At 47.1% G+C, this 72,089-nt stretch overlaps 2 protein-coding genes across 2 annotated transcripts; both read right to left on the bottom strand.

The window, feature by feature from the left end:
* Positions 1-35,760: 35,760 nt before the first annotated feature.
* LOC136517735 (pseudouridine kinase) lies at positions 35,761-51,460 on the bottom strand. The gene is made up of 9 exons (XM_066511380.1): positions 51,251-51,460; positions 51,064-51,183; positions 50,174-50,276; positions 50,014-50,061; positions 38,153-38,250; positions 37,944-38,058; positions 37,227-37,309; positions 36,583-37,144; positions 35,761-36,182 (listed from the first exon to the last, which is right to left on the bottom strand). Exons 1-9 carry the CDS (start codon positions 51,326-51,328, stop codon positions 36,133-36,135), a joined length of 1,257 nt encoding a protein of 418 aa, XP_066367477.1. The 5' UTR covers positions 51,329-51,460; the 3' UTR covers positions 35,761-36,132.
* On the bottom strand, positions 46,980-48,692 carry LOC136517737 (uncharacterized). The gene has a single exon (XM_066511381.1). It carries the CDS (start codon positions 48,439-48,441, stop codon positions 47,446-47,448), a length of 996 nt encoding a protein of 331 aa, XP_066367478.1. The 5' UTR covers positions 48,442-48,692; the 3' UTR covers positions 46,980-47,445.
* Positions 51,461-72,089: the final 20,629 nt, after the last annotated feature.

The raw sequence follows: 72,089 nt of genomic DNA, 5'->3' as shown, positions 1-72,089 counted from the left end.
TCCATCGAACTCCAGCAGCGTCACTCCCTTCGGCACACCTATTGCATGAATACGCAAGATAAATATCATGGATGCACATGAACAAAGTTAGGGATGCTTGGGGAATGCACATGCTCACTGCAGTCCGCATATTCTAACTTAAGCTCTATTCAAATCACTTTAACTTACCAAGTTTATACAACCTAATGTATAATTGCTCATCTTCAGTTAAGGACCTAGCACCTGCACCTAAGCATGTTCTCAAGTTAGGCAAGCACCTAAACAATCAATAAGAACATTGCAACAAAGCATACACACACGCAGTTGTATTTCAGCAAAATAGGAACTATATAGCGGTACAGTAAACTGGCCATAACTAGAGATTTAGAAATCCAAATGACATGAAACAAGACAATTTGTAAAGCTTATGAAATTGTCTACAATTCATTTTCATACCTAAAGGCATGATTCTAACATTTACCAGCTCAAATTCTTTAATCAACAGAAATCTGTCTTCACAAGATAGAGAGTAGACAAAACTGTGATCCAACTTTAAATGACTGTAACTCCTAAACTACTAGGTCAAATGTCATCAAATTTTGACAGGATCTATATACATAAGTTATCTACAACTTTTGTATTCACCACATTTCCAGCAAACCAAATTATCATGGGAAACTTTGCAAAGTCCCCAGAACTGTCCCGAAAGACACGATGCAGAAAAATAATTATTAACTTATGTTGCAAACACATAAATGGACGAAACCAACTTCACTCACTCATCACACATATCACAAGAACACCAGAAAGTAAGGTGTTCATCACCAAATCATTTCTTTTAATACCTTTCTTAATTTATTTAATTATTTAAGAGGAATAATAAATATATATGCCAACTGCACCATTTAATCTACAAAAATTACAGTAGGTACTACATACTCTAAGTAGGCTACTATAAAAATTTCACACCATTTGAAAAAGTATAACAGCCTACACAAACATGATAAGACATAATGGCTTAAAACGACATAATTAGGAAACCCTAGTGAAAAGTGTCAAGCAACAGATTTTATATTTTTCCTAGCATCCGTAAGGTACTAGGATACTTCCCACAAAATTTCATGGTCATTGGATTCCTAGATAAATTACAAAAATTCACACAAGGATCATTCAATGATAAAAGGGAAATCTATAACTCAAAAACCATAAATGTAATGACTCTCAAATTTTTACCAGAGCTTATAATAGGCAAGAATAGCTTACCCACAAAATTTCATAATTTTTGGAGCACAAAAACTCAAGATATAATTTAAACAATTTTGCATGCATGTAAAAACACATTTCAAGTTCCTATTTAATTCATCCAAAATTTCCACTTCAAGTGTTCATGTCATATTTTTCCTAAATACTACACTTCACTATGATCCTAACAAAATTGGAATCACCCAATTTGGATCTACAAAACTAGAGATACAAATTTTACAAAACAGCATTCAAAACTGGAAATATTTGAACTGGCTTCCAAAACACAGTCACTGACAAGTGGGACCCGCGGGTCAGACGACCCCACCGGTCAGCGAAAGGAAACAAGGGACGGCGCTTGCGACGGCGTGGCAGCAGCGAAGCTTGCCAACGGCGGCTTCTCCGGCGACATGGTCGGCACCTACATGATCTACGTGATGAGCCGCGTCGAGTGATGCTACTAGAAGGACCTAGAGTTAACTGGAGATAGCTCGTCGATGGACAAGGCGGCACGGCGGAGCTTCGGTGGTGGTGTGCTAGCGAGGCGAGCCCCCATGCCTCATCCGATCTCGATACGAGCTTCACTAGGTCACCATGGAGCTAACAAAGGAGAAAAAGGAGGACGAGAGGGATCCTAGCTATCCCGACCACGGCGGCCTCGAACTCCGACGAGGTCGCGCTCATGGCGGTGGCAGCGGAAATGGCAAATGTGCCCTCACCTCGACTCAATAGGCTCAGCTAAGCGGTGGAGGAGGTAGAGGAGGACATAGCGGAGCTTTAGGCTAGCTGGAGGCGGCGATCTTGCGGCGGCGAGTGAGCTAGGCGACAGTGGCTTGCTCGGTAGTAATGGTGGGGCGGTGCTGCGCTCGGCTTCAGACGAAATGGTGAGGCGAGGAGGTGTGGATGAAGTGAATAAGTGAACCAACGGGTACATGGCGTCTTCGTGGCAGCAACAGCCTGACCAGTGGGGCAGCGCCAGTGTACGGCCGCCACTTGGCCACCGTGGCCTGACGATGTCAGCCAGCTGGCTCGCCTGAACATTTTGTTTCAGAGCCCAATGGTGCCGACTGATAGAGCAAAAACATTGATCCATATCTTCTAAACCATGCTAATTCAGTTCATGGCTTAGTTGACAAAGTTGGAGTACTAAGTGAGATCTTCAACTTTGCCAATTGGAGCCCGAGCTGATTTGGCTTGGTTAGGGAGCTACAACGTGAACAAGTCGGGTTCATGAAACTAAAATCCAGCCTTTATACTTAGAAAATTTCTAAGTGTCGAATTCAACCCCAAAACTGACTTGTGGGGCCTTTTTGAGCATGTTGTACACATTTTCATGACTTGGCTTCTAAACAAAGTTTGTTCCTTATAAACTTTGCTACAACTTTGCTTTAGGTTGCTTAGACATGCAAACACTCTAAGCTACACTTTTTAAACAGTCAAACTCAGGAGCTCTAGGGGTCCATAATGGTCAAACCATGACTTGAAAACCTAATTAGGAAAAATGATCAACATGAACATTGTTCTTAATGGCATTCTAAGTGTAACTAAGGTTCTTAGGAGAATAATTAGCCACACCACACATTGGTCACACCAATCAAGCATCACATGCATTGAAACAAGGAAAAACAAGTGAAATGTTACCTTTGTTTCAAAGCCATGTTTCACATGTTTCATGATTTTGTTGCATAGTACTAACTAACCATGTTTCACTAAAGTGAGTTGCACATGTTGCACTTGAGTGTTGCACACTATTCATTTCATAAAACAAGCACACATGAAATATAACAATATGTTGCAATGTTTTGAAAACATGTTTCATGCAATATAAGCTCATGAATGGATGAATGATGCTCATGTTCATGAAATGCAAGTGCAAATGTGGAAGCCAAACACCTGGGGTGTTACACTAGTGCACCCACCATCTAGCTGGCGGAGGTTCCGGATGAGGTCCGGGCCCTCATCACACATGGGCTATTCTACGGAGCATCGGGGGTGTTGACTTCGGTGGCGACGTACCACCCTGACCTAGACTTTGCCACTATCTATAGCGAGTATGACAATGGCTTGAGCACGGAGGACATCCAATCTCTCAGGGAGAGCTTGCTGTCGTAGGCAAAGTTGGTGGCAGAGTGAGTCTCTACGCAGTGGGTGATGGATGCCCGTCGTGTGGACCTGGCTGATGGCACGTGTCAAGAGGACATCACCCATCCTACAGACGGAGTGGAGCCTGGGTTAGAGATGAACATTGCCCCACTTCCAATGGAGCCAAATGTTGTCCCACCAGAGAGCGAGCAGCCCATGCCCTTGTCGGTCGCACCGACAGTCGATGTCGCCAGGGAGCGATAGTAGAATTTCTAGGGTAGAAGTAGATGTAAAAAGTTAAGTTTGTGGGGGAGCCCCTGTGCAAATGTTTTTTGTGTACTTAATGAATCAGTTTCATTTTTTGTGATGGAATCACTCCGTTCGGGGAAGCTTGTCCCATTCGTTCCTTGGTTTTACCTTAGCATAATTTTTTTATTCTTTCTTTTTTGAACTTGCCCACTCATCCCATAGGTTGCAACCTTAGGAGCCTGAGCATGGCCCTCTAGGCTTAGCTGCTCATAACCGTAGGTAGAGGCGGGGTGCGATCAGTCGGAATATTTGAAGCAAAGCTACGTAAGGTAAATTAAAGGAATGAACTACCCTTTCGTTCGAGTAGGAAGGAGTTTTACCATATGATAGTAAACAAAAAGAGAGGTGGTAGTGCACCCCCGTGGGGCCCCCGAGCAACTCGGGTTGAAAGTATTCGGGTCGGGGCGCTTTTATAGGAGCAAACATTAAGTAAACAATGGTAAGACTGAATTTTAGGGGAAGAAATGATATAACTGTTCCAAGTGTTGGTGAGAATGTTGTCGTTGTCGTCCTTTAGTCGGTAGGCGTCCAGTCGGATCACCTCAACCTTTAGTCATTCGGATCCTTGCCTGCTACACCCCCTTTCTTGGCCATTGCTTCTTCGCCTTTTTCTTACTTCGGCCCACGCCTGTCGTAGAAGGCGTTTGAGGGGCTCATAGTCCTTGTAGAAGTGTTTGACGGGGTAGGCGTGGTTGGTGCAAGGGCTCTCCATAAGCTCATTGAAGTGGTTTGGAAGGTCCTGCTGGGGCTGATTGCCCATGTGATCAGCTGTGGCGACCAACGCGGAGTTGGCCGGTCGATGGTGATCTTTTCTGTTCTTTTTCCCCCCTCTACATGGAGGGGCCCTCATCTTGATCCTTGTGCATAGCCTTGCCTTTGCCTTGGCCTCCGTTGAAGCATTGTGGGAGCAGTGCTCTCTGGATGCGTTGGGTAAAGGCCCATGGTCCCAGACCATCCGAGCTAGGACTCCAGGCATTCGGCCGACGACCGCACCTAGGGTGTGTTTCACCACTCCTTGCGATGGTCCGGCCGGGGTCTGTGTCACCTGCCATCACTATCGCTCGATGGACGTCATCATCATGTCAGGACCGATGCCAGTTGCTGATGATGTTGCAAGCATCTTGGTTAGGCCCGAGCCGCTCGTGTACAGGCGATCAGTGTGGAGCGGGTGCCAGGTCAGATCAGGACATAGATGCAGCCTCATGTGCCATGCTCGGTGGCTGTGAGTAGGCAGAGTGATTTGTTTGGTGCGTCCCCGCTCCCCTAGTGGGGAGAGAGGCCACAAGTCAATGTCACGATGTGGAGCTCTCCGCCTATTGAGCGGCGGCGGTTTCCGCCAGTGCCCAGAGGTTCTGGTGGATTGCTTGTTCCTAGGGGTTGTTCGGCTCAGGAAGGCCGTGTAGAAGCATTGCCGCAGCAGCAATGTTCTGATCAGCCCCAGTGAACTATGGGGGATCATTCCCTCCATCCATGATGTTGCGCTAGACCTAGCGGGCGTGACCCTAGGTGTCGCTCGTTGGTTTGAGCGCACAGGGCGCAGTGCGGTGCGCCGAGCGCGCTGGCACAGGTGGCGGCTGGTTCTGCCACCATTGTCGTAGCTCCTCGCTGTTCTCCCATGTGAGCGTGGGGGTCTTCGCATGAGGGTCCAGAGGGGTGTGAGTCTGCAAGGACTCCGCTACCACCAGTGGTTGTCCCGAAGCGTCTACCATAGCACACTCCTGGGACGGACGGTGGCTAGGTGCCACGTCACTGATGCTGGAGCCATCACTCTCAACATCGTCATCCATGAGGTTGAGGAAATAGGTGGGAGCATAGCTTGCCATCTCCACGAATTCAAACATGAGAGGGGGCGACGTCGGCACCCTTCAGAGCCCCTGAGCATACGCATTTGTGCGGGACACGAGGCCATAGGGGAACTGGTCATACAGTGGTTGCGGCAAGGACAATGGGGTCTCTCTGGATAATCGGTGGAAGATAGTGAATAGCGAGTAAATAACAACATGTACATTACTCACAGCGAGGATGAAACGTAGGCGCCTCTTTGTTGAAGTCATTGTGCATCCCGATGCCGATGGAGGGCGCCCCTCCGACAGGCGCTAGAACGAGTGCCTCCTCGCGGAGGTGTAGTACACCGAGCTAGTCGGCAATGAAGTCTAGGCTTCCAAAGAGGAATGCCTGGGACAGCTCAAAGATAGGTGGGACCCGCATCCTAATAGGTGGGAGTGCGGGAAACTCTAGTGAGCCAAAGTGAGTCGTATCTCTTGAGCCCTCCTTGGTGAAGGTCGCGGAAAAGTGGGCCATCCGATGACCAAAAAGTGTTGAATGTACAGCATCTTCCCCACGGACGGCGCCAACTATCGGTGCAAAAAGTGACCAACACATAAATATTTGTAGTTTTATCGTACGTTGTGATCAGAGGTGGCCTAGCAGTCAATGGCATAGGGTATATACTAGTTTAGGCAACGTGCCCTACATCCTGTTTGAGTCGGTCAGTGACTTTATTCCTAAGCCCAGGTGCTAAAAGTTTGCAGTGGGGTTACAAACGAGAAGGAGAAAGATGGAGGTAAAAGAGGTCCGGTCGGACTCTGGTTACAAGGGCCGAGAGTGATGGGAGCTCCGCTTTGTGCTATGTGTTTGAGCGTGTGCTCGAGGTTTGAACCTGGTGGTTCTATTGTTGTGTACTAGTGAACTTGATCGATCTGAATCAACTGATCTGTTGGGAGAGAGCGCATCCCCTTTTATAGATGAAGGGGATGGCCTTACAAGAGAGAGGGAGAGAGTACGTATGCTGCTAAGTCTTGCTACCCATGCCAGTGGGTACAAGATGATGGTAGGCACCCATAATACTGTTGAATGTCAGATGCACGTGGGAGGTTGCCTCGTCTTCTTCCGATATGGCAGATGTCGATGCCTGCCACACTATTGATACATAGAGGCATGCAAGGGGTTTTACCATGTTCGCCTAGTATGGTAAATACCAGCGCCCACAACACTGTTGATGTTTAGAGGCACGTGAGGGGAGCCTTACCATATTGGTATGGTATGGGAGTTGATGGTGCCCACAACACTATAGGGGAAAAATGTTGGTGCCTACAACACTGCTTATGTTCTGTCATGCCAGGGAGGTCATAGGGTACTGTCCTATAGGTGTATAGGGTATGGTCCTCGGTATTGCGGTTGACTTAAGTGCGCTGCCTTACTTTCTCCGTCTGTTTCCTGGTCCTTACCGAGCGGGCGTCTCTGGTCGGTTGGTCCTAGTCGGCTCTGATTGCGCTAGCCAGAGAGGAGTTGTAAGTAGGGGTTCGGCGTATTCCCGGTTGGAGAAGCGGGTCAAAGTCGAAAGTGGTGTTTGGCTAGGCCTTTCGGTCAAAGAGGATATCTGGAGGTGGGCTAAAGACCGAAGCGAGCGCTCAAGTGGGACAGGTGGGCCAGAGTCAGAAGCGGGCGCCATTCCTCCTCGGCCAGGCCTTTCGATTGGAGATTGGATCATTCTTCTGGCCTGTCGTCTAGGTATTTGGGTCAGCCCATGAGCTGCACATTGCTCGCAATGTTGTCTGCTGGGCCGAGCCTTTGCTGGGAAGCCGGTCCATGAGGGACCCCGGGTTTATAAACCCAACATATATATAATATGAACATATGCTATTAGTAGTTGTCCATAGCTAAAACTAACCACGATCATGTCATAGCCATGACTCGTCGTCATGTGTTACCCCATCACCGAAGAACAGATCAGCAACAAGAAGCGACTGATATCGCTGGGATGGGAGAGTCGCATGATCCGACAAACGGTGATGGTGTCAATCAGGACGGTAAGAACGAGCAGTCATGGACCCCGTCCGACCTACTCGAGCTGGGTCAAAATGACCAAGATGGTTAGGTAACTTTGGTATCATGTGACTATGTAGCCACACACGCTAATCAATTGAGAGGGTCATAGCTTACTTGGTGTCTCCAGCAGGAGCCTCCACCGGTTGAGGAGCTAGAGGGTTTGGGTAGCAGGAAGGCCAGATCCAAATGAGGTGTGTCAAAGATTCCTATTGGTAGGAATGCACACTAGCACATCACTGAGTTCGATGAATTCAGGGATCCACTCTCACCGCCTATAGCTTTGACCAAATACAAGACTATCCTCGGGTTACTTGTAAGGCACTTCATCCCGATTAGGTACAGGAAGTGGAATGGGAAAGATAATGACCCATGGAGGGTTCTCGAAAATGAAAAGGATTATATATGGGATATCAAGATCCTAGAGTATTTCACTTTCCCAACAGAGTATGACAAGGAGGTAGTCAAGAAAAAAAGTAAAAGAAATCATGGGGCCATGCTTCAAGAATTTCAAGGGGACATTGTACAAGAATTTTGTCCTCCAAAATAAAGAGCCAGATTTTGATGGTGGACAGTTTAGTAAGCAGATAGGACTTCTAGTAGGATTTCAAGAAATATAGGTTATCCGATGAGTACTTAGAACTAAGCAGGAAGAATAAGAAGAACTCACAGAAAGCGATGAATCCTCATCATCTCGGCTCTCGTGGCTACACCAAAAAGTTGCCAGAGTTTGAAGCAGAACTTGAAAAGATGGACCGCCTTGCTAAGGAAGGTGTTTAGGTTGAGATAGCCCATTAGGAGCCAAGATCGGTATTATACTATATGGGGAGGAATATACGCCACGCCAAGGATGGGAGCTTTAGCTCCACAAATCCACCCATGAGCGAACTCATCTAGAGGATCTCCTAGGTAACTGAGGAGGTGAGGCAAGGGACTCGCACTTCTAATAGGGAGAAAGATGTGCTCACCTAAGCACTCGGAACCAAGGAGCACCCTGGTCGCACTAGAGGAACCGGTGTTGTTCCTTGGAAACTAGCATTCCCTAAAGAATCTCACACTTACCGGAGCTGCTCGAGGGGTAGAGCAGATCAGGCGGCGGAGTGTTTGAGGTGACTAAAAGAGATGGAAGACAGACTAGACGCACGGATTGAGGCAACTGTTGAAGCATGAGTCCAGCAAATTTTGCTGTCCAAGGGGTCAGGAGTACCATAAAACCCTACTCCTACTGCCTTTAGCCCATAGTTTAGGGGTCATAGTAGCTGTAGATCGGCCCTGCTCGACGAAGAAGATGCAAATGTGCCTCTTTCAGTGGATGGCATCACTGAACCCATCAATGTCATGTTGTACATCCATTAGGAATGGACAAAGGACAAGGTGGTGCTCGGCTAGGCCTGGCATGCGGGAGACGCGACCATTAATGGCCGCCCAATTCCATAGGGGTACGCTCACATCACCATTGACAGAATACTTGATAATAAGTATAACAAGATACATATTGAGTACCCCGTAGTGGAAGATAGGCCAAAACTTGGTCATAACAAGGGCTCTCAAGTGGCCTAGCACAAGCGCTTCATTAAGCTTGACCACCAATTGTCCTCTGATGATGCGGACGACTGCAAGTCTTCGTCCACCCACGATGATCACTCACCATCTCCCAACAGAGATCACTCCCCTCCTCATCCCTTGACATCACCCCCGAGAAGGCAGAGGTCACCTTCTATTCCTCCTCGTCCGACTCCATCTTCATTAGCCTCGAGAAAAGAGAAGACTACTCCTCCTCCTCCTCCATCTTTATCAGCCCAAGAAAATAGAATTCTCGTCGTCATTCTCCTGCTCCACCACCTCAGCTCAAAACAAGATCAAAGACATACTCACAGTCACAGAAAAGGTCCTTGGATTCCGTCGCTAATGCTCCCAAAGTGGACCAACAAAAAAGAAAAAGGCCGTTCAGTGTCAGCGTTACAAACTTGATTGAAGAAAAATTTATAGCACACATCTCGAAGGAAGATTGTGTTAGTTTCTTCAATCTCTGTGCCTCACTGCCTCCGTGTTTGTTGAAGTCCGAATTCAAAAGGCAAACACAGAATCAGTACGCTACAATAAGAGTCGATGAAATACACAATGAAGATTTAAGGAAGATACAGAAGTATGTCGAAGACAACCCTAAATTAACCATGGAAGAGGCCGCGAACATCTATTATGATGTACAAGGGACGGGAACACCGGCAATGAAGTATGAAAGGGGCAATCTTTTGGTTCCCGATGACGAGTACAAAAATTTGACAACATATATGCGCCAGTTGCATGAATATTACATAGCTCAAGCAATAGAGACGGAGGACTTTGGTTTTGAGGTTATTATCCGTTCGCCACATATTTTTCATTATCCTGAAGAAGAGAAGTTCGATGTCGAGTGGGAGTGCTTGTTCTAGCTATACCAAAAACGCTCTCTCGATTCACAAATATTGATAATGTGGACTATGTAAGTACCCTACACGCATAATATTATAATTAACTACTCTCTCAAGACATAAATTATTAACTTTTGAGCAATTCCTATGATTTTATGTAGGTGCATAGCAAAATTTTGCATACTAAAAAGCAAATGGGATAACATAGGCTTCTTGGACCCCTTGCGAGTCAATGAGAAGACATGTTTAGGCCTCTATGGATGTGATGTGGAAGACCTGAAAGAGAGATTGATTGCTATTTTCGATGAATTCAAGATGAAGAACAAAACCCACATACTTCTAGCCTACAACTGCGAGTATGTGTTCTCGGCTTTTAATTTTATGCTTCTTTTTTCATTAAGATTATTCGATAATTAGGATTCTATGATTGCAGCAATCATTTCATCTTCATTTGTGTCGATCTTGCTAAAAATCTGATCCAGGTGTGGGATTCGAAGAAAAACCATTTCATCATCTGGATGCACTGGTGGCAGTGCTGAATTAGTAAGCGATCCTAATAACATATTATTTCTAGTCACACATACCGCTTTCTAATGTTTCTCCTTTTAATGTTGCACAGTGTCCGAAGACGACATATCGGTGGGACACATGTCCCATTCAAGGTTGTTGAAATAGAGGGAAAGTACCTAAAACAGCCGTCAAGAAACAATGAATGCGGGTTTTATGTAATGTGGGCAATGCTTCGCTACCTCGGCGGAAAATCAGAAGAAGCAGATAAGTTGGAGTGTATAATCCCCATTTCATTTATGCCTATTAATAATTCAACAAAATAATTTACTGATTTCTCTTTGGATATCTTTTTTAAACGACAGCGCAAGAAATATAACCACGAAAGGTTGTGAGATATGGAGATCATCGCACTACAATCAGAGCTGGCAAAATTCATCTTAGCCAAGGTATTAAAAAAGATAGAGTATTTTCCATTGCACAATCCATGAAGTTCAAGGACCAGTATGGCCCAGAGCGGATCGCTAGATTATTGTAAGAAGTCTGAGAAGCATGCTTCATCTTATCGAATAATTTTTTTTATTTTAAGGGATCGATATCTTGATAAGAACATTTGAACTATAACCGTAACATTTGTAATGTTTAATATTGATGGATCTATCGTCTACGTAGCGTATATAAAGCGAAACCCGATTCCACAAAAAATATAAATTAAAATAAATTATAAAACAATAAAATACGAATGGGCCATCACTACCGGTTAGCAACAAACCGGCAGTATTGTCGTAACCATCACCGACGGTTAGCAACAAATTGACAGTGTTGTCATAACCATCACTGCCGGTTAGCAACAAACTGATAGTGTTGGCCTGCTCAACACTGTCGGTTGGAGCCATGAACCGACAGTGTAGGCTTGCTCAATACTGCTGGCTTGAGCCAAGAACCTACACTCTTCAAGCAACCATCACTGTCGGTTGGGACTATAAACCGGCAGTGTTGTTCAACTGGACACTGCCGGGTGGAGCCAGAAACCGACATTGTTGCATGTAGATCAGTGTCGGTTTTTAAGAACTGACAGTGATGTCAACCCCCCATCACCGCCGGTATGCCACTGTCGGTTCAAAATCCGATAGTGAAGGGGGTTTTTGAACCGACAGTGATGTCCAGATCTAGGATAGTGGGCAGTGAATTTCAATTCACTTTTTTCTAAACCCTCACGTGAGAAGATGTATACGTATTGTAGTGCTTACTTTTTTTACCTATAATGTAATCCCACCAAGTGTTGTTCTTCGACTCTAATGGTGTTAGCTGTTTGAGTCCCACTTCAGGGGAGTGAGTCCTAATTCACTTTTTTGAAACTGTCCGTGTCTGGAGATTTACCCGTATTGTGCCACCTATGATGTAATGTAATCCCACCTACTGTTGTGCTTTGAATCTAATCACTTCAATAAATATTTCTTCACACCGGCGAGCCATTGATTTTATTTGATGTCCTATAAAAGGTATCATGTGTAACGGATGCAAACATGTGTGGCCCTTCCACAACACCATAACGGAAAAGACATATTAGCTTTCATTGACATAATTTTCCAAGATTTGATGTACCAAGCAGGCCACCTTTCGTAACACCGTAATGGAAATTGAAAAAGACATTAGCGTGGTATACATGCTACCTGAGATTTAATGAATTAATGAACTAAACAAACCACCCGCCGCCAATCGTGGGCAGCTAGTACTATATAGTATTCCTGTCAATCACGCACCTCTATATCTACTCCCTCCGTCCTCACAAGATTAATAATAATTAATTGATAAATAGAAAATATTTAATGCAAAATTAGTTTTTGTCCTTAGAATACATTATATTTAGGACAATTTTTAATGTTAGAGTCAACTATATTATAGGAGAGAGAGAGTATATATCTATATCTTCTATATCTAAAGAGCCAAAATTTCTGCTGCCTATATTTTTGCGTCCAACCTAATCACCAGTGTTTTATCCGCATCTAGCCGGGTGATTTTTTTTTTCGTTTCCATTTCTATTTCTTCACGGTTGCTTCATCTTTCTTTTTTCTTTTTCCCACATAATAGGTGTCTCGGGCGTCGGGGTCTTAGGAAGGTGCCGCCCCCACTCCAAGATGATGTCCGTGACTTTTGGTTTCCTATTTTTTTCCTATAATGAAGTAACTATTCTTTTGTTATAAAAATATTATCAATAATAAATACAGCATTACGGGTCTTTTAAATGTTGACCCTTTACTTATAATAAACAAATATTTTTATTACTAAATTCTTGGTATTAATTAGGAATAAATTACTATTATAACATGAATCAACCGATGACCTAACTTATGAACTTAAATTTTGAACACTTTGCCATCTAATCCTATAAAAATAAATGTTTCTTCAAGCTATCTACACATACCCGTGCAAATCTCTAAGTAGCCTACATATAACGATGCAACTCTCGATAAAGCTGACATGTGGAAATTGAGACACGATTACAACTAACTTCTTGCCGACTTTAACAAGCTATTAGAATTACATACTTTTATGGATCCTCAAAAGAAGCTACAGAACTTGATATCTAACTCTAATAAAAAATAAATAGATATCTAACATTGCCATCCTTGTTTCCACTAATGAGCCTATTCGTTTGAGATTGCTGGAACAATCACTCATAATATCAAAAGTAGCACGTACATAAATTAAACTATCGTGACCGTTGCAACTGTGCAGCAAGCTGAAACGAATAGATCATATGTATGATAGTTTTTCTCCCGTCGCAATGCATGGGCATGTTTGCTAGTTCTTAAAAAAAGGTAAACCTATTACAACTCAATCAAAAAAATATGTGGATCATGGGGACTTCTAACTCATTTTGAAGTCATTATAATTTGTTCAATATAGTTTCGAAAACATTTAAAGGTCATTTTGAAGTCCTTGTAATTTATCTGGGATGCTGAGCTCAGAAAAATTGTTCAACATAATTTTGAAAACATGTAAATCAATCAAATTTAATTACTTTGAACTATGTTTTCGTAAAGAAAACTCAATTACCATATATTTTGGAAACCAACCTATTTGGAAACTTCAATAGAATCTATTTTTCAGCTAGCGTTGGGAGAAAAAAGATCAGCTTAAATTCGAAACTATTAGTTCATCAACAAACAAAATATGTTTGAAAACCACTACTTAACATTCATAGCATTTCGTTGTCAATTAAAATAAATGCTTACACTAAAGCTGCATGTAATAGTTTTTTAGAAAAGAAATATGATGAGAGCAGGAGACGAAATGCTGGACACAGGTCTATTAATTTGTTCTGCAATCACCTCATTCACAACACGCATATTCATCAGTTCTTGACTTTTTTTCTTTTTTGAGAAATCAGGGAGGGGGTGATCCTCTACTGCTTTATTAAAACAAATAGAGCTTACAAAAGAAAAAATAGAAAACCAAAAAGAAAACAATGAAAATAAAGAAGATGTGTATTCGATGCAGAAGCAGACACTCGGAGCTGCGAGCTCTGTTTTTGGTAAGAACGAGCGGGCTGCTTTTGATGGACTGAACGTGTGTATTCGGTGTGCGCGTTGAATAGTCCAAGAGAGCGAGAGCAGAGGACTAGATGATGACATTCGCGGCTGGCAGCTGTCGCAGTCTGCTCAGCATGTTCGTTCGTTGATTTCAGTCAAAATTTATTCGTTAGTTAATAGTATTTTTCTTTTATAATAAAATAATATTAGTCAGACTTATTAGCTTAGAAACTGACCAATAAATAGACTCAATGTCTAAGTCAAACAGTAAACGATGAGTGTTTTTTTTATCTAGCACCTACAGTGATTTCATTTGCCTTTTTTTTGCTTTTGACTATACTGACATGCACGTACTAATTAACAAGAAGATAGCATTAGAGAGACGACATGTACGTAAAGCACGCGTGTTCTGGTCAAAAGGAATTCCTTTATACTAGAGTCATTTAACAATATAATATTTTCGAGAAGTACACTCTTATATCGTAGTCTTTTTCGAATTTGCATGCAACATTTGGTGAACTACTTTATTTTGAAACGACATCCATCATCTTGTTCGCTTGCTCGTAAATGATCGTAAATTTTCAGCCGGGAATAATATTTTTCTCTCACATCAAATCAGCTAGCAGTAAATAATCCACGATCGTTTACGGCCTCCCGAACAGGCCACATCTTCTAGACAAATATGACATTGTTTATTTCTTTCAAAATAAAAAAATTTGGCTTGTTGAGACCATACATGCTAATATTCAGTAATAGGGTAATATTGCTCCTTTCAATAAGACATATTATAGACTAATAAACATTTATCTCGCCATACGTATATTAGCAGTACAATAATAGTGTCGGTGCAGAAAATAACCAACACGTAAATATTTGTAGTTTTGTCGTACGTTGTGATCGGATGTGGCCTAGCACTCAATGACACATGGATTATACTGGTTCAGACAACGTGCCCTACGTCCAGTTTTAGTCGGTCGGTAACTTTATTTCTGAGCTCAGGTGCTCGAAGTTTGCTGTGAGGTTATAAACAGAAGGGGGAAAGATGGAGGGTACAAGAGGTCCGATCGAACTCCGGTCTGAAGGGCCGAGAGTGATAGGAGCTCCGCTGTGCACTAAGTGTTCGAACGTCTGTTGTTCGTTGAGATCCTTGGTCGTTCGGATCGTGTGTGTTGTTTGAGTTGTGAACTGATTTGATCTCCCTGTTGGGAGAGAGCGTATCCCCTTTTATAAATAAAGGGGGCGGTTTTTACAAGTGAGAGAGAGAGAGAGTGTGAGAGTACGTATGCTACTAAGTCTTGTTGCCCATGCCGTCGGGTATAGGATGAAAGTAGGCGCCCATAACATTTTTGTGTCAGACGCATGTGGGAGGTTTTGCCGTATTCACTGTGTATGGCAAATGACGACGCCCACAACACTGTCGATGTCCAGAGGCATGTGGGGGTTTTACCGTGTTTGCCTGGTATGGGAATTGATGGCGCCCACAACACTGTAGGGCAAATCGTTGGCGCCCACAACACTGATCGGGTTCGGACATGCCTGGAAGGTTGCAGGGCACCCTTCTGACATGTCCTGTCGGTATTGTCTTGCAGGTGTACAGGGTGTGGTCCTTGGTTTTGCGGTTGACTTGAGCGTCATGCCTTACTTGCTCCGCCCGTTTCCTGGTCCTCATCGAGCGGGCGTCCTCGGTCGGTTGGATCCAGTCGGCTCCGACTGCGCCAGTCGGAGAAGAGTTATAAGCAGAGGTTCGGTGTAACCCCGGTCAGAGACGTGAGTTGGAGTTCGAAGCGTTGTTGGCCAGTCCTTCCGGTTGGAGAGGCGGGCCGAAGTGGGAAGCTAGGCCTTCCGGTCAAAGAGACGGCCTAGAGTTAGAACCGGGCGCCATTCCTCCCTGGCCAGGCCTTCTGGTCGGAGATTGGATCGCCCTTCTAGCATGTCGTTAGGTTTTTTGGGCCAGCCCAGGAGTTGTGCATCGTTCACAACATCGTCTGCTGGGCCAAGCTTTTGTTGGGAAGCAAGTCTATGCGGGACCCAGGTTTATGAACCCGACAGGAGCCCTCGAGCCCCCGGGCGATTCGGGTAAAATCATTTAGGGGGGTTTTTTGTTTTGCCAGTGGGGGAATTTTTTTTGTTTTGACAGCGGGTGCGCGGGAGCGCACCCGCGGGCGTAGCCCCCGAGCCCCTGGGTGATTCGAGCAGAATTGCCTAGGGAGTTTTGTCAGCGTGCGTGTGTGCATGCATCTTGGTGCTAGGCGCAACGAGGGATCACATGAGTCGGAGTCGCGGATCCAGGCGTCGGACGTGCCAAGGTGTTTTGGACGTGTCGAGGGATCAGGCGAGATGGAGTCACGGATCTAGGCGTTGGGCGCAATGAGGGATCGAGCGAGTCTAAGTCGCGGATCTAGGCATCGGGCGCGATCGAGGGATCGGGCGAGTCAGAGTTGCGGATCCAGGTGTTGAGCGCAACGAGGGATCAGGTGAGTCAGAGTCATAGATCCAGATGTCAGACGGGCCGAGGCATTTTGGATGTGTAGAGGGATCAGGCGAGACAGAGTCGTGGATCTAGGCATTGGGCGCAACGAGGGATCGGGCGAGTCAAAGTTGCAGATCTAGGCGTTGGGCGTGGCCGAGGGATCGGGTGAGTCGGAGTCATGGATTCAGGCGCTAGGCGAAATGAGGGATCAGGCGAGTCAGAGTCGCAGATCTAGGTGTCGGATGGGCCAAGGCATTTTGAGCATAGGTGATGGATAGTCGAAGGATTGGGCGAGACAGACTCGTGGACCTAGGCGTGCAGCCGAGGGATCAGGCAAATTAGAGTCATGGATCCAAGCATTAGGCGCGCTGAGGGATTAGGCACGTTGCAGTCATGGATCCAGACACTGAGCGCACTGAGGGATCGGGCGAGTTAGAGTCATGGATCTAGGCATCGGACATGCCAAGTCATTTTGGACGTGCCGAGGTGTTTGGTCGTACCAAGGCATTTGGATATGCCGAGGGATCGGGCGAGTCGGAGTCACAGATCCAGACATCAGGTGCACCAAGGGATCTGGTGAGTCGGAGTCACGGATCTAGGCGCTGGTGAAAGGTCCTCGTTTGGTTTTGGTAATTGAGTGACAACCTAGGTGGACTAATTGTGTTTATGTGAGATACACAGGTAATTAGTCCACAGGTGCATGTGTGTGAGCAACATATGCCATGAAGGTGAAAATGGCTTGGAGATGTTGTAAAGCTCACACATGTGATGATGAAGGAGCTTAAATGCACGTGAGACATGACATTGAGTCATGTGATCAAGGTGGAGAAGATCAAGACAAGACTTGGCTTGATGGACAGGTTGCAAGCGTGAAGGGCAAGTCGAAGGCTTTGGAGTGATGGACCGCGTGGCGGTGAAGCTTAAGCAAGACTTGGCGTCGATGGACGAAGGCAACGGTGAAGAGCAAGTAGAGTCAAGATCGATGAACCAATATGATCATGTGATGATATGAAGTGGATCATATCATTGTTGATCGTGTTGGTGCATGTGTTGCATCGACATTGAAGGAGATGGAATGGAATGCGCAAGGCAAAGGTATAACCTAGGGCATTTTATTTCACCGGTCATAGGTGTGTAGAGAAGTTTATGACCAGGTTTAGGATAGATGGCCGTACTATCAAGAGGGGCAAACTTGTTTACATATCGGTCATCTAGTGCCACTCGAGTGATCTAACTTTGCATCGTCGCTAGGATCGAGTGGCGTGGCAAGTTGAGTGGCTAACATCCCTTGGGAAATGATTGTGAAAAGCTAACACACATACACATGGTGGTGTATACTTGGTGGTGTTGGCACATCTACAAAGGAGGTGGTGTTTGCAGGGTTGAGATGGGTTTGGGATTTGGCGCTTTTGGGAAAATAGAATGCCTATTTTTTATTGCGCCAGATACAAATTCTTGTGGTTGGCACATTGGAGCAAGGGTGAAGAAGTTAGAAGTGAAAACAAGTTGATCGCGAAGACGCTGGCGTCGGTCAACTGACCGGACGCTGGGTCTGAAAGCACCGGACGCTGGCAGCATGCGTCCGATCAAACTGGTCGGTTGGCACAGTACCGAGGGTATTGCACCAGACGCTGGTCTATGTCCGGTCAAGGTGGACCGGACGCGTCCGGTCGAAGAAATACGCCTCGGAGAGCTTACTGGAAACGACCGGACGCTGAGGATTTTGCATCCGATCAGTTGAAGCTGCTGCGTCTGGTCAGGTCAAGTGACCGTTGGAATCAGGACACGTGGCTATTTGTGGGCGACCGGACGCTAAGGTCTAGCATCCGGTCAACACGACCGGAGCGTCCGGTTGGCCCGATTTTTGCCTAGTGAAGGGGTAACGGCTAGTTTAGTCCTTGGGGCTATAAATAGAAGTGGCCTTTGGTTATGGCTAGTGCTGAGCACCTTGAGGGACTTTGTGTCCATGCTTGAGAGTGCTTAGGAGCCCTCCATCTCACACATACTTGATAGCGATCATCCGATTGTGTGAGTGAGCGATTCTAGTGCGATTGCATCGTGAGGTTGCATCAAGTGGCACTAGGCGATCGAGTTGCAAGCTGGTGGTGCTTGTTACTCTTGGAGGTTGCCACCTCCTAGATGGCTTGGTGGTGGTCTCCGTCGAAGCGCGCAAGAAGCTTGTGCGGCGCTCCGGAGAAGTGCTTGTGAGGGGCACTTGTGCTTGCCCCGCGGGAGTCGCGAAGAGCAACTTTAGTAAAGCGTGTCATTGAGCTACCCTCACTCATGGGGTAGGTTCTTACGGCGCTCGACGTGTGGGCTTGGCAGGTGATGCCTATTAGCCGCCGAACCACCAAGTGAGCGGTCGACACAACGGGGACTAGCGTGTTGGCAAACACGTGAACCTCAGGAAAAAAAATCATCGTGTCAACCTTGTTCTTCCTATTGGTTTGCATCCCCGTTACACAAGCTTGCATTTACTTTCATATACATTAAGCTTGTGTTGTTGCTTTTGTAATTAGTTAGCTTGTGTAGCTTGCTAGTTACCTTCTTGCTTGTGTAGCATAGAAGTAGCTCCCTTGCGTGACTAATTTGGTTTGTGTAACCTTGTTAGTCACATTACTTAGTTTGTGTAGCTAAGTAATTGTGCTCTCTAATTTGGCATTGGTTGCCTTGTTATTGAGCGTTGCTAGTGAGCTTAGTTAGCTTTGTGCTTTTGCTTACTAGCATGTGTAGGAGCTCCCTTGTAGCTTAAAGTACTAGTGGCATAGGTTTGTGTGACCTTGCTTCTAGAATTGGTTAGGAGAGCTCTAGCTAGCCCGGCACCTTTGTTGCTTGATTAGTATCTTTGCAAGGTGCTAGTGAACATAGATAGAGGGGTATAGTCTTGGCTAGACCGATAGTTTTAATTCCACACTTGTTTCGAGTAGCCGATGCTATTAAGTTTTAAAAAGGACTATTCACCCCCCCCTCTAGTCACCATCTCGACCCTTCAGCCGGGCGTGCCAAGGGATCGGGTGAGTCAGAGTCGCGAATCTAGGCGTAGCTGAGGTCGTTTTGAGGTGTTGGGTGTTCTAGGCCCCTGAGCCTCATTTGGACTCGGTAGGGGTTGGTTGAGTTTTGTGCGTTACCCCATCCATGGTTTTCGCAACTGGAGGGGCTAAGCTAACGTCGCTTGCCTCAATGGCTCGAGTGACGCGCTCGGCGAGCTCGCTAACGGGCATGTTCGAGTGAAATCTAGGTCCATCGTTCATGATGGGGTTGGCATAGGCCTCATGTGGCATTCCACTGCTCCTTAACCCTCAACCCGGCAGATGCCTAGGTTGTTCTGGAGACCAACTCGGGTGGCCCGCTGGCCTCCTCTCGATGGATATTTTGTGGGCATGGCTCGAGGTTAGGATCAAACGAGAAGGTTGAGATGACCCTATCTACTTTGGAGCGGACTAGGCGAGGGCTGCTCGGGGCTCATCTGTGTTTTCTCCCTTGGCTCTGTTTGACACAGGGCAGCCTCAAGCCCTTCGTGGGCCGGCCTTCGAACCCCGGTCGGTCGTTGCTCATGTTGAATGAGGCAACTACCGTTTTGTGACGCAATACAGAGCGTTGTGATGCATTTAACTATATATGCGATGCTTCGGATGTATGGAATAAATGAATGCGTGCATGGATGAATGAATGTTTCATATAAAGAAATAGTTGGGGTTGGTAATGTTACCTTGATGACTCGAGTGATAGGGTTTGAAAAGCTCCTATCGGATATGTCCGACCAGGATCCACACTCGTCGTTCGTGACAGAGTCGGCATGGCCAACAAGGGGCGTCCCTTTGCTCCTTACCTATCTCTTGGCATTCGCCTGAGCCGTTCGATCGACATAGGAAGCCTGTTGGTCTCTCCTGGGCAGAGATCCTGCAATTGGGCCTTTCCGAGTCCCGCCTAGGAAGGCAGAGGGCTGCCTACGTGCAGTGGTGCCTTGTTTCTCACGCCCGGCGTGCGGTAGTGGTGGGCCACACCTAGGCCACGTCCTGTCTGACCAGGCGCCAGCAGGGTGCGTTGCATCGGTCAGGATGCGTCCCATCATATCCCATCCACATTGAATGGAGGAAGGGAGAGGGTTTCTCGCCCCAATCCTTTTGGCTTTCCTCATTTGCTCTACTTCTTCTTTAAATAGGGGAAGGGAGAGGGCTCTCACTGTAATCCTTTGCCTATTTTCCAACTACTGCCTCTCATCCTTCTTCCTTCTTGCCAAGAGTGCTTGTGTGCCATGGTGGTTCATAAGTGAGGGAGAGGGGAAACGAGGGGGAGGACTCACAGATCCGTTCATGAATCTAGAGCGCAATGTTGAGCTGGAAGCCACCTGAGGCAGTGCTGGCCGCCTTCACCAAGAAGGGGCTGCTTCTGCAAAAGGAAGTGGTGCATTGGATCCTGTGTGGGCTCCTTGATGAGTGGGGCCTAGAGCCACAGCACCTCAATCTGATTGGGGTGCTGTGTGTCGCCGGCTTTGTCACCGTCTACGAGGCCTTCTTCGGGATGGAGCCATACATGGATTCTTTTCAGCGGATCTTCACTAGGCAAGCCTTGTCGGAGGGGAAGCCATCCAGGACTGCGCTGGTGGGGGGGTTTGCCCCTACAGCTGCTCAGGTCGGCCAGTTCATAAAGTTTTATGAGATGTTAGAGATATCCTCCAGCCATGATGGCCATACAACGGCAGGCAGTGTCCCTATCCAGGGGCTACCCAGTCTATATGGGAAAGTCTAGAGCTCCATGTTCTTCTGTTGAGCATCTATGGGTGTGGCGTCCTTGAGGTACCCGTTGCGCTCACATAAGTCGAAGGAGCAAAGCCGAGTGGGGTCCTTTTGAGCGTGACTGAAGGCATGATTAAGAAGACATCACCCAACCTATGGATGGAGTGGAGGTCGGGTCGGAAGCTCCGTCCGAACCGAGCGATGCCCCATCGGAGGGCGAGCAGCCTTTATCTTCACCGATCGTGTCGTTAGCCGATGCCGTCGGGTGCCCACAGTAGAAGTAGCCAGCAGATGTAATAGTTTAAAGTTCATGGGGGAGCCCTCATTTGAATAGTTGTTTTGACAAATACATGAATTTTCGTTTTGTGATGAATTACTTCATTCGGGGAAGCTTGTCCCGTCCATTCCTTATTTTTACCTTAGCATAGCTTTGTTTTTAATTCTTTCTTTTTCACACCTACCCGTTCCTCCCATAGGCTGCGACCTTAAGAGCCTGGGCATGGCCCATAAGGCTCAGCTACTCATAACCATATGTAGAGGTGGGGTGCGACCAGTTGGAATATTGAAGCAAAATTACGTAAGATAATTAAAGGAACGGACTACCCTTTCGTTCGGGTAAAAATTGTATTCACCATATGATAGTAAAAAAAAGAGATGGTATCACACCCTCGTGGAGCCCCCGAGTGACCAGACCGAAAGTGTTCAGGCCGGGGTGCTTTGCAGGAGCGAACATTGAATGAAAGAAAAAACGGTAAAGACCGAATTTTACGGGAAGAAACAACGTAACTGTTCGATGTTCCAAGTATTGGTGAGAACATCGTCGTTGTCGTTCTTCAGTCGGTAGGTGCCCGGTTGGATAACTTCGGTCATCGTATAGGGTCCTTCCCAAGGCAAAGAGAGTTTGTGCTTCTCCTTGGTTGATTGGGTCCTTCGAAGCATGAGGTCACCGACCTCAAGGATCCTTCCTATGATTTCCCTCTCGTGGTACCTGTGGAGAGTCTACTGGTAGCGAGCAGAGCGGATGATGGTCATCTCGTAGGCCTCCTCGAGTAGGTTGACTGTGTCTTGTTGAGCCTCCATGGCTCGATCATGGTCGAAGGCCTTCACTCTTAGGGTGTCATGGTCGATGTCGGTGGGCAGCATTGCTTCAGCTCTGTAAGCCAGAAAGAAGGGTGTAAACCCTATGGATCGGTTTGGGGTCATTCTGAGGCTCTAGAGGATTGCTAGGACCTCTACAACCCATTGTCCGATGTACTTATTGAGTCGATCAAAGATGCGTGGCTTAAGTCCTTGTAGGACCATGCCATTGGTGCGCTCGACCTAACTGTTAGTACGTGGGTGTCCGACCGAGGCCCAGTTGACCTTGATGTCGTATCCATCACTGAAGTCCAGGAACTTCTTCTCGATGAAGTTAGTTCCGTGGTCAGTGATGATACAGTTAGGAACGCTGCACCAGTAGATGATGTCGAGGAAGAATTTGACTGCCTCTTCCAAGCGGATGTTGGTGATAGGCTTCGCCTCTATCCACTTGGTGAATTTGTTCACTGCTATGAGTTGGTGAGTGAAGCCGCCTAGGCCCTTTTTGAGGGGCCCTGCCATGTCGAGGCCTCAGACCACGAATGGCTAGGTGATGGGAATGGTTTGGAGCTCCTATGCCGACAGATGAGTTTGCCGAGCGTAGAACAGGCATCCCTTGCACCTATGGATGACCTCCTCTGCATCTCGTAGCATGGTGAGCCAGTAAAAACATTGGCGAAAGGCTTTTCTGACCAGCGACCTCGGGGCCACGTAATGTTTGTAGATTCCAACATGGACCTTGAGGAGGAGTTGTTTCCCTTGGTTGGTAGGGATGCACTTGATGAGTACCCCTAATGGACTTCGCTTGTAGAGTTCATCACCGATGGCGATGAATGTCTTGGCGTGTCGAGCGATCCATTGAGCTTTAGTCCTTTCGGGTGGGAGAACCTCCTTGAGGAGGTAGGCAAGTAGCAGCGCTCACTAGTCGATTTGATCGAGTGCCAACACAACGACGTCGACGGGCGATGTCATCATGGAAGCACTAGGGTCGGAGCCCCTGAGTGTTGGTTTGGTGTCGGGGTCGGAGCCCCCTAGCACCGGGTTGGCGTCGGGGTGTGTCTGGATTGGACCCTCTAGGATGTGGGTGGATGGTTCATGGAGGTCGTTGATGAAGACCCTGCTTGGAGATAGATCTTGTCTAGCAGCCAACTTTGTGAGAAAACCGATGGCATCGTTGTCCTTTCAGGGGACGTGATGCTGCTCAATCCCCTAGAATTTGTCCTCAAGCTTGCGCACCTCTTGGCAGTATGCTACCATGAGGGGGCTTTTGCAGGAGGACTCCTTCATGGCCTGGTTGACGACCAGCTCTGAGTCACCGCGAACATAGAGTCACGTAGCACCAAGCTTGATGGCGATGCGTAGTCCGTTGATGAGGGCCTCATACTCCGTAGCATTGTTTGAGGCTGAAAAGTGGAGGCAGATGGTGTAGCAGAGCCTACTCCCATCTAGGGAGATCAGAACCACTCCAGCCCCTGAGCCGGGCACCATAACGGACCCGTCGAAGTACATCGTCCAATACTCGTGGGTGATGTCTAGGGTCGGTAGCTGGACCTCCGTCCATTCGGCGACAAAATCTACAAGAGCCTGAGACTTAATAGCGGTGCAGGGGATATACCTGATGTCATGGCCCATGAGTTCGGGTGCCCACTTGGAGATCTGTCTCGCGATGTCATGGTTGCGGACGATGTCCCTGAGCGGGTATGAAGTGACGACCGTGACTTCGTGGTTGGTGAAGTAGTGCAGGAGCTTCTGGGCTACCATCAGCATGGCGTATAGGAGTTTTTGCACCTAGGGGTACCAGACCTTGGGGTCGGTGAGTACCTCCCCGACGAAGTATACGGGTCACTAGACCTCAAGGTGGTGTCCTAGCTCCTCTCTTTCAATGATTAGGGTGGCGCTCACCACGTGGTTGATCACCATGACGTAGAGGAGGAGAGATTCTCCCTGTTCAGGAGTCATGAGGATCGAGGCCGACATCAGCGATGTTTTGAGGCTCTCCAAAGCCTGTTGTGCCTCTTTAGTCTAGACAAAGGTGTCCGTCCTCTTGAGGAGCTTGTAGAGAGGCATCCCTCGCTCACCAAGCCGGGAGATGAACCGGCTCAGGGCGGCCAAGCAGTCGGTGAGCCTCTATACGCCCTTGACATTGTGTATAGGGCCCATGTTGGAGATGGCCATGATCTTTTTAGGGTTGGCCTCGATACCATGTTCGGACACGATGTATCCAAGCAGCTTCCCCTTCGAAACCCTAAAACACATTTTTCGAGATTCAATTTGATGTTAAACCATTAGAGATTCGCGAATGTTGCGGCCAAGTTTGCGATCAGGTCACGAGCTTGAGCCGTTTTGATCACTATGTCATCAACATAGATGGTGATAGGTGGTTTCGGCCACTCGACTTGATCAGGCTGATTGAGCAGATTGATTTGGTCGGTGAAGCATTGCTACATGCACCTATGGTAGGTGGCGCCAACGTTCTTTAGACTGAAAGGCATGGTTAAGTAACACTACAAATCATACAGGGTGATGAATGAGGTCACGAGTTGATCAGACTCTTTCATTGCAATCTAGTGATAGCCTGAGTAGGCATCTAGAAAGGAGAGGATCTCGCATCCTGAGGTGGAGTCAATTATCTAGTCTATGCATGGTAAAGAAAAGTGATCCTTTGGACACGCTTTGTTGAGGCTAGTATAATCAATGCACATTCTCCATTTCCTAGTCTTCTTTTTAACAAGAATAGGATTGGCAAGCCAGTCAGAGTGGAATACCTCTCTGATGAATCTGGCTACTAGGAGTTCGGCGATCTCCTCGCCTATGGCCCTACACCTCTCATTGTCAAAGCGGCATAGGCGTTGCTTGGTGGGCTTTGAGCCCAGGATGAGGCGTAGTGCATGCTCAGTGATGTCCCGTGGTATGCCCAGCATGTTAGAAGGTTTTCATGCGAAGACATCATGATTGGCACATAGGAAGTCGATGAGCTCGCATTCCTATTTGGTCAGGAGTTGGGTCTGAATCCGCACCATTTTGGTTGGGTCAGCGAATTCGATCCCCACTGCCTTGGTTTCCTCGAGTGGGCGGAAGGCGGTCAAGGAGGTTGGTTTGTTGAAGTCTAGGACTATTGGGGTCGACAACTCCCCGAGCCATGGGAGGTCAGAAGAGTTGATGACGGTAGTGGTGAGCTCGTAATGCTCGCGGTCGCACGTGAAGGCATGCAAGAAGGTGCTACCCACAGTGATGACGCCATTCGGTCCCAGCATCTTCAACTTCAGGTAGGTGTAGTTGGGGACCACCATGAACTTAGAGTAGCATGGGCGTCCCAAGATGGCATGGTAAGACCCCGGGAAGTCCACCACCTCAAAGGTGAGCACCTTTGAGCGGAAGTTGGCTCGGTCGCCAAATGTGATGGGCAGGTTGATCTGCCCGAGTGGGTACGCCTGCGCTCCTAGGATTACGCCGTGGAAGGGAGAGCTTGTTGGACAGAGCTCTGACCAAGGGATGCGCATGGCGTTAGGATGTCGACGTAGAGGATGTTGAGGCCACTGGCTCCATCCATTAGCACCTTGGTGAGGCGCTTCTTGCGGATGATGGGGTCGACGACGAGCATGTAGCATCCCGGTCTAGCGATGTGGGATGGATGGTCCCTCCGATCAAAAGTGATTAGAGATTCTAACCAGCGAAGTAAGGAGGGGATGGCCGTTTCAGCGACGCACGCCTCTCGATAGCGCACTTTGTGCTGGCACTTGGAGTAGACAGCATCGGATCCTCCAAAGATCATGATGCATTCCTTGGGGTCAGGGAAGCCATCCCCATCCTTGCCCGGCATGCCTCCTTTCTTGGCTACTGCCTCCTTGCCCTTTCCTTCTTTCGGCCCGCCGACCTATTATAGGAAGCGCTTGAGGAGCTTGCGGTCCTTATAGAGGTGTTTGATGGGGTAAGCGTGGTTGGTACAAGGGCTATCCATGAGCTTGCTGAAGTGGTCAGGCAGGCCCTGCTGGGGCTACTTGCATGCGCGATCAGCAACGGCGACCAACACGGAGTTGGCCGGTCGGCGCCGATCCTTCTTGTTCTTCTTGCCCCTCTGCGTGGAGGGGCCCTCATCTTGGTCCTCGTGCTTGGCTGTGCCCTTGTTCCAGCCTCCATTGAAGACCGCTCTAACCACCTCCTCACCGGAGGCGTGGTTCGTGGTGATGTCGAGCAGGTCACGGGTGGTTCGGGGCTTTAGGTAGCCAAGCTTGTGGATCAGGGACTCACAGATTGTCCCGGAGAGGAATGCGCTGATGATGTCCACGTCAACGACATTAGGTAGGGAGTTGCACCACCTTGAGAACCTATGGATGTAATCCCATAGGGACTCGCTGGGCTCCTGCTGGCAGCTCTTGAGGTCCCAGGAGTTTCTAGGGTGAACATACGTCCCCTAGAAATTCTCGACGAAGACCCTCTTGAGGTCCGCCCAGTCACGGATGGTATCGTGCGAGAGGAATTCAAGCCATGCCCGAACATGTTCCCCCATGCAGATGGGGAGGTACTAAATGATGAAGTGATCATCATCCACTCCCCTAGCTCAGTAGGCGAGCCAGAAGTCTTTGAGTCATATACCAAGATTTGTCTCCCTGGTATATTTGGCGATGTTGGTCGGTGGTCGGAAACGCTGTGGGAACGACACTCTCTGGATACGTCGGCCAAAGGCCCACGGTCCTGGGCCATCTGGGCTAGGACTTTGGTTGTCCGGTCGGTGACCACGCCTAGGGTGCATCTCCCCGGTCTCCTCGATGGTCCTATCGAAGCCCATGTCGTCTGCTCTCACTGTCGCCCGATGGACGTCATCATCATGCCGAGCCCGACGCCGGTTGCTGATGACACTATGAGCGTCTTGGTTCGGCTTGAGGCATTCACGCACAAGCGGTCGATGTGGAGTGGGTGCTAGGTCAAGCTATGGCACAGCTACGCCCTCCTGTGCCATGATCAGTAGCTGTAGCGATGAGTAGATGGAGTGATTCATCTGGTGCGTCCCTGCTCCCCTGGTAGGGAGAGAGGCCGCGAGTTGGTGTCATGATGCGGAGCTCTCCGCCTATTGAACGGCGACGGTTTCCACCTATGCCCAGAGGTTCTGGTGGATCGCCTATTTCTGGGGGTTGTCCGGCTCGGGAAGGCCGCGCAGAAGCATTACGCGCCGCGGCAATGTTTTGGCCAGCCCAAGCGAACTGTGGGGGATCATTCTTCCTTCCATGATGTTGTGCTGGACCTAGCGAGTGTGACCCTAGGCGCTGCTCGCCAGGTTACGCGCGCAGGGCGCATCGTGGTGCGCTGAGCGCGCTGGCACAGGTGGCGGCTAGTTCTGTCGCCTTTGTCATAGCTCCTCACCATGCGCCTGGGCACATATGAGGGCATCCATGCGAGGGTCCAGAGGGGTGTGGGTCTGAAGTGACTCTGGCACCTCCAGCGGCTGTCCCAGAGCATCCACCATAGCGCACTCTTGGGACAGAGGGTGGCTAGGTGCCACGACGTCGCTGATGCTGGAGCCGTCGCTCTCAACATCAGCATCTAGGAGGTCATGAAAAGAGGTGGGAGCATAGCTCGCCATCCCCATGAATTCGGATGTGAGAGGGGGCGGCGCTAGCATTCTTTGGAGCCCCCAGGCATACGCGTCCGCGGGGGACGCGAGGCCGTAGAAGAACCAGTCGCATGGCGGTCGCGACAGGGGCAACGGGGTCCCTCCGGAGAATCGGTGAAAGATAGTAAATAGCGAGTAAATAACAAAGCGTACATTACTCATAGTGGGGTTTGAGCAGAGCATATGCTCGGAATGAAGCGTAGGCGCCTCACCGTTGAAGTCGCCGGGTGTCTCGGAGCTGATGGAGGATGCGTCTCCTCCGACAGGCGTCGGAACAAGTGCCTCCTCACAGAGGTGCAGCACGCCGAGCCAGTCGCCGACGAAGTCCAGGCTACCAAAGAGGAAGGCCTAGGACAGCTCGAAGATGGGTGGAACCCACATGCCAATAGGTGGGAGTGTGGGAAACTCCAGTGAGCCGAAGTGAGTCATATCACTTGAGCCAACCATGGCGAAGATGGCGGAAAAGTGGGCCATCCGATGACCAAAAGTGTGAACGTACAATGTCTTCCCCAAGGATGGCGTCAACTGTTGGTGCAGAAAGTGACCAACACGTAAATATTTATAGTTTTGTCGTACATTGTGATTGGATATGGCCTAGCACTCAATGACACAGGGTTTATACTGGTTTAGGCAACGTGCCCTACGTCTAGTTTGAGTCGGTCGGTGACTTTATTCCTGAGCCCATGTGCTCGAAGTTTGCTGTGGGGTTACAAACAGAAGAGAGAAAGATGGGGGTGCAAGAGGTCCGGTCGGACTCTAGTCTGAAGCACCGAGAGTGACGGGAGCTCCGCTGTGCGCTAAGTGTTTGAACGTTTGTTGTTCGTTGGGATCCTTGGTCTTTCGGATCATGTGTGTTGTTTGAGTTGTGAACTGATTTGATCCCCCCGTTGGGAGAGAGCGCATCCTCTTTTATAGATAAAGGGGACGGCCTTTACAAGTGAGGAAGAGAGAGTACATATGCTACTAAGTCATGTTGCCCACGCCGTCGGGTACAGGACGATGGTAGGCGCCCATAACACTGTTTGTGTCAGACGCATGTGGAAGGTTTTACCGTATTCACTGTGTATGGAAAATGACAGCGCCCACAACACTGTCGATGCCCAGAGGCACGTGAGGGTTTTTACCATGTTTGCCTGGTATGGGAATCGATGGCGCCCACAACACTGTAGGGCAAATCGTCGGCACCCACAACACTGCTCGGGTTCAGACATACCTAAAAGGTTGCAGGGCACCCTTTTGACATGTCCTGACGGTACTATCATGCAGGTGTATAGGGTACGGTCCTTGGTTTTGTGGTTGACTTGAGCGTCCTGCCTTACTTGCTCCGCTCGTTTCCTGGTCCTCACCGAGCGAGCGTCCCTAGTCGGTTGGTTCCAATCGGCTCCAACTGTGCCAGTTGGAGAAGAGCTATAAGCAGAGGTTTGGTGTAACCCCGATTGGAGACACAGGCCGGAGTCAGAAGCGTTGTTGGCCAGTCCTTCTGGTTGGAGAGGCGGGCCGGAGTCGGAAGCGAGGCCTTCCGGTCGGAGAGGCGGGCCAGAGTCGGAAGCGGACGTCGTTCCTCCCTGCCCAAGCCTTCCGGTCGGAGATTGGATCGCCCTTCTAGCCTGTCGTTAGGTTTTTTGGGCCGACCCAGGAGTTGTGCGTCGTTTGCAATGTCGTCTGCTGGGCCAAGCTTTTATTGGAAAGTAGGTCCATGAGGGACTTCGGGTTTATGAACTCAATAAATAGCATCCGGTGTCACATAGAGATATAGTTGGGGAGACAAGTTCAGCTCCTCATATACATCCAAAGCGATTGTGGGGCTACCCACAGTGATGACGCCATTCGGTCCTAGCATCTTCAACTTCAGGTAGGTGTAGTTGGGGACCACCATGAACTTAGAGTAGCATGGGCGTCCCAAGATGGCATGGTAAGACCCTGGGAAGTCCACCACCTCAAAGGTGAGCACCTTTGAGTGGAAGTTGGCTCGGTCGCCAAATGTGATGGGCAGATTGATCTGCTCGAGTGGGTACACCTATGCTCCTAGGATTACGCCATGGAAGGGAGAGCTTGCTGGACGGAGCTCTGACCAAGGGATGCGCATGGCGTTAGGATGTCGACGTAGAGGATGTTGAGGCCACTGGCTCCATCCATTAGCACCTTAGTGAGGCGCTTCTTGCGGACGATGGGGTCAACGATGAGCTTGTAGCATCCCGGTCTAGCGACATGGGATGGATGGTCCCTCCGATCAAAAGTGATTAGAGATTCTAACCAGCGAAGTAAGGAGGGGATGGCCGTTTCAGCGACGCACGCCTCTCGATAGCGCACTTTGTGCTGGCACTTGGAGTAGACAGCATCGGATCCTCCAAAGATCATGATGCATTCCTTAGGGTTGGGGAAGCCGTCCCCATCCTTGCCCGGCATGCCTCCTTTCTTGGCTGCTGCCTCCTTGCCCTTTCCTTCTTTCGGCCCGCCGACCTGTTATAGGAAGCACTTGAGGAGCTTGCGGTCCTTGTAGAGGTGTTTGATGGGGTAAGCATGGTTGGTACAAGGGCTATCCATGAGCTTGCTGAAGTGGTCAGGTAGGCCCTGCTGGGGCTACTTGCATGCGCGATTAGCTACGGCGACCAACACGGAGTTGGTCGGTCGGCGCCGATCCTTCTTGTTCTTCTTGCCCCTCTGCGTGGAGGGGTCCTCATCTTGGTCCTCGTGCTTGGCTATGCCCTTGTTCCAGCCTCCATTGAAGACCGCTCTAACCGCCTCCTCACCGGAGGCGTGGTTCGTGGTGATGTCGAGCAGGTCACGGGTGGTTCGAGGCTTTAGGTAGCCAAGCTTGTGGATCAGGGACTCACAGATTGTCCTGGAGAGGAATGCGCTGATGATGTCCATGTCAACGACATTAGGTAGGGAGTTGCACCACCTTGAGAACCTACGGATGTAATCCCATAGGGACTCGCTGGGCTCCTGCTGGTAGCTCTTGAGGTCCCAGGAGTTTCCAGGGCGAACATACGTCCCCTAGAAATTCTCGACGAAGACCCTCTTGAGGTCCGCCCAATCACGGATGGTATCGTGCGAGAGGAATTCAAGCCACGCCCGAACATGTTCCCCCATGCAAATGGGGAGGTACTGAATGATGAAGTGATCATCATCCACTCCCCTAGCTCAGTAGGCGAGCCAGAAGTCTTTGAGTCATATACCGAGATTTGTCTCCCCGGTATATTTGGCAATGTTGGTCGGTGGTCGGAAACGCTGTGGGAACGACACTCTCTGGATACGTCGGCCAAAGGCCCATGGTCCCGGGCCATCCGGGCTAGGACTTCGGTTGTCCGGTCGGTGACCACGCCTAGGGTGCATCTCCCCAGTCTCCACGATGGTCCTGTCGAAGCCCATGTCGTCTGCTCTCACTGCCGCCCGATGGACGTCATCATCATGCCGAGCCCGACGCCGGTTGCTGATGACGCTATGAGCATCTTGGTTCGGCTCAAGGCATTCGCGCACAAGCGGTCGATGTGGAGTGGGTGCTGGGTCAGGCTATGGCACAGCTGCGCCCTCCTGTGCCGTGATCAGCAGCTGTAGCGATGAGTAGATGGAGCGATTCATCTGGTGCGTCCCTGCTCCCCTGGTAGGGAGAGAGGCCACGAGTTGGTGTCATGATGCGGAGCTCTCCGCCTATTGAATGGCGACGGTTTCCACCTATGCCCAGAGGTTCTGGTGGATCGCCTGTTTCTGGGGTTGTCCGGCTCGGGAAGGCCGCGCAGAAGCATTACGCGCCGCGGCGATGTTTTGGCCAGCCCAAGCGAACTGTGGGGGATCATTCTTCCTTCCATGATGTTGTGCTGGACCTAGCAGGCGTGACCCCAGGCGCTGCTCGCCAAGTTACGCGCGCAGGGCGCATCGTGGTGCGCTGAGCGCGCTGGCGCAGGTGGCGGCTAGTTCTATCGCCTTTGTCGTAGCTCCTCGCCGTGCGCCTGGGCACATACGAGGGCATCCATGCGAGGGTCCAGAGGGGTGTGGGTCTAAAGTGACTCTGGCACCTCCGGCGGCTGTCCCAGAGCGTCCGCCATAGCGCACTCTTGGGACAAAGGGTGGCTAGGTGCCACGACGTCGCCGATGCTGGAGCCGTCGCTCTCAACATCGGCATCTAGGAGGTCATGAAAAGAGGTGGGAGCGTAGCTCGCCATCCCCATGAATTCGGATGTGAGAGGGGGCGGCGCCAGCATTCTTTGGAGCCCCCAGGCATACGCGTCCGTGGGGGACGCGAGGCCATAGAAGAACCAGTCGCATGGCGGTCGCGACAGGGGCAACGGGGTCCCTCTGGAGAATCGGTGAAAGACAGTAAATAGCGAGTAAATAAGAAAGCATACATTACTCATAGTGGGGTTTGAGCAGAGCATATGCTCGGAATGAAGCGTAGGTGCCTCGCCGTTGAAGTCGCCGGGTGTCTCGGAGCCGATGGAGGATGCGTCTCCTCCGACAGGCGTCGGAACAAGTGCCTCCTCACGGAGGTGCAGCACGCCGAGCCGATCGGCGATGAAGTCCAGGCTACCAAAGAGGAAGGCCTAGGACGGCTCGAAGATGGGTGGAACCCACATGCCAACAGGTGGGAGTGTGGGAAACTCCAGTGAGCCGAAGCGAGTCGTATCACTTGAGCCAACCATGGCGAAGATGGCGGAAAAGTGGGCCATCCGATGACCAAAAGTGTGAACGTACAACGTCTTCCCTAAGGATGGCGTCAACTGTTGGTGCAGAAAGTGACCAACACGTAAATATTTATAGTTTTGTCGTACATTGTGATCGGATGTGGCCTAGCACTCAATAACACAGGGTTTATACTGGTTTAGGCAACGTGCTCTACGTCTAGTTTGAGTCGGTCGGTGACTTTATTCCTGAGCCCGTGTGCTCGAAGTTTGCTATGGGGTTACAAACAGAAGGGAGAAAGATGGGGGGTGCAAGAGGTCCGGTCAGACTCCAGTCTGAAGGGCTGAGAGTGACGGGAGCTCCGCTGTGCGCTAAGTGTTCGAACGTTTGTTGTTCGTTGGGATCCTTGGTCATTCGGATCATGTGTGTTGTTTGAGTTGTGAACTGATTTGATCCCCCCGTTGGGAGAGAGCGCATCCTCTTTTATAGATAAAGGGGACGACCTTTACAAGTGAGGGAGAGAGAGTACGTATGCTACTAAGTCTTGTTGCCCACGCCGTCGGGTACAGGACGATGGTAGGCGCCCATAACACTGTTTGTGTCAGACGCATGTGGAAGGTTTTACCGTATTCACTGTGTATGGAAAATGACGGCGCCCACAACACTGTCGATACCCAGAGGCACGTTAGGGTTTTTACCGTGTTTGCCTGGTATGGGAATTGATGGCGCCCACAACACTGTAGGGCAAATCGTCGGCACCCACAACACTGCTCGGGTTCAGACATACCTAAAAGGTTGTAGGGCACCCTTTTGACATGTCCTGACGGTACTGTCATGCAGGTGTATAGGGTACGGTCCTTGGTTTTGCGGTTGACTTGAGCGTCCTGCCTTACTTGCTCCGCTCGTTTCCTGGTCCTCACCAAGCGGGCGTCCCCGGTCGGTTGGTTCCAATCGGCTCCAACTGCGCCAGTTGGAGAAGAGCTGTAAGCAGAGGTTCGGTGTAACCCCAATCGGAGACGCGGGTCGGAGTCAGAAGCGTTGTTGGCCAGTCCTTCCGGTTGGAGAGGCGGGCCGGAGTCGGAAGCGAGGCCTTCCGGTCGGAGAGGCGGGCCAGAGTCGGAAGCGGACGTCGTTCCTCCCTGCCCAGGCATTCCGGTCGGAGATTGGATCGCCCTTCTAGCCTGTCGTTAGGTTTTTTGGGACGACCCAGGAGTTGTGCGTCGTTCGCAATGTCGTCTGCTGGGCCAAGCTTTTGTTGGAAAGTAGGTCCATGAGGGACTTCGGGTTTATGAACTCAACAAATAGCATCCGGTGTCACATAGAGATATAGTTGGGGAGACAAGTTCAGCTCCTCAAATACATCCAAAGCGATTGTGGGGCATCACCAAACTCATAATGTCCACAAATGGTTATGGAAATGCTAGTGTCAACCTAAGCATAAAGTATTCTTCCGGCTCTTACTCAAGGACAGGCTAAGTACTAGAAACATCCTGGAAAGAAAGAATACGCACTTGGACTCATACAATTGTGTGTTATGTTTACAGAACACATGAGAGACCTGTCAGCATCTCTTCCTACAATGTCCATTTGCAAAGCATTGCTGGGAACTGATACACATTGACATCCCTCTGAATGAAACCTTTCCAGAGCTCTCAGATTATCTCAAAGATAGACTGCATTCACAATTCTTCGTGACAGCAGTAGTGCTCATTTGCTGGACAATTTGGTCAGTTAGGAATGACCTGATCTTCAAGGGCATTCAACCAATTATAACGCATGCCAGAAGACTGTTTTCTTCAGAAATGCTCTTGCTGTTGCGTAGAGTTAAGCCAAGCATTACTAATCAGTTTGATCAATGGATACAAGCTTTGATGTAATTCATAGTTTAGATCTTTTTTTTTTTGTTTCCTTCTTTGTTTCTTGAATTTGCCCCTTAAACTTTAGGCATCTGCTCCGGTACTCCTCCCCCAAAGATTTGCACGAATTTTAAAGCACCCAATTAAGGTAATTAATTTTTTTGCTAATAATTTTCTATCTGGGCCACGCTTGGACCTAGCCTGTCCGTCCAGCCCTGAGTCCAGCCCGTCCCAAAGTAAAGTCATCGTCACGGAAGGAAACGTCTTCATCCATTCATTCGTCGAGGAAGGAGACGGCGCCGCCGCGTCGATATTCCGGAGCAGCGGAACCCGGCCGACCGAGGGACGCCGGCACCTCGGCACCACGGCAAGGACCCGCCGCGCCGCCGGCCGGGGGAGGCGCCCACCCGCGCCACCAGTCTGAATGTCTGATTGCACACGCCGGAGTGCCCGCACTTGTTGTAGTCGTCGTAGTCATACCGGGGCCCCTGCAAGTAGTCTACCCACTCTTGCTAGTCCGGCTCCCACACGGCGTGCTCGGCCTTGGGCCGTGCTGCAGTTCAGGACGGCGCGGGACAGGGAGGGCGTGCCGGGCTTCGCGGCGTAGCTGAAGCTGACCTCGCTGGGGCCTACCGTCACCTGGGAAGACGAACCTGTCGGAGTACGAGTAGTACATCTCCGGCATGCCGCTGAACCATCGCCCGTTCCACACTCCCGTGCGATACTTGATGCCGCTCGAGTCATCTCGGGCAGCAACACTCCTCGCCTGACCATGGTATATACCGGAGGTCCCCCGGTCGCCGGGCGAACGCCACGACATGAGGGACCACCCGCCGCCGATCCACAGGTTGATGCCGATCCACAGGTCTCCTTCTTCCTCGACCAATGAATGGATGACGTTGCCTTCCGTGACGATGACTTTACTTTGGGGACGGGCTGGACGAACGGGCTGGGCCCAAGCGTGGCCCAGATAGAAAAAAATAGCAAAAAAATTAATTACCTTAATTGGCTGCTTTAAAATTCGTGCAAATATTTGAGGGAGGAGTACCGAAGCAAATGCCTAAACTTTAACCTTTTTTAATATATCTTTTCAGTAGGGGCTTTGGCCCCTCCAGTTTCCTAATCCTAAAACAAAACAAAAGTATATCCATCCGCCCCGGTAGGAATGACTCCACGCAGTGGCGGAGCCAGGATGAGCACCTCAGGGGGGGCTAATCAATAGAGATTTAGAACAAATGTCGAAGATTAACGATGAAATCACGTTTTTTCTACAGTAATATCAAGGCAAAATCACTCTCCCGGGGGGGCTGCAGCCCCCCCAGCCCCCCCTGGATCCGCCAATGACTCCACGAGGCCCGCTTAACAATGCCGTTAGCATATCACCTCCGCTTCCTATTTTTCAAACTCTGCACGTGTTTGTTTATGATGGTGAGAACCGAATACTGTTTGGTGAAGCACTGTCTGTGTGGTGCCTTCATACTGAGGTGGACACGGCGATGGAATAATTATGCTTAGGGCCTGCTTGGATGAGCTGAAAAATAACTCATAGTTGGCTAAGGCTTGGCTAAACAATTAGCCCTCCTATTTGGATGTATTAAGGCTAATTTTTAGCTAGCTAGCAATTACAAATAACTCACAATTAAAACAGAATTTGCTCCTTGGATCAAACTTCTACCCTTCAATGTATATGAAAAATATATGTTAAGAGTAGAAAGAGATCTGTGATCCCTCTATCTTACAACCAAAAATCCATCAATTATAATGATTTCATCCTTATCCACCCTGTGTCGTATGGAACAGTATCAGAGTTCAATAGCTTCAACAATACCAGCTGAATGTCTTCAATTACACCAGGATGGTAGTTTTTTTATTCTTCATTTGCACCAAAGCACCTTAGCAGAATGCAAAACACTTTGTGCATCATCTGTGTCACGTAAATGTATAATCAGTACAAAAGATGCAGACATATCAAAAGAGGCATGATGGCTGGTACACACTAGAGGTTATAATTGCATAACTAAGGTATTAAATAATTGAAAGAAAAAAATATAAAGCAATTCTGGTACAATCTAGGATCTAATCAAATCTGAACATCAACACTAAGATCACAAGTGCACTTTAGCTAAACTGCGGTCAACACTAAGGCTTGAATTTCTACTTCTAGTCTTCCAAGTGGTCAACACAGTGAATATGACAACGAACTTAGGCATAAGACAATACCCTTGTTGCATTCATTATAGTGCTAAATTTAGATTGCAAGAATCGTTCAAAAACTCAAGAATTAATTTTACAAAAGAAACTGGTTGAAGGTTACTGCAACAGACCTGCAATATTCGCAGCAGAAATGTCATCAGGTATGTTGGCTTCAGATTCCACAGATGCCTTTGCTATAGCAACCCCAATTGCAACACTCTGGACGATATCGAAGCCTGCACATAGAACTGAAAGGACACCACCAACCAAGCAATCGCCAGCACCTGTGAGGCTTATCACAGAGGCGGATATTGCAGGTAAATGAAAAACACATGTTCTTGAAGAGCTTTCTCCGCACAAATTAACGCGACTGTTCAATGGAAAACACCCATCCATTTTTTCAAGTAGCTGTCTGGAGAAAAGCGTCTGTTTGCACTTGCGCTGGTCTTTCATGAAGTTAGTGTGCTCTTTGCAACAAATAAAAACACCATTCGGGCCAAGTGTGACGATGAGCAACTTGATGCCCTTTTCAAGTAGGAAGAACATTGCTGGGCTAAGCATTTCAAACAAATATTCAACAGCGTCTGCTTTCTCCTTGAACTGTTCTATTTTGTGAAAATTATATTTCAATGATGGGGATAATGAATTTGCCATGGCAACAAGCTCAATCTCATTGGGAGAAGTGCAAGTTATCTGAATCATCACAGAAAATTTATATGAAGTGTTAAAACTTCAAATACAATGCATACTATAGTTTTTAATCTTTCACACTTACATACTCTGCAACTGGTGCAATTCTTCGACTCTTCACCATTGAGACTGGCTCAAATAACACAGGCACCCCGGATTCATATGCCGCTGGGAAAAATAACTCAACATAGTGTTACAATCAACCTTTTGTCCTAAATTCCTAATCAATATGATTAAGATAAGCAAAATATAAAGTGTTAACACCTTTTTTGTGAGTGTACAGTGCTAATAACTAGGAGTGTAGAATACAGATGCTAAGCTCTTACAGTGGGGGAAACACCCAGTTGTATTTTCAGGTCAAAAAAATTGAGAAATGAGGGTCAATATAGCATACTGAGATACACAGCAATGCAATAACAATACTTTAAAAAGTTGAATGTAGTAAAATTACACAGATCAGGGGTGTACATAATAAAGATGGCATAGGTCTCCCTACAAAGTATTCCAATGAGCTCCGGTCTACATAATTTACTACAACTTGAATCCAAAGTATACAAGTTTAGGGAATTGTGATTGTAATTATAGATGATTAAAATAAAGAAAAGAAGCAGCATGCATTCTAAACATTTTCTGATAGAAACTTTACAAGCAAAACACTCAATCATTAGTTTTACTCAAATGGAACTTAAAATAAATCAAGATTCAATCGTGATCTTCAATGTCATCATCAGTAAAGAATTTATCAGGAAATTTTTAGTGCATATAATTTTAACCCTACAAAACTTGAGGTGGAACAACTTACTTATGCAAGCAGCTTTAAGTGACTCAGGAGGTAAATTCGCATCAAGCATTACAAGTGGTGCATTAGTGATATGATGACGGAAGCGATATATCCAGCTCGGAGTAATAAAATTTTCCTGCCCACATCCAAATAAATCAATAATTAATAAAAGGAACTTTTTTTTCCAAGGTAACCATACATATTGTACTGTACTGCTGTAAAAATCTTACAACTGCTTCAACACTTGCAACTCCAGCAACTAATTCTCCACTACCATCAAATACATTTGATACTACTGGGGTTGCAACATCATCAGCCTGCAGAATTCCTGTATTGTGCATTTATTATGAAGTAATATCATAAAGTAGGCTGTCATGAAGATTATGCCACACAAATAATAGCAACCCTCTCTCTAGTGCACCATTCCATGCTAAATTGCAGACAACTGGAAAGGATTTAGTGTTAACAAAGGAATAAGGAAAAATAAGTCTTCAGAATGTCTAGCAATAGCCAATTATTTAACAAACTACCACATGATCCAATTAGTTTAAATATTAGTTGCTTACAGACCATTATGAGCAAAACAATTAAACATTGACCTGGAAATTACATATCATATACACTAGAGCATGCTACAGAGGGATTGGGTCAGAGGGTGTTTAGTTGGGTGAATTTTGGATTTTGGGCTACTGTAGCACTTTCGTTTTTATTTGGCAATTAGTGTTTAATCATGATCTAATTAGGCTCAAAACGTTCGTCTCGCGATTTCCAACCAAACTGTGTAATTAGTTTTTTTTCGCCTACATTTAATGCTCCATGCACATATCGCAAGATTCGATGTGATGGGTACTGTAGCACTTTTTGGAATTTGGCCTGGCAACTAAACACGGGCTCAAGGCCTAAAGCAGGGCAGCAGGAGAGCATTTAGCATTTAAGTTAGCTTTATGATTTATCATACCTCATTAGATAAGGTATTTCCTTATCTCTAAGATTAGATACTATTGTTAAGGATATGTTAGAATCTGTTATAGGAGTACTTTTCCTTCCTAGTCATGTGGTGTGTGACATCCGTGGGGGAGTGACCGGATATGATAGGAGTGGGAGGTTGCCGGCCGTTCGGCTGCTGGCTTCCTTCCCATGATAGTTGGTTGTTGTCACACCCAATTTTAAGGATAAAATTGAATGCATAAATCTTATGTGCGTCCAGAGATTAGTCACACACATAAGCTGACAAATTACAAAAGTTACCATCACAGGTGTTTATTACATCACGAAAAATATCCATCACATAGTCTTTACATAAGCATAGCTGAAAAAAAAAACTCACGGTAGCTCCACATCACAGGGACATCAACTGATTGACCACAAGTCTAGTAATCCTCAGGAAAATCATCATAACCATTGCTATCTGTTACCCAAAACAAAGTTTCAAAATTTAGAGATGTCCAAGTTATAAATCACTTATAAAAGATAACGAAAAATGCTAGAAGTTTTCTAAGCGAGTTCCATCAACAATAGATCGGTAAAACAATCATAAGTCGAGTTCCAGATATCCAACAGAGACGTTCTTTATATGGTTGGAAAGCTTAGGAAGTTATCTACAACCTTTATTGACATCACTTTTCCAGATTCTGTCGTTAAATTAATCAATAACAGAGGGCAACAGAGAGTGCTCAGAATTCCAGACAACGCAGAAACTCCAACTTGTAATAGTTATATCTCACAAACGAGAACAGATAAAAAGATGATTCTTACGGCCAGAGAAAGATACAGTAGTCTACTGTTGCCCATAAAAATTTCATAATCTTTGGTCGTACAGAATTAAATGAGCATTATGATAAAGACAGACTGGTCTAGAAAACAGAACTGAGAGAACAGATATAACCAACCCAAATTATTTATTCATCAATCTTAAACTTATGATCCTTATCTATGTGACTTGTGGACATGCCCACAAACTCCCAGCAATCATTACAAAAAACTCCAACTCAAACATAAGCATAAGCACAAACCAACTAAGCACATCAAAATTTACAAGCACACACTAGACTCGACTCGACTCAACTTGTCTCACGCTACTAGCGTCTTATTACATAAAAAGGGACCCATATTCTTATGGTAGAGCGTCTCGGGGAAGCTTTTTATACATCATTGGCATCTTGAGGCTCTCGATAGTCATCCACCATCTTTTGGCTTCACTTGCGGGCCTCCTTTTGTGCCTTCGGCTCTTTCTCAAGCCGCTCATTCCGCTTCATCAACTCATGGGCAAGCTGACCATCACTACAGTAGTTGGGTCCAGACCTTCAAGCTTCATCATTGCCTATCCTAGTTCATGGTGATAGCGAGGAAGGAACCAGAATTGATCCTCCATTATATCCCAAAACGTCGAGCGTGAAGACCCAGGTAGGCTTCAAAAGCTACATCATCTATGCTTTCTTCCATAGTAGCACGACTAACCCTATGGTTGTAGACCGAGTACACCCGAAAAGCTCTCTTAGCTTCATCCCAGACGGAGCTACACACCCTAGACTTCCAATAGGTGTCCTTAAGGGGATGCTTGTTCTCCTCGCAGAAATATTCCACAGTTGTCTCCATGTCAGAGTAGTAGGCCTGTAGCAACCCCATTAGTCGGGTGTGGGATTCGGACACGTTGTTTCCCAGCTTAGTTTATTTCTCCTTAGTCCATCCCACAGTAGGGGGAGGGCACAGCTTGTGGCGGTGCATGCGATGCTTGTTCACAGACTGAACACCAGCAGGGGCGATCTCCTGCTCCTTTGGAACCTCCTCAACGCGCACCTTCTTGCTAAAACTTGCTTGTAGGACGCAAGCCTAGTTAGTAATTGTCGTTTTAGCATCTTTTGCTTTACTTGCTTCATGCTTACTACCTCAGTCTTGTTATTTGCTAAAATTTTATGCTTCTTTCACTTTACTCTATTATAAATTAATTGCCTCTATTCTAACTCTATCTTGGTCTAATTCCATAGATGCCTCGTGACCGTAAGACTGCCCGCAAGATCACTGGAGGAGCTTCCCCTTGCAAGAAGGTGCGCGTTGAGGAGGTTCCAAAGGAGCAGGAGATCGCCCCTATTGGTGTTCAGTCTAAGCAAGCATCGCACTCACCACCACAAGCTGTGCTGCCCCCTACTATGGGATGGACCAAGGAGAAATAAATACACTAAGCTAGGAAACGTGTCTGAATCCCACGCCCGACTAATGGGGTTGCTATAGGCCTACAACTCTGATATGGAGACAGTTGTGGAACATTTCTTCGAGGAGAACAAGCATCCCTTCAAGGACACCTATTGGAAGTCTAGGGTGTGCATCTCCATCTGGGATGAAGCTAAGAGAACTTTTCAGGTGTACTTGGTCTACAATCATAGGGTTAGTCATGCTACTATGGAAGAAAGCATGGATGATGCAGCTTTTGAAGCCTACATGGGTCTCCGCGCTCGACGTTTTTGGGATATGATGGAGGATCAATTCCTGTTCCTTCCTCGTTATCAACATGAACTAGGATGGGCAATGATGAAGCCTCTGGACCCAACTACTGTAGTGATGGTCAACTTTACCCATGAGCTGATGAAGCGAAATGAACGACTTGAGGAAGAGCTGAAGGCACAAAAGGAGGCTCGCAAACGAAGTCAAAAGATGGTGGATGACTATAGAGAGAGCCTCAAGATGCCAAGGATGTTTGAGAAGCTTCCCCGAGACCCTCTACCATAGAAATATGAGTCCCTTTTTATGTAATATAAGACACTAGTAGTCTGAGACAAGTTGAGTCGAGTCTAATGTGTGTTTGTGAACTTTGGTGTGCTTAGTTGGTTTCTATTTATGCTTATGTTTGAGTTGGAGTTTTTGTAATAATTGCTGGGAGTTTGTGGGCATGTCCACAAGTCCCATAGATAAGGATCATAAGTTTAAGATTGATGAATACTCCATCCGTCCATAAAAACATGCAATTCTAGCACAGTGTCCTGTTTTAGTACGTCAAGTTTGACCAATTATAGATAAAAAACTATAAATATTTATCATATCAAATAAATATACTTACATTAATTACGAAATGTATTTTTATAATAAATTAATTTGGAGTCATAATTATAAATACTATTCACTGAAAAATTTGGTCAAACACGAACTACTTTATCTAGCACACAACCCATAGTTGCATCTTTTCTTGGACAGAGGGAGTAAATAGTTTGGGTTGATTATATCTGTTCTCTCAGTTCTGTTTTCTAGACTAGTCTGTCTTTATCATAATGCTCATTTAATTATGTACGACCAAAGATTATTTTTATGGGAAACAGTAGACTACTGTATCTTTCTCCGACCACAAGAATCATCTTTTTATCTGTTCTGGTTTGTGAGATATAACTGTTACAAGTTGAAGTTTCTGCACTGAGATATAACTGTTATACTAATTTAACGACAGAATCTGAAAAAAGTGACGTAAATAAAAGTTGTAGATAACTTCCTAAGCTTTTCAACCATATAAAGAACGTCTCTGTTGGATATCTGGAACTCGACTTATGACTGTTTCACCGATCTGATGTTGATGGAACTCACCCAGAAAACTTCTAGCATTGTTCGTTATCTTTTATAAGTGATTTATAACCGATCTGCTGTTGATGGAACTCGTCCAGAAAACTTCTAGCATTGTTCGTTATCTTTTATAAGTGATTTATAACTTGGACATTTCTAAATTTTGAAACTTTGTTTTGGGTAACAGATGGCAATGGTTATGATGATTTCCCTGAGGATTACTAGACTTGTAGTCAATCAGTTGACGTCCATGTGATGTGGAGCTATCTTTATTTTTCTGCTATGCTTATGTAAAGACTATGTGATGTATATTATTCATGATATAATAAACACCTGTGATGGTACCTTTTATAATTTGTCGGCTTATATGTGTGACTTATCTCTGGACGCACATAAGATTTATGCATTCAATTTTATCCTTAAAATTGGGTGTGACAGTTGTGAAGGACGATCAGCAGGGAGGTGAGATAATAGAGAAATGAGGTGAGAATGAGAGTTTTCTGTAATTGCTCGTTTTATTTCTTTGATCACCGACTACTTATAAAGAGGATTACAGCAATATCTTCTCCTAACCCCTTGGCTCTCCCTAACTCTAGCTGCTTAACTTGACCACTCTCTCCTTAACTCTAGCTTATTGACTCGACTAGTCCCTTGATCTTATCCTGCCTAAAATTAGCACCTTTGACGGCGCTAATTATTCCCAACCATAACATCTCTCCCCTCCTCCGGAAAGAGCTCGTCCTCGAGCTCGAGCTCGAATGCGGAAAACTGCTGTTTGAACGCAGCAACTGGCTCCCCAGTGGCATCCTAGCAGGTTGTGCATCCCAGTGGGTCAGCGTCGCCGGATAGGATAGTGATAGAGAAAGGCCAAGAGGCTTTAGATTACTTGATGATGAGATTACAGGAGGGTTACATATATATAGAGAGAGACTAAGCTAGAGAGTTAAGAGGGGAGAAGTCCCAGGCAACAAGCTGGGAGTACCTAGGCAGCACACTGGGTAGAAACCCAAGAGGCAGCCGATACAAAATAATCGCTAGAGGAAATAAATACTCTAACACCCCCCCCCCCCCCCCCCCCCCCCCCCCGCGCAGTCGGAACGTCGGTAGAACGAACGTTTAGACTGGAGCGAAAATCCATAAAAACAGAAGGAAGGCCCTTGGTGAAGACATCGGCGAACTGCGACGTGGTGGGAACGTGAAGCACACGGACAGCCCCAAGGGCGACCCGTTCTCGGACGAAGTGAAGGTCGATTTCCACGTGCTTGGTACGCTGATGCTGAACGGGGTTGGTGGAGAGGTAGACGGCGCTGACGTTGTCGCAGTAGACGAGGCAGGCAGAATCCAGAGGGTGGTGCAGCTCCTGCAGAAGTTGCCGCAGCCAGGAGGCTTCAGCGACGCCGTTGGCAACTGCACGATATTCGGCCTCGGCGCTTGACCGTGAAATAGTGGGCTGGCGCTTGGACGACCAGGAGATGAGGCTGCCACCGAGGAAGACAACATAGCCAGAGGTGGAGCGGCGGGTGTCAGGGCAGCCAGCCCAGTCAGCGTCGGTGTAGACGATGAGCTGAGTCGGGGCAGAGCGGGGAATGACAAGACCAAAACTGATAGTGCCCTGAAGGTAGCGAAGAATCCGCTTGGCAGCAACAAGATGGACTTCCCGGGGATCATGCATGTGCAAGCAAACTTGTTGAACGGCGTATGCGATGTCGGGCCGAGTGAAAGTTAGGTACTGGAGAGCACCCACAAGGCTGCGATATGCTGTAGGATCAGCAACAGAGGGGCCGGCATCAGTAGAGACTTTGGCACAAGTGTCAACAAGAGTGGAACAAGGCTTGCAGTCGGTCATGCCGTGGCGAGCAAGAACGTCCAGAGTGTACTGACGCTGGGAGAGAAATAGAGTGTCCTTCTATCGCTGAACTGCCACGCCAAGAAAATGGTGAAGGGGTCCAAGATCCTTCATGGCAAATTCCTTCTTCAGTGCATCAATCACCCGGTATAAGAGTGGCCGAGAGGAGGCTGTAACAACAATGTCATCCACATATAGGAGCAAGTAGACTGTCTCGGTGCCGCGGTGATGGATGAAGAGGGAGGTGTCGGACTTGGCTTCAGTGAAACCCAGAGATAGCAGATAAGAAGCAAACCGGCTGTACCATGCTCGCGGTGCCTGCTTCAAACCATAGAGGGACTTGTTGAGCCTGCAGACGTGTTCGGGAAGATCCGGATCAGCAAAACCGGTGGGCTGAGAGCAATACACCGTTTCTGACAATGTCTCGTGAAGGAAAGCGTTCTTCACATCAAGTTGATGGATCGGCCAGTCCCGAGAGTGACCTAGAGTGAGGACGGTGCGAATAGTAGCGGGCTTGACGACGGGACTGAAAGTCTCATCGTAATCAACTCCGGGGCGCTGTGTGAACCCACGGAGCACCCAACGAGCCTTGTATCTGTCCAGTGAGCCATCAGCATGAAACTTGTGTTTGAATATACATTTTTCGGTGACCACATTTGCCTTGGCAGGCCAAGGAACGAGATCCCAAGTGTGGTTGTCCAAGAGAGCAGCGAATTCTTCTTCCATGGCCCGACGCCAGTGCGGAGTAGCAAGAGCATCACGACAGGACCGCGGCAGTGGGGACAGAGCCTCGGTGTGTAGAGCAAGGCGAGGCTGTTTGTATCCGGACTTCCCGCGGGTTGCCATGCCATGAGAGTTGGCGAGTGGCGGGATGGAGACCGCTCCTGTGGGCAGTGGAGGACCACTCTTGACGTAGCGTGGTGGAGAGGGAATCATGCTGGAGCATCGAGGAGGAGCCCCAGCGGGGGGAGGAGCACCAGCGGGGGACGTTGGTGGCGAGCTGGGTGCGGGGGCACGCCTGGTGTAGACGTGAACGACGGGCGGCTTGCTGAAGAAGTGAGCCGGGGGCGCCTGCACAGGGGAAGCCGTGGGCGCCTGTTCAGCGGGCGCCGGTGGAGGGGGTGCCATGGGCGCGGTGAAGCCGGGTGGAGGAGACCGGGACGCCGGTGTGCCTGGTCCTGGCGCCGGGGTGGCTGAAGGCACCGGCTGGAAGGGGGACCGCAGCGGTGCAGGCGCTGGCAGGGTGGCAGCGACCCCAGGTGTTCCTGCAGGGAGAAAAGGAACTGACGGAGGGTCGTCATCATTTAGAAAATCCAGTTCGTGTGTAGGCGAGGAAGGCCGGCGAAGTGAGAAAGGGAAGTTGTTTCGTCGAAAACAACGTGGCGGGAGATGATGACACGGTTTGTGGCGAGGAAGGCCGGCGAAGTGAGAAAGGGAACGTTGTTTCGTCGAAAACAACGTGGCGGGAGATGATGACACGGTTTGTGGCGAGGTCGAGACACCTGTAACCCTTGTGATCGGGAGAGTAGCCAATGAAAACGCATAAAGAAGAGCGCGGGGCAAGTTTGTGAGGGGTGGTAGCGGTGAGATTAGGGTAGCAGGTGCACCCGAAAGCTCGAAGGTCATGATAGGAAGGGTGAGTACCATAGAGTGCGAAGAATGGAGTGCTCATGTTCAGCGTTTTGGTGGGGAGGCGATTTATGAGATAGGTGGCAGTAGCAAGGGCATCGGCCCAGTAAGAGGGGGGCATGGATGCTTAGAAGAGGAGGGTGCGGGTGACATTGTTGGTGGAGCGAAGAATGCGTTCGACTTTGCCATTTTGCTGCGAGGTGTAGGGACATGACATGCGAAGAGAAACTCCTTTGGCAAGAAAGAAAGCACGAAACGCAGAGTTGTCAAACTCACGACCGTTGTCACATTGCACGGATTTGATGGTACAACCAAACTGAGTGTGCACAAAGGCGAAGAAATTGGAGAGAACAGAGAAAGTGTCGGACTTTAATCGAAGAGGAAAAGTCCAAAGAAAATAAGAGCAATCATCGAGAACAACGAGATAATATTTAAATCCGGATACACTGACAATAGGGGATGTCCATAGGTCACAATGTATCAGATCGAAAATTTTAGGTGCTCTAGACAAGGAACTAGTAAAAGGCAAGCGAACATGGCGCCCAAGCTGACAGGCATGGCAGATGGAGTCATCTGGAGACTTGCTGCAGAAAATGGAAGATGACTGGGCGAGACTCTGAAGGGCAGCCTTGCCGGGGTGGCCGAGACGACGATGCCATGTAGTTGGAGAAGGAGTTGTCACAAGAGCACAAGGGTCAGAGGGCGACGATGGGAGCTGCAAGGTGTAGAGCGGCCCTGAGCTGTTACATCGAAGGAGGATGTCCCTGGTACGGAGATCCTTCACAGAAACACCAAGAGGGCCAAACTCCACAAAAACAAAGTTATCAGTAGTGAACTGGCGAACGGAAAGGAGATTTTTAATGATATCAGGAGCTATAAGGACATTGTTGAGACGGAAAGAGCCAGAAAGAGTGGAGTATCCGGTGCCAATAACCGGTAGAGTGGCGCCATTTCCCACAACAATGGAGGAAGGAAAGGAGGAGGATGGAGATACGGTAACCATACCAGGGTTGGAGGCAATGTGAGACGAGGCACCCGAGTCGATCACCCAATCCGAGGAGGTTGGTGGCGGGGTGAGGGTGACGGTGCTGAAGGCGTTGGCGAGGGACTGAGGATCCCATGGTGACCAAGCAGGAGGCGTCGGAGGTGGTGTTGGCGTCCAGGCAGGATGAGGCGCCTGGGTGGACACCTGTTGGTATGTCTCAGGAGCCGAAGGGTAGTAGGTTGGAGGCACGCCGGTCACCAGAGCGTGCTGGTGCAGCTGCTGCGATGAAGGCGGGCCGGTGCGGAGAGGTGGACCGCGAGGGCCACCGGGAGTAGACCCGGGCCACATGTGAATGGACCCGGTCCACGAGTTGAGGTGGGAGGGCCACTAGGAACCACCGGGTGAGCCGCTGTTCGAGCCGCCTTGGCCACAGCCGCCACGACGACGCCGGCCACGGCCATTACCAGAGAAGGCCCCCCGGCGTTCTGTTGAGGACACTCCCCGGCGTGCTGCTGAGGGCGCTAGGTTGCAGACCCAGAGGCCGGCTGGGATGCAGGTGGCTTGCTGGACGAAGAGACGATGAGAGCCGATGGAGGTGCCGATGGGGGTGCCATGTTGAGCTCGGCCAGGCGCAAGTCGGTGCGGACGTCCGCAAAGGAGGGAAATGGCTTCTGGCGCGTGATGAACTGCGACATGAACTGGAAGCGCTCATTGAGGCCTCTCAGTATGTTCAGCACCAGAGTACGGTCATGGACGGGCTCGCCAAGATCGACAAGGGCATCAACCATGCCCTTCATCTTGCGGCAGTAGTCGTCGATGGAGAGGGCGCCCTGGGAGAGAGTACGGAACTCAGCGTCGAGGAGCATGGCACGTGACTCGCGATTGTTCAGGAACTGTTGTTCAATGCCGAGCCACGCAGCCCGAGCGGAGATGCCGTCACGCTCGTGGATGACGTCCAGAAGATCGGTGGAGATGGTGTTGAAGATCCAAGAGACGACCACGCAGTCCATGCGGGACCACGCAGGATCGGTGAAGCGGGAGGCGTCACTGAGGACGTGATCCTTCAACGCGAAGCGGCCGAGGATGAGGACATAGCCGCGCCACCTGGAGTAGTTGGAGGACTGAAGGTCCAAAACGATCGGAATCAAGTTCTTGATGTTCTGGATAGCGGCAGCCTGGCTGTGCAGATGAGCGATGGTCGCGGCGTCGGAGGAGGAGTGATCGCCGCCGTCCTGAGAGCCGTCGTCGTGGAAGGAGTACGTGCGGAGACGGTCCCGGAGGGCAGCGGCCTGCGTGCGCTCCTTCTCGAGGGCGTCAGCGGCGGCCCGAACGCGATCCTGAGCGGCAGCAGCGGACTTGAGGAGATCAGCCTCCGTCTGAAGCTGCTGGCTGCGGTCGGTGTTGGTGGAGTGCAGGGAGGCGGCCTCCTCCTCCAGCTTCTGGGCGGCGGCGAGAGCTTCATCACGAAGCTTGATCGCGGTAGCCGCGGTGGAGGCGCCGGAGCTTGAAGTGGCCATGGGCGCGTGGCTGGGCAGCTTCAGGCACGCCGGCGGCAGGGAAAGGGCGCGCGGGCGGGCGCGACCCGAGGCGGGCTGCGGCGGCAAGGAAGGGCGTGCGGGGCGGGCGCGACCCGAGGCGCGCGCGAGAGAGAGAGGAAGGGACGGGCGCGGCTCGAGGCGGGCGCCGAAAGGAGCGGAAGCAGAGGAATCGTTAGTCTGATACCATGATAGAGAAAGGCCAAGAGGCTTTAGATTACTTGATGATGAGATTACAGGAGGGTTACATATATATAGAGAGAGGCTAAGCTAGAGAGTTAAGAGGGGAGAAGTCCCAGGCAACAAGCTGGGAGTACCTAGGCAGCACACTGGGTAGAAACCCAAGAGGCAGCCGATACAAAGTAATAGCTAGAGGAAATAAATACTCTAACAGATAGGAGTGGGAGGTTGCCGGCCGTTCGGCCGCTGGCTTCCTTCCCGTGATAGCTGGTTGTGAAGGACGATCAGCAGGGAAGTGAGGTAATAGAGAAAGGAAGTGAGAACAAGAGTTGTCTGTAATGGCTTGTTTTATTTCTTTGATCACCGACTGCTTATAAAAAGGATTACAGCAATATCTTCTCCTAAGCCCTTGGCTCTCCCTAACTCTAGCTGCTTGACTTGACCACTCTCTCCTTAACTCTAACTTATTGATTTGACTAGTCCCCTGATCTTATCCTGCCTAAAATTAGCCCCTTTGACAGTGCTAATTATTCCCAACCATAACATGGTGTCTCTGCTATCACATGCACCATCGCGCTGCAGGGGTTCCAGGGTTACCTTACTGAGACCTCAGGGCCCCTAACTAGCAAAATCAAGATATTAATGACATTATCTATGTCGATATCAAAGTACCATAACCTTCTGCACACCTTAGTGCAATATGTCTACATGTAAGACATACAACATTCACTGTTTCACTCTTTATTAGGGAGGAAATTTTCTATCTAGGTGATAATGATAAAATTTATCAAAATACAAATAAAACCATTTTTGTTGAGCTCACAAGAAAACTACTGTTATGTGCCGGTGCCAGCATTTTAAGTTTTTACATGATAAGCATCCATCAGAGGAAAACCGGTCAGACCGGACACTGATTACTTGAGGTAGAACTTAGGAGCCATATAACAACTATGCAGGACTTCTTTAGAAGCAAAATGTATAAACAAAGTATTTATATGACATTAATTGCAGTGGTTGACAAACAGAAAGGTAGCACAATATGTCCTCTTCACTTGCTTCTATTGCTTTCACGAAATGCACAATATGTCACACAAATTGATGCTGCGCTCACTACAACTACAAAGTAGTTTTAAGTGCAACCTTGGGATGTGATGGCTCTAATTCTTTGGCCACAAAGAACCAATGAAGTCTACTATTATCTGACATAGTAAGATCTTAGATTTCGTTTGTTGCACCAAAAATATAGGATTTCAACTAAGTATCACAAATAGTATAACAGTAATGGAAGACAACAGAAACAGTGCAGAACGAGCAACTCAATCCCAATTGAAAAGTAAAAGGAAGAAATCACAGTATGGCTATCTTCAAACTTACCTTCTGTACGTAATCCAGCCGACCTCCAGTATTTTAAAAGGAAGTCCCCTTCAGCAGAGTAGAACTATTAGAGTATATGTACAGCAGTAAACAAGGCATAATACAAAGTAGATCACTACAGTATATGATACCAATCCCTCAAAAAGAAACTGCATGATACCTGCCATATCATTTCCAACAACACTTATCATGAAGGGTTGTGTCCCAAGCTTTGACATGCACTCGGCAATATTTCTTGCTACACCTCCACTGATGTATTTAACCTGAGAATCACAAACTCACTGTTAAGTAAATATCTGTACGAATGTAATATAAAGTTATAAACTACTAAGCAGCTGTATAGTCCATAACTGTGGATGAAGCAAATGCATACAATACAGACTAACAAAGTAAAACTAGAGAAGGTATTGAAATTTGGAAGAAAATAAGAAACAAACATGGACTCAATATCAAATACTTAAAAGGATTGAAGTGTGAACTGAAGCATCTTATTCATAAGTCCCCAAACAAGTTCTTATCCATATTGCAATCTAATGACCTCATTCTAAAGTAGATAAGTACCACAACTGTAACAAGAGAGAATAGGCACAGAGTTTCTCACTGATACTAACTAAATGAGCATTAGGGTAAGTGATGATGTGGAAGGAACTGCATTTGAAACCCCGACAGTGGAGCCATATACTAAGATGACCTTACCTTTACATATTTGCAATCCTCCCTACTTGTTAACATGAACCTTAAACACAAACTCGGTACATGACATTACCATCTCAGAAGACAAAATCAAACGGTGTAATAGGGATCATGAACCAGCAGGGGTCCTGATTTATATCCCAAGCACATGGCGCAGCAAGCGACCATCAGACACACAATGGGCATCAATTACAAACCCGTTCTAAGCACAAAGACGAAACAAGTCAAGCCTACGGTCTCAACTCTACATCGCATTCCACCGAATCCTTGTTGCTCATAGTCCATCAGTCCGTCACACGATTACGCCTCGCTTCTCATAACCCAACGGAAGTACTAGAAGAGTAGAGGGACACGCACCGTTCCAGGGACAGTGGTGCCAGGATGGGGCGGCACGGAGGGCTTGGCATGGATATCCAGCACCATCCCGCCGATGATCACCGGGCTGGGCTCCACCTCTGCGAGGCTGCTTAACGGATTCTGCGACGAAGGGGGGAGAAATCAGGTAAGCAAAAGAGAAATCAAGGTAGGGCGGTACGGCACATACAGGGCGAAGCGGCGCGGGAGGCAGAAGGAGGTGGCGGCGGACGGCCTCCATCCGCCGGTTCGCGGCGGGCTCGGCCATGTAAGGCGGCTAGGATTCTTCAGAGGATGGCAGCGCCTTTGGATGTGCGGGGAAGAGGAGCATCATGAGGGGAGGATTCCTGCTGCCATTGGCGGCGACGCACGGGACGCTGTGAATTGGGCCGTGTCAGGACTTCGGTGCTTATACGGGAAAAAAAAAAAACTTTTCCCAACGCAGACTTTTTAATGCTTGTCTAGCTGTCTGTATTCGTCACAATTCACGTACGTTAAAATAGATTGACGTCGCGTATGTTAAAATGGATTGACGTAGAATTAAACCAAATTACATTTTATTTCACTCGAGCACGTGTGAACAGAGGTGGTATCAAACAAAGGCCCCGTCTGAATACCCGTGGATTCTGAGAATGGAGATAAAAAAAAAATCTCAGAGGCATCCAGACGGGAGGGATAAAGCTGGAGATAAAAAAAAATCTAGAGTTAAATGTATGGTAGGTTTATTATCTTTTTGTCGTGTGTCATTTAAGTTCATCAACTTTTAAACTGTATTTTTTGGTTCATTAATTTTTGGTGGTATGGCATCCAGGTTCATCAACTTTCAAACTGTATTTTTAGGTCTATTAACTTTTGGTGGTGTGTCATCCAGGTCCATTAACTTTTAAATTGTATTTTTAGGTCTCTAAACTTTTTAACTAGTTCACCGTAGGTCCATACCATCTAGGGTTTCTCGAGCGGCTGCTCGATGGGGAATAAACTCTACAATAAAATCTAGTCTAATCTACCCGGTACAAAGCCGAAGGCCACAGGAATTGGCCACCTGACCCAAACAAAACTCGAACTCTACCAGTCCAACCAGGACCGATTGACCCTGAGTCCATGATTCAACTAACATGCACAGCACGTCCAAACGCAACCATCAATTTGACTCACGTAGGCCCTAAAAGCTAGATGCTAGATAAAAGATCGTGTGTCACAACTGGATAGGAAACTAATGCATAAAAATAATAAAATACTACGACAAGGATGCTAATCATGTTGGGAAAATTCCATTGATGATCTCCACCTCTTTAGAATTAGTACTGATGTATTTTGTTGACTTCATTTTCTTCTCATTTCCACGCAATAATAAGGCACATCTATAAAATATCTTTGATGACAATCCAACAGTTGTAAATTTCTTCATGTCCACGATATATTTATCCTTAAAAATAATAGTCCCAAATTTAAGACCAGGGGATATTAACGAATTACCAGCTGCTACATTTGAATTATTGCTCGACAAGTCTCCATAAACATCTTGATGAGCTATGGACTCATCACCTAATCCACGGTGGCTGCTTATTTGGCGTGTTATGTCCAATCTATTCGCTAAACGAATGGGTATGGACCTACGGTGAACCAGTTAAAAAGTTTAGGGCCCAAAAATGTAATTTAAAAGTTAATGGACCTGGATGACACACCACTAAAAGTTAATGGACCCAAAAATACAGTTTGAAAGTTGATGGACCTAGATGACACACCACTAAAAATTAATAGACCAAAAAATACAGTTTAAAAGTTGATGAACCTAAATAACATACCACAAAAAGTTAATAGATCTACTGTGCATGTAACTTAAAAAAAAAATCTAGGAGCCAGATTGTTGAAATCTCCGAATCCCTCTCCTACCGGATAAACAAGGATACTACTCGGTAAAAGACGTTTCTACCCCCACCTTATCTTCCCCTGTCGTTTCTTCTCGCGCAGGCCAGCACCTTCAAAGTCCCGATGCCACCGAGGCACCGACCAGCGCTTGCCGCACCGCTGCCTCAAGCCTGCCGCCGCGAGCTGCTCCAGTGCCTCCTCCGCCCTGACCGCGTGCACCGGCGCCTCCGCCACCCCGCGCCGCTGCCTCCGGCCGTCGACACGAGACGCTGCCGCTGGCCCGCCACCGTCTCCTTTGCACGCTGGCTATTATTTGTGCAGCGCCGCTACTGTTGCTATCCCTTGTGCGCCTCACCATAGCACTCGTGCGCTGCTGCCTGCTGCGACTACCACCACCCCAGATGTGCTCGGATACAGAGAGAGAAGGAACGAGGGATGGAGAGAGAGAGAAGTCTGAGAAATTGATTTGAGTTTTTTTGTCTGCATACATATTATTTTAATAAAACTACATCATTATGTAAACCGAGTTACCAGGAATTGATTTATGGGTTGACTGCAAGATCAAGGACATTATAGACAATGCACCCTTCAACAAGCCATAATCTCAAGCTAGAATCCAAAAATCCAAACAGCCTAGATTTTTATTATTCACAATCCAGATTTTACAATCCATGCCTAGAATCCAGATTTCCTATAATCACAAACCAATCCAGACTGGCCCTAAAATCGATCAAAACTATCTCTCGGTGATATTCGAGTGGGCACTGAATTTTTGACACCTGCTCTCTTTTTTTTTTGGTAGTTTTTCAGGAGAGTCAAATGACACGGGTTCGGTTCACACAGGAACCAGAACTTGAATGCAGTTTCATCATAGGAAATCAGAGCATAGGATTAGAACATAGAAACACTGATTAAATTGCTGCTACCTGAAATATGACAGAACAATAAGCAATATCCAAATAAAACAATCAAATAAAAAAAGGAATATCTATGCTAACTGACGGAAGGTAGTAACCACTCAAGAGACACCCCCCATGTTATTCGATGAAATGGCGAATAAGAGGGTGGCGAACTGGCATGGGCGCAACGTTGCAGACGCCATTTGTGCAGCACCTAGTCAGACAATAAGCATTCACAAGAGCCCCAGCTCTACATTTAACACCATGGTTCAACAGCAGGATGCTCAAGTTCACATTCCTAGTACGTACCTCCATTATTGCAAAATCTGAACTTCAAGCAATGTTCATAACTGGTGGCCTACCAGAATAAGTGTTGAACTATGATTGATGTGGCAATTTTTTGTATTCAGATGCTGGCAACTCTGAGTCATGATCTTCTGACGGCCCTAGATATTAAATATTAGGATTGTGATAGAAATGACATTGGAGGAGAACTGGTAAAATTTCATTATTCCCATTTTTCAAAAGTTATTTATGAACATATGTTCCGTAGACACAATCTTAAACGTGTGCCGAATGTAATGGATGGCCATATCAGAGAACTGAAGAGGCAAAAATCAAATGATCAGGCTCAAAGTAAGAGTCATTCCATGTCTACTCTCCTTTCTAAATATTTGTAAATGCAAGATGCTAATACTTGAAGAATCTAATGCAATATGTTACTTATAGTGTACTAGCTCTTTGTCACATCATCTGAATGGGGTGTCAGTAGAAACTGACAAAGCTTAGAAATCAAATATTTAGCATATCCAAAGGTGTTTTCATGTTCCGTGTGCCCATAAGATCAAAGGTTGTAGATGGGATGAAGTCCTGTTCCTTCAGTCTGCATTGTCCATTATATTGTGTATGCAATAAAGTTGTGTGGCCCCTTTTTGTGGTTTTTTTCAGTTAATCATCATGCACGTTATTCATAACTTGTTTCTTCTGATGACACCCCTTTCTCCTAATTTCATGCACCATTCCAAGATTCAGTCTACCTCAGACATATCTGTGCACGCAGCATATCTAATTTACAGGAGGTGGACGCTAGATGCTCATTGGCTTGAAGGTCAAATGTCATTGATGGTTTACCTATAATAGCTAGACATGATTTTTTGGCTTATTATTTTCTCCTGCTAAATGCTAATGCAGATGAGATCTGCTTACCATGTCTAAGCAGGTGGCGTGAGGGAGCACTGTAATCCTCATGCATCATCTTTCGATATGCTCAATTGCCAGTTCAAACACTATCTCTTGGTTATATTGGAGGCAATATTGAATATCTGACACCTGCTCTTTTTGGTGGTAGTTTTTCAGGAGGGTCAAATGACACAGGGTTCGCTTCACACAGGGACAAGAACTTGAATGCAGTTTCACCACAGGAAAATCAGAACATAGGATCAAAACATAGGAACACAGATTGAATTGCTGCTGCCTGGAATATGACAGAGTAATAAACAATATGCAAAGAAAACAATCAAATAAAAAATAGATTATCTATGCTAACAACGTCTGATCTTATTATAACCCAATTTGATCAGCCTGCGCAACAATTGATGCCTTCCAAATTAGCCGGAAAAGTACTTATAGCAATAACCCATTAATTTTGCCTACGCCATACAACTCCCATACGTGCAACTGGCCTACTCCTCTAAGGAGGGCACGCAAAGCCGCACCGGTCTTTCTAGTCAATTCTTAAATGCGTGATAACAACTTGTCTAGATTCGGAATAACCACACTTCGGAATTCTTCTACACGCGTCTCAGGAAGACCTTGTATAGATTCTTTGTGATCTTTCGTTCATATTTTTTTTTGTTCTCCGTAGTTTTGTTTCGCCGTCTGGTTCTGTTTCCATCTTTAAAGAAGCTTACTGTCATGTGGGGCCACACCTACACACGGAGAAGGCGCGCAAGGGACGAGCGGAGGGCCGCGGCCGCAGCAGCACCGTAGGCTCAGTCCAGGCGCATGGCAGCAGATCCAGTCCAGGCGCATGGCAGCATACCAGTCCTGGCTGCAGGAAGTAGTCCAGGAGATTTGCATGGCGGATCAAGGCCTAAACTTAGTAGTTTCGTTCTCAGGCTGTTAGAGAACAAGTTGTATTTATATTCCTGTAATGCGAGAGCAAACACAAACAATATCAATTACCCAAATTCCCTAATCTTTCCCTTCTTCAACAATCGGGCGTTGAGGGGTAAAACCTCGCCCCAACACCATGGATCGAGGCTACGAACTACGTAGCCGAACCCTGTCCTTCGACGCCCTTGACAACCTGGTATCTGCGTCCAGGAGTTCCTCGCCCAGCACCGATCAGCCGCTAACCTCCACCGCAATCTCGCCGCAACAGCTGCCACCACCAGCCAACCACCCCCGGCAACCACAGCCATGGGCGACTCTCCCAAACTGGACCTCGCGGCCGCCATCACGGCCTTGTCCACGAAGTTGGATGCCCTGCAGACGACCGTCGACGAGCTCAAGCAAGATCGCCGCGTCGACTCCTCATCATCAGGCGCCAAAGCCCCGCCCACCGGGGAGCACCACCAGGATCGTCCACCGCGATTTCAAAAGCTCGACTTCCCGCACTACGATGGCAAGTCTGATTCCCTTGCCTTCATCAACTGATGTGAATCTTATTTCCATCAACAACGTATCATGCCGGAGGAGAAGGTCTGGATGGCCCCATACAATCTAGAGGACGGCGCGCTGATGTGGTACATCCAGGACGAGGGTACCCCGTCCTAGCGCCGATTCACGGAGCTGCTCAACCTCCGCTATGGTCCCCCCCCTCTGATCCAACCCCCTCGGCGAACTAGCGACGTGCAAGCGCACGGGCTCGGTGGTGGAGTACTAGGATCGCTTCCAGGCACCCCTTCCGCATGCCGGGCGCCTCGACAAGGACTAGCGGGTCCAACTCTTCACCACGGGACTCCAGCCGCTGCTCAGCTTCGATGTAAAGGTGCACAACCCCCAATCCCTGGCTGTGGCCTTGAGTTTGGCGCGCAAGCTCGAGCTGCGGGAACAGTACGTCGCGCCTCCACCACCTCCGCCCCGGGCGCCGTCGCGTACGCTCCTTCCAGCGGCTGCCCCACGCCTCGCCCTACCGGCGCCACCAACAACCACCCAGACCCCAGCAACAATCACCGTGGAGGGCCGACCGGTCAAGCGCCTCACCTAGGCCGAGCTGGAGGAACGCCGCCGCCTTGGTCTTTGTTACAACTGTAACGAAAAGCTCAGACGCGGCCATAACAAGGTATGCCAGTGCCTCTTTTTGCTGGACAGTGCAGTGGAGGACGAGGAAGCCACTGAGCCGGCTGAAGAGAGCGCAACAGAAGAGGTCGTCCCACACTTCTCCCTCCATGCCATCGCCGGAGTCCGCTGTAACACCCCGGTGTTATGCAAGCATTTAGGCACTGCAAATCATGCATATTATGCATCATCAAGCATCCTAATCATACATGCCTAATCATATAAATAATAACTGAAACAATGCTTTGAAACATATGAAACATGCTCGTGAAACATGAATGTTGCATACACTTGTTTAGAGTTATTTTTGCCCTAATTATGCTTGCTAGGCTAATAAAATATGTTTGGCTATAATTGTAAATCATCTAGAATTATTTAGCACAATTTTTGGAGCAAAGTTTGTATTCAAACTTTTGACAAAATATGCTTTTGAAATTATTATTGAAAATGGTCAAAAATCCTCCCTATTTAGCTTTTACTTCCCAATTCAAAATCTATGCAAAATTTTTAGTTGGTCCCTAAAGCAAAGTTGTAGAGGATTAAATTCTAAGCAACTTTTATTTTTGGGCCATTTTCAAAAGAAGTCATTTTCTTGCTCAAAATGGTACTTGAAAACTGATATTTGAAAATTCATTGAAAATGGAATTGGAAAATGCTTATCTCATTTAACGGGCCGCCGCCTCGCTTCCCGGCCCAGTCCGCAAGCCGGCCCGGCCTGCCCCGCACCTCGTCCAGCCTGCCTCAGCGCCGCGCCTTGCCCGTTCGCCGCGCCAACGCCCGACCGGCGCCAGAGCGCGCACGCCGCGTGGCGGCCATGCGCCGGCGAGCACGCCGCGCGGCACCACCGGCCTACACCGTTCCGACCGGCCGCGCTGCTTCAAGGCTGTCCGACCACGCGCACCCCACTCCATCCTGCCTCCCCCTCCTCCATCTCATTTGCTCTCTCGCTCGGAAAGCAGCAGCCGCAGCACCCTCTCTCCGCCACCGTCGCGCTGCCTCGCCGGAGTAGCCGTCCCGGCCACGCCCGACCATCGGAGCTCGCTACGTCTTCGCCCCGCCATCGCCCCGGCATCGTGCAGCTTTTGCTCGTCTCCTTTCGACGTGGTAAGGCTCCAGTCGGCCGCTATTGCTCGCCGGAGCACGGCCGTTCTCACCGGAGCAGCACGGCTCCGTGGACCTCCCCTTTCCGCTCCCTTCCTTCTTCCGATTTCGCGCGCTTTAGCACCGCCTTGCCCTTGCGGACCTCGTGCGCGCCTCCCCGTGCCTTGCTGTGGCTGGGAAGTGCCCGCACGTGGGCATGCCGCGCCGCCGTGTCGCCATGCGCGCCGGCTAAGCCTGGGCAAAATACCCGATACCCATTACCCGTACCCGAATTACCCGAACCCGGACCCGAATTACCCGAACCCGAGGTACCCGATCCCAAATTCGGATAGCGATTTTGATTACCCGAAATTAGTTTGGGTAATTCGGGTAATATCCCCCAGTACCCAAACTACCCGAACTACCCAAAGATTTGTTTTTGTCTTTGTATTTATCATGTGTTGTTAGCTGAACCATTTAACTTATCACTTTATTAGAATATAATTCTCTCTATTTGAATGAGTGACTGTAATATATTATTCTCTACAAATTGCTATTGAAATTCTATACAAATTGCTACTGAAATTATGTATAGATCGCTACTGAAATTTAGTGTAGTTGGTTGTTTTCTGTAAATTTGGGTATATCGGGTAATACCCGAACCCGAACCCGAATTATCGGGTACCCGAATTTGCGGGTAGTGTTTTTTCGGGGGTAATATCGGGTAGCAATTTTCATTACCCGAATTTTGAATTACCTGAATTACCCGACCCGAAAAAATCGGGTAACCCGAACGCCCAGGCTTAGCGCCGGCGAGCTCACTTCCGAGCTCCTCCAGTGCCCGCTCTGGACGCATCGTGTCCGCCTCATCGCGGGGAGCCGGTGGTGGTGACCTCATAGCCAGCAAGCTCACCGGCGGCGAAAGCCGACCGATCAACGACGGCCCCAGCCTCGGCTCTGGCTGACGTGTGGGCCCGGCTTGACCGCGGGTCCTGCGTGGCAGCACCTCTGGGTGCACTGCACCGGGTGCACCTAGCAGATTAGGGTTAGGTGGAATTTCATATTTAAAGAAAAGGATTTCAAAAATTGATTAAAAAGCTTGTAAAATATATATCTCGAGTTATATTGCTCCAAAATTGATGAAATAAATTTTGTTGTGTTCCTTGTCACTAGATCTACATGATAAAAATATTGCATGTCATTTTTGAGATACTTTAATGTAGAGCTTTATTTAATTCTTGATATTGCTGATATCTTGTAAAATGTTTAGTAAATCCTATATGTATCAGAAAAATATGATTCCAATTTGTTTGATCTATTCTTAAGATGTACTTTCTGTGAAAAATATATGCCATGCATGTTCTGTAGAGAAATATTGAGGTGTAGTTCAAGTGCTTTTAATTGATGATTTTTGTTATTTTAATAGAGGGCAAAATTTGTATAAAACATGTGTATGATAATTTTTGTGCAGTGATTATTTACTATGTAGAACCTAGAAAAAATATTAAATCTGTTGTTTGACACTTTTTATAATACAAAGTATTTTCATGCTCATATTTAGGTCCAAACTTGTCATTTTTGTGTAGGCTATTCTACTTATCCAAATGCCATAAAAATTTGATGGTAGACTACTTAGGGTAGTACTGTGCTATGATAATGTTCTAAGATTTTTCTATGCTATAAAAATAGATATTGCTATTCAAACCTATTATTAATTAGGGTTTAATCAAATGTTGCTTTATGCATGATTAAGAAATTAGTGAAGCTTTTGTGTATCTTTGAAGCATTTAATGAGATGGGTTGACTTAGCATATTAGTAGTAGAAGAGAATGTAGTAGATGACATGTGCTTGCAGTACATGTTCTTGGATGATGTTGACTACCTTATATGAGATTTGTATTATACTCTCCCCATTGAAGCGAATCATGCTCATCTACCTTGCATGCAAGCATATTCATTGTGTTCATTTCATCTGATGCACCTTTTGCATAAGCACTTACGCACCTGCATCATATAGGATCGTAAACCGAGAGCCCGGTCGTCGTACCCGAGGAGCCCGAGCAGCAGCTCGAGGTGCAGCCACAACAAGTGACCGAAGCAGACGAGGAGGACGTTGAGGAACTTCCGGAGTGCCCCGATCACCGCCCGAGCTCCTTCGAGAGAGGCAAGCCCCAGAGCATTTTTCTCCCCGGTTTGCGATTATTAATTAATGCTTTACTTTAATTGATGCATTACGTTCAAGAGTTGTTTGCAACCGTTGCTGCATTATACCATGTTTACCTTTGTTATACTATATCCTTGTTACCCTGGTATCCGCAGTCGAGTCAATGCTTAGCTGGTTTAGACCAGTAGAAGTCGGGTGATTTCCTGTCACCTACGAGCTATAGGTGGTTACCTGGATCTTCTCGGATAACTATGTAGTCATGGTATAACTAAGTGTTAATTTGAAGTTGAGATCGGACGGAGACTTACATGGTTTTGGACTGTAGTGATTTCCGTCTGTGTCGATTAAGGACCGACCGTTGTTGGGCCTCGGGTCATGTTGAATGCATGCCTTACATTTAGCTGGCCGAATAACGTACCTTTCAACCATGAAGCTGGGAGATTATTCGAGCCGAGTGGATTGCCTACAGCGCACTGTATCGGAGCAGGTGTGGTAGGACACGGGGGCGCGATGATAAGACCGAAAGGCAGTCGGTCGGCCCTCGGGTACATGTGGTTCCTGGCAAACTCGAGATTTTTCCTGGATAGTTGACTCGGTGACTGATACCTCACTTTAGCGGGTGAGTGAGGTTTGTGTAAGGAATAAATTACCAGCTGGTTAATAATCGATTCGAATCACCATCGTTCACTGGATAGTGAACACTTGACTTGAGTTACTTCATCGTAGTAATGTTGATGGAACACTTGGATAGATATAATGGATATGACATTATGGAAGTTGTTAATGATCATTGGTTATCATTATTTGCTTAATCACATGCTTGCTCTAGTATAGGTGCAAATGTAGTCGATAGGTTAATAATAATTAACTTAACAATAATGCTTTTGAAAAGGTTCTTAAAATGCTAAAAATGCCTTTTTGCAAATGAGTCAGCTACCCTACTATAAAGCCCTTCATAATCCTTGGTGTCACTTTATTTTCGATTATGTCGGATAAGTCTAGCTGAGTACCTTCTCGTACTCAGGGTTTTGTTCCCACTTGTTGCAGATGGGCAGATATATTATGGCTACTGTATCAACTATCTTTATCCTGCGATGGGTGATGCTTAGGACCATGGGTATGGTCATTCCTTACGTCTCATCTAATGCTTTTGTTGGAGATGATCATCAGCTGGCACTGTACTTGAACTCCGTGTGAGTGTGTGTGATTTTGAAAAAAATGGCTTTCGCTACTTCTATTTGAACTCGGTTTATAATAACTATGTTTAAACTCTGTTGTACCTGTGATGCGAACTTTTATGTAATATGTGATGGTGACCACTAAACTTATTACGATCTTGGCTGGTATGTGAGTTGGTTTGAAATCCTTCGTGATTTCATGGACTACCGGGTTATACGGGCTTAAGTTTGCTAAATCGTCTGCTCTAGCGGATGATTTTCTTACTTAATTTCATATAATTGGTCGGTTCTGTTACAGCTAGTATTAGAGCATGGTTTAGCGTGTACTGTTCATAAGTGTATTTAAAACAAAAAGGCGTTTAAAAAACGTGAGTTCCAAACTAAAAAGTGTGCCAGTGGTCATATCTTTTATGCCTAGTTAAGGACTCTAGGTGGCTTAATTAAGTACTGACTTGGGGTTCTTGCATCATATTTCTCTTTTGTTGCTCATACGTTGTGCTATTGTATGAGTGCCACTTGTTTGAGTGGCAGTGTATGGATCATTTGCCTCTACGCCTCAGTAAGTGTGAGTTGTGAGAGCATGATCAGATACACCGCCGATCTAGGGTGAATGCTTATATGATGCTGGAGTAATTACATGTTCTACGCATGTTTTACAATGGTATCTCATGTGTGGGTATTCCATTCGTTGAGGCGATGCCGTCAATAGGACGATGGTTCGGATAGTTACTACCGTTGTACGCGTATCTGGGGATTCATGTAGAGCGTGTAGATAAAATTTACTGCTTTTATGCATTCATTGGGAATTGGGCTAAAATGAATATTCTGTAGGTACATAACAACGTTATCGTGTAGAACGTATTAGATACGTATTTGAGAGATCGTTTGTATGCCACCGAATTTATCGCTAGAAATTATTTATTTCATAAGTTTGTGAGAACGTACGGCACGTGCATACATCATATTACTTGTGCATTTCATTCATGTCATGCATTCCTTCCCTTATAAATTGATTATCTCATTTTAATAAAAGTTATATCACCTAAAATATGTTCTCACGGGGTAATAAATTTTTTTTTGCTACAGATGGCCCGCACGAAGCAGACTGCCCGTAAGTTCACCGGAGGAAGAGCACCTCGACGTCAGTTGGCCCTGAGGGAGCACCGCACCACGGACACCTTCTTGAGCGAGTTTGGCATGCCGACCTTGCTTTAGAGAGTGCTCCATGATGTGGGGTACCTAGAGGGTCAAGAGCCGGTGTACTCTTGGAATGAGAGCCAGTTAGCAGAGGATGGACTTATAGTGGTAGAGATCACAGTTCCTGCTCTTGGTGATGCTCTAGAGTGGGATGGTTGGCACTTGGAGTTTGAGGGTCACACTCCTATTGAGGGTGCAGAGGGAGCAGCTTTCCGCGTCATCAGGGACATCATGAGCAGATTTCTTAGTGAGCTTGCAGCAGCTCTAGCTGGCACCTTTCCTAGGGATGATCCTCATGATGCTATTTGGGTTTAGCCTTAGGGAAGTGCTTTGGTCAGAGGTCCAACTGAGGGACAGGCTAGCAATAACCATGCTATGAGTGCTATGTTTGCCGCTATCAGAGCATATCAGGGTCTTGAGTGTACCTACTAGACTTTGACTGGCTTGCGTGGTGATGATAAGCTCAAGGTAAGAAAGCAGAAGAAGAAGTAGGCACGTGCTGTAGCTAGTTTGTAGGAGCAGTTGGCTAATATGAGCTTACAGCAGGACCAGGCGATAGAGAGAGGTGATAGAGCTATGCAGCGGGTGCATACATTAACTCAGGCCAACAACAATGCAGACCGCATGATTGGACAGTTGGTTCAGGAAAGAAATGAAGCCTGGAACGAGAGGGACCTTCTGCTGTAGAGGGTCGATGAGCTAGAGGAGTACAACGTCAACCTGCACGAGGAGTTTCACGTGCTCTACAATGGGGTTGGCCCATATGCTCCTCCAGATGCCACTGGCATGGACATCGACGACGACGACGAGGACGAGCCTGTAGTTTCACCTAGGGGCGATGGTGATGTCTTCGACCCCGATGATGGCCCCGAGGAGTAGGCTAGTTGCCTTGCGCTAGTGTTTAGGTCCTGTCGCGATGACCTTTCTTTTATCGGCATGTAACCTAATGTAACTTGTTTCGAACTTATGAGACTTGACATGTGATTGGAACTTGGCTAGTAATGCGATATCTGAACGCATAAAAGTGCAGTGTAGGTATGCTGGCAATTCGGTTGTATGGACACGATGTTTGCATTTGAAGTAATTTAATTAGTGATGTTGTTTTAATTGGGATATGATTATTGTGTCTCTGTTTTATTGTATGAATTTATTCTCTCCAGTAAATTCAGTACGGCATAATTTTTCATTCACTCACAATTATTACAGCTTCACTCAATCATTACTTGTTGCTGAAATATGTAGATGACAAATACTCGCCGTACCACTTATGAGGCTGCTGAGACAGGTGGTAATGGTGCTGGGACAGGTGGTAATGGTGGAAACAACATCAACAACAATGAGCCCCACCATGAACCGCATTTGCCACCTCCTCCCCCGCTCACCCCAGAGGTGTTCTTCGCATAGTTGCTCGGGAGTCAGCGCAACACGGAACAATCCCAGAAGAACATGGAGGATTTTCTGCGTACCATTGCCAACAATGTTCAACACGGTAACAATCAGGGTGATGGCAATGGGGTGAATCAGTACAACAACTTCAAGGATTTTATGGACACTAGGCCACAAATATTAAGGAAGCAATAGAACCACTCAATGCTGAAGAATGGATCAACACTATGGAAGATAAATTCCGTGTGTTGAGGCTGACTGAGGTACTGAAAACTGAGTATGCTGCACATCAGTTGCAAGGGCCAGCGGGAATGTGGTGGAAGCACCATCGCACCACCTTCCCTCCAAATGCTCAGATTACGTGGAGAGCGTTCACTGAGGCCTTCCGTGGAGTTTATATTTCACCCGGGCTGACCAAGATGAAGTTGGGAGAGTTCTTGGCATTGAATCAAGGCACCAAAACCGTGACACAATATTTGCATGCTTTCAACAACTTGTGCCGTTATGCTCCCGACATGGTTGACACCGATGCTAATAGAATTACTAGTTTCAAGAGAGGACTCAATCCAAAGATGATGAAGCATGTGGGTACCAACACCTACGCCAGATTCAATGACTTTATCAGTGATTGTCTAAAGCAAGAAAAGAACAACAACGCCAGTACCATAGCCAAGACTCGCAAAAGAGCACTAGAAGGTGGTCTGTCCCAAGCAAGAGCACCTGCGGGAGGTCATCCTCCCTATCGTCCATCTGCACCTAGCGCTAGGTTTAGGCCACCACAGCAGAGAGGTCAGAATTTCTGGGGACCATAGAAGCCTTACAAGATGGCAGTGCAGTCCAACAAGGCAGCCGCAACTGTGGTACAAGGTAGTTCCAAGGGAGCTGTGGGATCTGCTGGTACAGTAAGGTGACCCTGCTACAATTGTGATCAACCCAGCCACTTCTCAAGGTTCTATCCTTATCCACCCAAGAAGAAGCAGCAGACCTATACTGCTTGGGTGCATAGTACAACTGTGGATGAGATTCCTGAGGGAGAGACCATAACCGCTGGTAAGTTTCCTATCAACGAACACCCTGCAGTTGTTCTATTTGATTCTAGATCATCGCATTCTTTTATGAGTCAAGCATTTGCACAGAAACATAAACAACTATGCACATAATTGGGTTATGGTTACCGTATAAGTTCAGCGGGGGCTGATGTTTTGACCAATCAGATGGTTAGAGGGGCAACCCTTGAATTAGGTAGCAGAAAGTTTTGAGTGAACTTGATAGTTATGCCTGGACTAGTTCTAGATGTCATTATAGGGATGAATTGGATGAAGGATTGGGGAGCAGTTATAAATACAGGAAGTCGGGTACTTACCCTTAAGGATCCCCAGGGTGAGGGTACTTTCCAAGTACCATTGCCTCGGAGAACGGACCTTATAAGTGTGACATGTGCTACTGAAGTTATTTCTATTCATCAGATTCCAGTAGTGTGTGAGTTTCTGGATGTATTCCCAGATGAGTTACCTGGTCTTCCGCCAGATAGGGATATTGAGTTTGGAATTGAGTTAATCTCCGGAACAGCTCCGATTTCAAGGAGACCCTATCGGATGCATCCGAATGAATTAGTTGAGCTGAAGAAGCAACTAGAAGAGTTATCGAAAAAGGGGTTTATCCGGCCAAGCAAGTCTGAATGGGGATGTCCCGCCTTGTTTATGAAGAAGAAGAAAGAGGGCACATTGAGAATGTGTGTGGATTATAGCCACTTAACACTGTAACCATCAAGAATAAGTATCCCTTGCCTCATATTGATGTTCTGTTTGACCAGTTAGCCAAGGCTAAGGTGTTCTCCAAGATAGATTTGAGATCTGGTTACCATCAGATCAAGATTAGACCACAAGATATACCGAAAACCGCATTTTCCACCAGATATGGGTTGTATGAGTATCTTGTCATGTCCTTTGGCTTGACAAATGCTCCTGCATACTTTATGTTTTTGATGAATACAGTTTTCATGCCAGAATTGGATAAGTTTGTGGTTGTGTTCATTGATGACATTCTAGTGTACTCTAAGAACGAGAAGGATCATGAGGAGCATCTGAGAATTGTCTTGACCAGACTTAGAGATCATAAGTTGTATGCTAAGTTTAGCAAGTGCGAATTTTGGTTGAAGAAAGTTCCTTTCCTTGGTCACATTCTGTCAGAAAATGGAGTTTTAGTCGATCCAAGTAAGGTGCAAGAGGTTATGGATTAGAAGGCACCGACCATAGTTCCTGAGGTTAGAAGTTTCTTAGGATTAGCTGGTTACTATCGCCGTTTCATACCAGATTTCTCAAAGATTTCCAAGTCAATGACAAGTCTGCTATAGAAAGATCACAAGTTCATGTGGATAGAGGAGTGTGAAGCAGCTTTCCACACCTTGCGGAAACTGTTGACCACTGCTCCTGTTCTAGCACAACTGGACATTGAGAAACCATTTGATGTGTTTTGCGACGCATCAAAACTAGATTGGGCTGTGTTCTTATGCAAGAAGGAAGAGTCATTGCTTATGCCTCACGTCAGTTGAGAAAGCACGAGGTCAACTATCCAACACATGATCTTGAACTTGCTGCAGTTGTGCATGCCCTAAAAATTTGGAGACATTATCTACTTGGTAATGTGTGCAATATTTTCACAGATCACAAGAGTCTTAAGTACATCTTTACCCAACCAGAGCTGAACATGAGACAACAAAGATGGTTAGAATTGATCAAAGATTACAACTTGAATGTGCAGTATCATCCTGGAAGGGCCAATGTAGTGGCAGATGCTTTGAGTAGAAAGTCACATTGCTTGAATGTGCAGCCATTACTTGAAGATGGGTTCGATCTGATGCATCCTGCTATGTTACATAGTATTCAGATTAGTTGCTCTTTGGAGAGTAAGATAATAGAAGGCTAGAAAACAGACAAGTGAATATTTCACATCAAAGAGAAAATAAAAGAAGAGCCGTCTAAGCACTTTAGAGTGGATGAACAGGCCGTGTTGTGGTTTGACGACCGTCTTGTGGTTCCTAAGGATCGAGAGCTTAAGAATAAACTCATGGATGAAGCTCACCTTTCTAAGCTATCTATCCATCTGGGAAGTAGTAAGATGTATCAAGAACTGAGACCTCATTATTGGTGGACCAAGATGAAGAAAGATGTTACAATCTATGTTGCCAGATGTGACACGTGTTGTAGAGTGAAAGCTATTCATATGAAACCTGCCAGTTTGTTGCAACCTTTGTCCATACCTAGTTGGAAGTGGGATGATATAAGTATGGATTTTATCTTGGGTTTGCCCACTACTCAAAAGGGACATGATTAGATTTGGGTGATTGTGGATCGTCTTACCAAGACCGCTCATTTCTTACCTGTCAAGATAGATTATCGACCACCTCAATATGCCAAGAAGTATATTGCAGAAATTGTGAGGTTACATGGTATACCAAAGACTATAGTATCTGATAGAGGGCCACAGTTCATGGCTCACTTTTGGGAACATTTGCACAAAGGCTTGGGAACTAGTTTGATTCGTAGTACTGCTTATCATCCTCAGACAGATGGTCAGACTGAACGAGTTAATGTTGTTCTAGAGGATATGTTAAGAGCCTGTGTGTTGTCTTCTAGGGGTTCATGGGAGTCATGGTTACCTTTAGCTGAGTTTGCTTACAATAACAGTTATCAAGAAAGCATCAAGATGGCTCCATTCAAAGCTTTGTTTGGCAAAAAAATGTAGAACACCACTGAATTGGGTCAAGCTAGGAGAAAGAAGGTATTATGGTATTGACTTTGTAGAAGAGACCGAGAAAAAAGTTCATATTATTCAACAAAATATGAAGGCATCCCAATCACGTTAGAAAAGTTATGCAGATAGAAGAAGGAGACCCCTTGTGTTTTAAGTTGGTGACTATGTTTATCTTAAGGTCACACCAATGAAGAAGAAATGGTTTGGAGTCCGAAGAAAGCTTGCCGCTAGATTCATAGGACCATACAAGATCTTGGAAAGAAGAGGTCCAGCAGCTTATAAGTTAGAGTTACCTGAGACAATGAGTACCATCTTCCCAATTTTCCATGTATCACAACTCAAGAAGTGTTTGCGTGTTCCATAGGAAAGAATAGAACCTCGAGGCATCAAACTCAAATTAGATTTGGTGTATCGTGAGCAACCGGTCTGTGTTTTAGACACTAAAGAACGTGCTACTTAGAATAGTGTGGTGAAAACATACAAGATATAGTGGAATCATCATGATGAGGGGGATGCAACTTGGGAAATGGGAGAATATCTACAAAAAGCTTGTGAAGATTTTTATAACAAATAGTTCGTAACCCAAATCTCGGAATGAGATTTTTATAAGGGGGGAGGGCTGTAACACCCCGGTGTTATGCAAGCATTTAGGCACTGCAAATCATGCATATTATGCATCATCAAGCATCCTAATCATACATGCCTAATCATGTAAATAATAACTGAAATAATGCTTTGAAACATATGAAACATGCTCGTGAAACATGAATGTTGCATACACTTGTTTAGAGTTATTTTTGCCCTAATTATGATTGCTAGGCTAATAAAACATGTTTGGCTATAATTGTAAATCATCTAGAATTATTTAGCACAATTTTTGGAGCAAAGTTTGTATTCACTTTTGACAAAATATGCTTTTGAAATTATTATTGAAAATGGTCAAAAATCCTCCCTATTTAGCTTTTACTTCCCAATTCAAAATCTATGCAAAATTTTTAGTTGGTCCCTAAAGCAAAGTTGTAGAGGATTAAATTCTAAGCAACTTTTATTTTTGGGCCATTTTCAAAAGAAGTCATTTTCTTGCTCAAAATGGTACTTGAAAACTGATATTTGAAAATTCATTGAAAATGGAATTGGAAAATGCTTATCTCATTTAACGAGCCGCCGCCTCACTTCCCGGCCCAGTCCGCAAGCTGGCCCGGCCTGCCCTACACCTTGCCCAGCCTACCTCAGCGCTGTGCCTCGCTCGTTCGCCTCGCCCACACCCGACCGGCACTAGAGCGCGCACGCCGCGTGGTAGCCTTGCGCCGGCGAGCACACCGCGTGGCACCACCGGCCTATGCCGTTCCGACCAGCCGCGCTGCTTCAAGGCTGTCCGACCACGCGCACCCCACTCCATCCTGCCTCCCCCTCCTCCATCTCATTTGCTCTCTTGCTCAGAGAGCAGCAGCCACAGCACCCTCGCTCCGCCACCGCCGCGCTGCCTCACCGGAGTAGCCGTCCTGGCCACGCCCGACCACCGGAGCTCGCTACGTCTTCGCCCCGCCTTCGCCCCGTCATCGCGTAGCTTTTGCACGTCTCCTTTCGACGTGGTAAGGCTCAAGCCGGCCGCTATTGCTTGTTGGAGCACGGCCGTTCTCACCGGAGCAGCACAGCTCTGTGGACCTCCCCTTTCCGCTCCCTTCCTTCTTCCGATTTCGCGCGCTTTAGCACCGCCTTGCCCTTGCGGACCTCGTGCGCGCCTCCCCGTGCCTTGCTATGGCCGAGAAGTGCCCGCACGCGGGCATGCCGCGCCGCTGTGTCGCCATGCGCGCTGACAAGCTCACTTCCGAGCTCCTCCAGTGCCCGCTCTGGACGCATCGTGTCCGCCTCATCGCGGGAAGCCGCTGGTGGTGACCTCACCGCTAGCAAGCTCATCGGCGGCGAAAGCCGACCGGTCAACGATGGCCCCTGCCTCAGCTCCGACTGACACGTGGGCCTGGCTTGACCGCGGGTCCCACGTGGCAACACCTCTGGGTGCACTGCACCGGGTGCACCTAGCAGATTAGGGTTCGGTGGAATTTCAGTTTTAAAGAAAAGGATTTCAAAAATTGATTAAAAAGCTTGTAAAATGTATATCTCGAGTTATATTGCTCCAAAATTGATGAAATAAATTTTGTTGTGTTCCTTGTCACTAGATCTACATGATAAAAATATTGCATGTCATTTTTGAGATACTTTAATGTAGAGCTTTATTTAATTCTTGATATTGCTGATATCTTGTAAAATGTTTAGTAAATCCTATATGTATCAGAAAAATATGATTCCAATTTGGTTGATCTATTCTTAAGATGTACTTTTTGTGAAAAATATATGCCATGCATGTTCTGTAGAGAAATATTGAGGTGTAGTTCAAGTGCTTTTAATTGATGATTTTTGTTATTTTAATAGAGGGCAAAATTTGTATAAAACATGTGTATGATAATTTTTGTGCAGTGATTATTTACTATGTAGAACCTAGGAAAAATACTAAATCTGTTGTTTGACACTTTTCATAATACAAAGTATTTTCATGCTCATATTTAGGTCCAAGCTTGTCATTTTTGTGTAGGCTATTCCACTTATCCAAATGCCATAAAAATTTGATGGTAGACTACTTGGGGCAGTACTGTGCTATGGTAATTTTCTAAGATTTTTTATGCTATAAAAATAGATGTTGCTATTCAAACCTATTATTAATTAGGGTTTAATCAAATGTTGCTTTATGCATGATTAAGAAATTAGTGAAGCTTTGGTGTATCTTTGAAGCATTTAATGAGATGTGTTGACTTAGCATATTAGTAATAGAAGAGAATGCAGTAGATGACATGTGCTTGCAGTACATGTTCTTGGATGATGTTGACTACCTTGTATGAGATTTGTATTATACTCTCCCCATTGAAGCGAATCATGCTCATCTACCTTGCATGCAAGCATATTCATTGTGTTCATTTCATCCGATGCACCTTTTGCATAAGCACTTATGCACCTGCATCATACAGGATCGCAAACCGAGCCCGATCGTCGTACCCAAGGAGCCCAAGGAGCAGCTCGAGGTCTAGCCGTAAGAAGTGACCGAAGCAGACAAGGAGGACGTTGAGGAACTTTCGGAGTGCCCCGGTCACCGTCCGAGCTCTTTCGAGAGAGGCAAGCCCCAGAGCATTTTTCTCCCCGGTTTGCGATTATTAATTAATGCTTTACTTTAATTGATGCATTACGTTCAGGAGTTGTTTGCAACCGTTGCTGCATTATACCTTGTTTACCTTTGTTATACTATATCCTTGTTACCCTAGTATCCGCAGTCGAGTCAATGCTTAGCTGGCTTAGACCGGTAGAAGTCGGGTGATTTCCTGTCACCTGTGAGCTATAGGTGGTTACCTGGATCTTCTCGGATAACTATGTAGTCATGGTATAACTAAGTGTTAATTTGAAGTTGAGACCAGACAGAGACTTACAGGGTTTTGGACTGTAGTGCTTTCCGTCTATGTCGATTAAGGACCGACCATTGTTGGGCCTCGGGTCATGTTGAATGCATGCCTTACATTTAGCTGGCCGAATAACGTACCTTTTGACCACGAAGCTGGAAGATTATTTGGGCCGAGTGGATTGCCTACAGCGTACTGTACCGGAGCAGGTGTGGTAGGACACGGGGGCGCGATGATAAGACTGAAAGGCAGTCGGTCGGCCCTCGGGTACATGTGGTTCCTAGCAAACTCAAGATTTTTCCTAGATAATTGACTCGGTGACCGATACCTCACTTTAGCGGGTGAGTGAGGTTTGTGTAAGGAATAAATTACCAGCTGGTTAATAATCGATTCGAATCGCCATCGTTCACTGGATAGTGAACACTTGACTTGAGTTACTTCATCGTAGTAATGTTGATGGAACACTTGGACAGTTATAATGGATATGACATTATGGAAGTTGTTAATGATCATTGGTTATCATTATTTGCTTAATCATGTGCTTGCTCTAGTATAGGTGCAAATGTAGTCGATAGGTTAATAATAATTAACTTGACAATAATGCTTTTGGAAAGGTTCTTGAAATGCTAAAAATGCCTTTTTGCAAATGAGTCAGCTACCCTACTATAAAGCCCTTCATAATCCTTGGTGTCACTTTATTTTTGATTATGTTGGGTAAGTTTAGCTGAGTACCTTCTTGTACTCAGGGTTTTGTTCCCACTTGTTGCAGATGGGCAGA

Source organism: Miscanthus floridulus, chromosome 17 (assembly GCF_019320115.1).
Source record: "Miscanthus floridulus cultivar M001 chromosome 17, ASM1932011v1, whole genome shotgun sequence".
NCBI lineage: Eukaryota > Viridiplantae > Streptophyta > Magnoliopsida > Poales > Poaceae > Miscanthus > Miscanthus floridulus.
The sequence above is the reverse complement of the archived record's forward strand: the minus strand, read 5'-3'. Positions and strand labels throughout refer to the sequence as shown.

Bases quoted from the DNA above. Each gene is read 5' to 3' on its own strand.
- LOC136517737 (XM_066511381.1), bottom strand. From the start codon at position 48,441: ATGGCCACTTCAAGCTCCGGCGCCTCCACCGCGGCTACCGCGATCAAG.
- LOC136517735 (XM_066511380.1), bottom strand. From the start codon at position 51,328: ATGGCCGAGCCCGCCGCGAACCGGCGGATGGAGGCCGTCCGCCGCCAC. The intron at 50,277-51,063 runs GTGCGTGTCCCT...TGTGATTCTCAG, and splicing joins GCACCACTGTCCCTGGAACG to GTTAAATACATCAGTGGAGG. The intron at 38,059-38,152 runs GTAAGATTTTTA...GGATGTGGGCAG, and splicing joins TTGCAAGTGTTGAAGCAGTT to GAAAATTTTATTACTCCGAG.